The following is a 72,089-nucleotide window of genomic DNA, read 5'->3' on the forward strand; positions in this document are numbered from 1 at the left end:
CTGAAGACAAAATCAAAACATACTGAAAGTCTAGGATCCTTCAGATGTGGGGAGTACTAAGCCTACATTTTTAATTTTAAGGATAATCATAAATTCTATTTTTGATGTCATAGATTATGTCTAGTTTGTTTTGATATTTTTTATACTTAAATTACTTTCATAATGCTGTATGATCTTGGAGAAGTAAGTCTCTCTAAACTTTAGTTTCTGCCTATTGACTATTCTGAAATAAACAAATATATGTAAATACTTTGACTTAAAAAAAATCTCTGTATGTTGTTATAACTATACTGCTGATTTGTGCGATCTACTCATTTATGATTAACTAATCTTCAAGTGCATCAGTCTTATTTCAGAAAGAAGTTTGCAGGCCCAACTAAGGTCAGGAAGCACATATCATATTGGTTTATATTAATTTATCCCACTCCAAATAGTCCCCAAACACTTCATATTTTTTTTCTTATGTGTTCAAATCTTTTTTTTTCTTTTACGTATACACGTGTTTATTTGGTTTCCACTTTTTGCCTTCACAAAATTAAAAAGGCTTAAAATTTAATAACAGTAACAATGTTTAAGATAAGGACTAGAAACAAAAACCTTGTAAAGAATAAATTAAGATAGATACATTCAGAAAAGAAATCGATGATTGCTGCAATGAAATATTGAGTGATAATATTAATGCAAAAAAAGTAACGTTCACATTGTCAAGTAAGAGTATGTCTATTATAGAATGCTTTGACTCTGAGATTCAGTATGGAGTCATCAGTTAACATTTTTTTTCTCTTGAGCTCAAAAAGTCTCAAAAAATAGACAACTAATATTTATAAATAAAAATAAAAGATAATTTTGGGTGGCGCCTGTGGCTCAGTGAGTAGGGTGCCAGCCCCATATACCGAGGGTGGTGAGTTCAAACCCAGCCCCTGCCAAACTGCAACAAAAAAACGGTTGTGGCGGGTGCCTGTAGTCCCAGCCACTCAGGAGGCTGAGGCAAGAAAATTGTCTAAGCCTAAGAGCTGGAGGTTGCTGTGAGCTGCGACGCTACAGTACTCTACTGAGGGCAACAAAGTGAGACTTTGTCTCTTAAGAAAAAAAAAAGATAAATTCAAAAAACAAATCATACCACTCTCCCTCAAATTCTTGATTTTAGCCAATTGAATAGTGGTGATACAATGTTGAACAAATGCAGATTCTCTCTTTCTCTATCACCATAGAGCTTACTTACTGTCTTGTAAAGGGCAGGAAATAAGCATTGATTTAAAATACCTATAGATTTAAAATTGTAGCTACCCTAGGTCTTTGAAGGAGGCATGCATACTGTTAAGGAATCGTGTGACAGGTAGATTTCATCTGAGAACTTTATCCAAGAAAATGTTTTTGTGGCAAACAAAAATGAACAGGAATATTAAGAAGAAATAGTCAGAAATGAGGCAAATCAAGAGGTAAAATATTCCAAGGAGAGGAAATAGAATCTGCAATGCTCTGGGGTTCAGAAGAAATCAAACTGAATAGGGGCCTCTGATGGCCTCATAGCAGGGATGAATGAAGCCCAGGCATGGCTTCACATAATGGTAGAGATACGGACAAGAGATAGACTGGGTTCATCTTTTTTCCACATCAAAAATGTATTACTTTCATTTTTAAAATGAAAAAAAAAAGATTGTTTTCTAGGAATAATAAGATGCCACTGAAGACACTTTAGCAAAAGGGTGTCATATTAAGATCTGTGAATTATACATCCCAGTGACTGTAGATAGTAGCACCATTTTTATGTTTGAAAATTGCAAAGAGAATAGATTAGAAGTGTTCTCATGATAAAATAGTGATAGGTATATAAGGGAATGCATATGTTAAATAGTTTGACTTAGCCATTCTACAATTTGTGTGCATGTTTATATGTGTACAGATGGTACCAAAAGAAAAAAAAAAACAGTATACATATTTTAAGAAAGAAAAAAAAAGTATCAAAATTCTAATACTCAATGTATATCAATAACAAAAGATGAATACAGGTCATGGTTGGACACCTCTTATAATTGCAGAATTACAATTTTAATACAATTTTTTTTTCCTTTCGTAAAATGTGTGTGTTTCTATGGCCCCATCTGTGTGTGTGACCTTCTCCATCCATCTGTCTGTCTATCTATCTATCCATCTATCTATCTATAAACAGCATGTTTTACACCATACACATGTGCAATTGTTATGTATCAATTAAAAACTACATTTGAAAAAAAGATCACTCTGACTGCAATGCAAGAAATAATTTCAAGGAGGAAAAATTATGAGAAACATTATAGGAGATTATTACACTGAATCAAGCAAGAAGTGGGTAGAACAACCTCTGCTTTTCTTAACTCACTCTTCTGATTTTAGAAAGTGACCCAGGCAATTCACCCTTGATGATATTCTCCTTGTTGTTAGAAGGTGATGGGGACAGTTTACCATAAGGACAATTGCTTCTTGCCGTATGGCGTACTCTCTTAATATTCCAATTCATAACAGATAGTGCAGTCATGTGACAAATATCTTGTCAGTGACAAAAAACAAGTTATAATCATGAGTTCTCCTATCTCATCTCTTCTGGATATTTGAATATGCCTCGATTTGTTTCACAACAAGCTCTCCTACAGATCTCCTGTGTACTGTCACGTCCATCACAGCTGTATTTAACAAGAATATTTGGAAGGAATATCTACAGATTACTTGTGCAAAAGAGACAAAAATTAAAATAGTAGGCAGGCCCTGATAAACACAAGGACAGTACCATATTTAAGGCTGATTGTAAAACCTATCTAGGGAACTGTAATCCACAGAAATTACTCTGAGGGCAGGAACATGCGAATGGTCATTTCACGGTGCTGTGCTAGTGGTGAAATCGTTTGTTAATTATGTGTGTGGACTGAGACATATTTAACTTTTTTGATGATGTACAAAATTCTGATTTATGAAAATTAAAATTCCAAAAAAATCAAGTGTCCATCTAAATGAAACTTTAAGCAGTGATTAATCATACTAGTATTTCTTAATTTTTCTGTTCTTTTATCTAACATCATAATTAATGATTATTCTTTCATTTTTGCTTTGTTTTAACTTTCTTTGTGCAGTTCTATTTAGAAAAGCGTTCTTGTCTCTAAAAATACTAAATAATGTTATTTTCCCTATGGGAATAAAGTCTCTAGATCCTCACCCCACGCCTTGCCCAGGGTGTTCACCTATTTATTCATTTCTTCATTTATTTTGCTTTCGTCTTGACCTTTTAAGTTTTGACGTTTAATGTCAGTGGTTTTCAGCCCTTGTTTGGAGACATGATATAATTAAATCTCTGATGTATTAGTTTCTACATACTAAGAATTATTTTGTCAAACACGAAACAATTAGAAGGGAATTTGCTGAAACATCCTGAAACCAAATTTATCTTTGAGATTCAGCGATACCTTTTTTTTTTTTTTTTTTAGTAATTTAGGTGCTAATGGTAAAATAAACGGTATGTACTCATTTGGTAGAATTAATGGCAATCATTTAATGGGTGTGTATGGTACTTTTGGCTGCTATTGCAAAGTAAAATAAAAAAAAAGTGGCTTAAAAACAACATAAATTTATTTCTCATAGTTCTGAATGCTGGATGCCTAGGTTTGGGGTACCATGATGTTGGGCTCTGGTGAGGACCCTCTTCCACGTTTTAAACTACTGCATCCTCATATAGCAGAAAAAGAAGACCAGGGAGCTCTTGGAGTCTCTTTTTGTTTTAAGGGCATTAATTCCATTAGTGAGTTTAACACTTTTATCACCTAAATTACTTCCCAAGGCCCCACCTCCCTCCTTAGGAGTCAGAATTTTATCAATGAGTTTTGAGGATGATACAAACATTCTGTCCACAAAAAATAAGGTTTTCTTTTTCTCAAAACATTTTTTAAAAAGAGAAATTTTAAAAGGAACCTCCCTCAGTTTTTGCCCGAGACACAGTGGAGTGTTAAACACAACGCGTTTCCGGATAGTTTTCTTTTCTGGAGAGATCAAATATATTTTGGAAACTTTTCTCCATTCACAACTGGTCATTATTCTCAAAAATCTACTGCTGTTAAATTCGAATATGTTTTATGGGAAAAGGGCATAAATGTCTTCAAACTGTGCACTAGAATTTGATGTCCGATATGTTAGGGCGATTCTTAAAAAGGGAAAATTCCTCCAAACTGGTCTTGTCAGGTTAGTTATTTTTCTGCATAGTCCATTATACAACAGCCATAATAGAGCCTCTAAATGTCATCTAAAATTACTTCTCTTTCATTTATGGAGTGACTGCCTGCAAGAGAGGGACTCGATGGATTCTCTGTATGTTACTTACCTGTATAAGTTGGGTTGGTTTCCTTTGGCTGTGGCAGGAGTTCCAAGCTGACTCTCTGTTAGAGAAGCTTTCTGTAGGTTATTTCGAAAAGTTTTTCATCATCGTGAGACAATTTGGTCTTCATTTCTCCTGACCCATGCAAATTTATTTCCCCTAGCCCACCATTCGAGCTACCTCTCTCATTTCTTAGGTATCTGGCAAAATTTTTCCAACCTCTTTCTGCTAAAGCCCACTTGCCTATTGAACCTCTTTTCGGGATCTAAACTGACTCTGGCCAAATTTCTCTTGTGTATAGCATAGGGAAAATGCCCCTTTGATCTACCATCAGTGGGAGTGCAGTTATTTTCAATTATACCCTGATTTTCATTTAGCTGCCCAGCAGGCAGCTTCTGCTACAGCCTTTTGCCCTTTAAAATTCTCACTTGTGAGTCTGACCCTCATCCACTGTGTCAGCTGACTGCTGGGAGTGCAATGAAGCTCACTGAGTTATCTCTTTGAAGCTCCTCTTGCCAAAATTAAGGCCAGAAGACAGTCATGCCACCCCATCCAGATGGGACTCACAGCAGGGCTCTTGTCAAAGTTTCACTTTCATTCCTAACTTGCCTGTTGGTTTTTCCAACTTCTCTGGCAAGCTGGAGATGGCTGGTCAGATAACAGCAACAGAACAGGTAAATTCCTGCCCCTCTCCTTGGCACGGTTATATGGTCTCTCTCCTCATGTTAAAATATGGGTTCTTTCCAGGATAGAGACAAGCAAATATTAAGGCAGAGTCTTATTTTTTTTATTTGATGTGTTTGTGGGCTCTGTGTGTTCAAAGTAAAAAATATGTTTTAATTTAACCTTCACGTGATGAAGTACCAAACAGATGCATGTGGACGTCTAATACTGAGCTGTTGTATCATTTCCAGCAGTTTCTTTTGCTTACAAACCTACAAGCTCCTGGGTGTCTTCTTTGTCAATTGCATACAAGGGAATCTGAGTAAGCCTTGTTGGAAATATAGCAGAACACAAAAATAGAGATGAATAAGTGGGGTACAAACGGAAGAATTGGTCTCAAACTCCAAGTTCTTGTCTTAGTGTAATATATTATATCAGAAATTCACTTAAATTCTATGGAGAAACTCACAGATTTCTCAGGGATTATCCCTAAAATGGGATAACAGTACATATTCTTGTTGTTTTTGTGTGAAGAATTAACATGATAATATAAGCAAAGATATTCCGTATAATGCGACAATGCAGGCTTTATGGACATGAAAAGTTTTGGCATGTTCTTATAGACATGGAAGACCTACTGGAGATGTTTACTAAAGGAAGATAACAAATATGAAACTGACAACAATACTCAAGTCACGTGTGACATCTGGAATTACAAGAGGTGCTCAAACATGACTTGTATTCATCTTTTGTTATCAGTATGTATTGTTTCAATTTTAATACAGTTTTCCCTTTCTTAAAATGTGCATACGTTTTTGGTACCCTCTATACACGATGGACTAGATTTTGCAAAATCAATTGGGAAGCCATTGCAATATTTTAATCGTATAATAATAGGTCAAATATACACAGAGGTAGGGGTTAGAGAGAAAGAAAATATTTCACTCATTTATTTTAGAAATTGAAAATACAATAGAAGAGAGGATTTACACTATTTCTCGGATAAGTTGGTGCTGTGTGAATTCTCACCATGTGTTTATGATATGAGCCAGAGTGAAGGGAGGGAACAGGTACCATTGCTTTCCCACAGATATTCCTTCAGCACTCACAATTCCCAGATGTGTGTACACTGTAGTATGGATTCATGAGTCTCTACCCCTGATTTCTTTTGGGCCACAAGAAGGTGCTTGATCAATGCTTAGGTCAAGTTAAAGCATCTAGGAGTTAGTTCAGCCACAGTAGCCCTCATCCAATGTCAGGGAGAAATCAATGGAGAGAAAGCCAGCCCTCTACACACGGAGCAGGTGATGGGAAGGGGTCTCAGGCTGTCTTCCAGGATCTGCAGTGGGACCATGCCAGGTTTCTGTGGCAGTGACATGCTCGTTCAAGCTCCCAGTGTTAACCTCATTCCTTCCTTTTCTCATTTCCTCATACCCTTACGGTGCTCAATAAACTGCCCTTTTGCACCCAAAGCTTTGTCTTAGTGTCCAAGTCTGAGGAATCTGACCTGTGATGAGGATGGGTGAGGAACACCGTCACATGGCCCTGACGTTACGGTGTCTGTTTAACCTACTCTGGGAGAGGAGTAATTCATAGTCTCTTCTATTATATTTCGATGCATACTCACCTTAAAAGATGTTCATTTCTTTGGGGCTAAATCCATGTGTTACTGATCTATGGCCTCTTTAACGAGTGGCATATTGTGCTGCCCAGAAAGATGCACACTGATATTTGTGGACAGAACAAACCAATAAAGAACTAAAAAGTTTTAATACTAACACTTTCTGTAATAAATTGGTAAACTCTGCATTCAGCCCCTTCTCATGGGATTGTCCTACCTGGTGCATGTGCTTTATTCAGGAGACGGACTTCTGCGTTTCCTTTGGATCCAGGCAATCATGCTGCGGGGCACACGCACACGCTCAACAGAACAAAACTTGCGGGTGCGGGAGTTGGGTTGATAGCAGATTCGTCATCGCTCCTTCCCTGTGGCCTTTAGTGTGTATTGACAAAATTGTAAGTTAAATGCCAGACTTTGAAATGAAAAGCAAAACTGTGTCCTATTCCTGACTAAACGGTTGCTGTGTTCGGCATTTCAGAGTGAGAGTTCAATCCAGAGTGACTGGTTTACTGTTCCACACAGGCAGTTTCAGGAATACATCCTAACTCCAACAGGAAAACAACACTTTCACTGTGACTTGAATGAAGCTGGAATTCTATGCTCAGTTGAGGACACCCATGTGAACATAAAACAGATTTAGAGCCCGAAATTGGCAGAAAGTGTCCCCTGAACGGTTACCGAGCGCTGCCTGCCATACGCAGCCATCCCTCAGTTCACGTGTCCCTCTTGCTTGATGGAGAGCTGGCTGATGAGGTGGCAACAGTCCCGTTAGCTGATGGGAAGGAAGGAAACCATACACACAGGTGCACCCCACTGAGGCGTCCCTTAGAAGATTGCTTTAACGCGAAACAGCACAATTATACGTGTATATTTAGCAAAACAGAAATTAAAATAGGTGGGGAAATAACACTGACTGTGACCCTATGAACTATAAAATATAGCATAGGTGTGAAATAATCACTTCTAATTGCCTCACTACGAAGAAGGGGTAATATACATTTATAGACTGCTGTATAGTTATATGATCCTTTTTTAAAAAGCTGACAAATGAATACATGACCACAGCACAGTGGGCAGGAAAAATAGTGTTTTTCTATCATACCACATTGAGTGACCCTCATAGAACATGCTGGACCAGTCCGCATGATGGGAGAACCAGTACCATTTGCAAGATCTGCAGGTCTCTGCAGCTTCCTAGGTTGAGAAGCAGCAAGGGTTAGACCCAGGCCAAGGCAGGAAAGCCCAGGCGTCATGTCTGAGTTGCTATTTCTGGTCTCATGGAAGTGCAGCGCTCTACAGAAGTCAGAGCGGTGGCCATGCTCTGGAATCCCCAGGCTACAGCTGTTAAGGAAGTGCTCAGGCCTCCCTGAGCTGGCTCTGAGCATGTGGGATTTTCCCAGATTCTGTTCATGAGTGCAACTAGCTAAAAGTAAATTTTCTCCTGTACACTGAATCCAAACAAAGCAAGTAGAGTGGAAAAGGAGAGAAATCACCCAGTTGTCTCTGAAAACGTCGTGGAGTATATTATCCAAGCTTAAACACGTAATTGACTTCTCTTGCCTACACTTTCTTAAAAGCCCTAACCTATCATAGTTAGGGCAAGAGGCTTTTATCCTGACAGGGGAACATGGGAGAGAAGTGTTACTCACAGAAGAGAGGGAAAAAGATAAAATGCTTGTTTTATGGAAGTAAAAAACTCTCCTCTGAGAAGCAGAGTCTTTACTTTAGAAAACTACTGAGCTATTCTTTCAGCTCCCTCATTTATAAAACCTAAAACTGAAATTTCTAAGTGTCCCAGAATTATACGCATCCAATGTTATCCAGCTGGCAAATGTTAAAGTTGGGATAAGTCCCTCTTATAAGTGTGTCCCATCCCCAAAAGATATGTCACACAGTGTGACCCCCAGCCCCATTTCTCTTACCCTCTCTCTGTTCTCCCCTTCCCCACCCCCACCGTGTACTAGGTCATTAATTGTCCTCATATCGGAATTGAGTACGTAGAATTCTTGTTTCTCCATTCTTGTGATGCTTTACTAAGAATAATGTGTTCCACTTCCATCCAGGTTAATACAAAAGATGTCATGTCTCCATCTTCTTTAATGGCTAAGTAATACTTTTGCTTTTATTACTTGACAGCATAATGTCTGACATATATTAAGAAATCTGTAAGTCCCTATCAAATAAATGTCTCCCTCCCCTTCCGCCCAGGACCCTTCCTCCCTGCCAAACACAATTTGTGTTCAATTTATACAAGTGTTTTCTAGATCAAAGGTATAAGCCTTCCTAAATCCAAGGAGTGTGCTTATGTTCAGAATTACGGTATTTTTGAAGTTTAGAAAGCCTTAAAAAAAAAAAAAGAAAGAAAGAGGAAACGGAACAATGTTAGGATGGCAGGTGAGATTTGGAATATTTTGGAAGTGTTTGCATTTTCAAGTTCTTTATTTTCTTCATCCATGTAGCAGAGAATACATTTATATTTTCCAAATGAATTGCTGCAATTACTGAATTCAGATCGAATAACACTATGTCTTCTCAGAAGCAACTCATCCTTGGAGAATGCCTGAGGTAATCTGTAGGTAATTACTTCTAGATGGGTTGGTTTAATCTATCATGTGCTTGCCTTGGACCCCAGATCACAACTTTGAGATGCTAGTTGCTCAAGAACGTTTTTCATTGCTTTTGTGGTATATTTTACATAAAATAGCATAATTTTCATTTTTCTTTCCTTTTTTTGTTTTACTATATAGGAAAAAGAAAACGTGGTCAAGAGAAATTGTGTCTAAGAAAAATTTTCCTTGCACAATACATCAATTTGACTAAGTTTATCTTGGGAGCCAAAATTGTACCATAGAAAACATCTTGACTAGTTTGATATTTTGATCTTCTAGTTATAATGTTGAATAAGTCACTTACATTCTAAGTTTTATAATTTTATAAAATATGGCTATGTAAGTTCTATGACTTAATCTAGCTCTAAATTTTTATGAGTCTCTGAAATGGATAAAGCATTGTGGGATAGGAAATAATAACCGCTGGAGTAATATCCAGTCCCCCACACTTAGTATTGCAAGAACTACCCAAAAATATTTTACTAGGGTCTAAATGTCATATTTTTCAAAGTGCATGTGACACTTGTATAATATGTAGAAAGATTAGAATTTATAGTAGCTTTGAAGAAAGTAGAGGTTAAATGACATTACCATTATGCTAACTGATTTTTATTAAATTAAAAATTCGTAACAGGTGTTTTTCTCCTGTCTTGTTTGTGGCTTGGAATTAGTTAAAGGCTTTTAGGATTCTTTATATCTACTAAACTTAAGAAAAAACTGAAAATAGAGTCAATTTGACATGATATATCAAAAAAACAGGAAAAAACCTGGTTTAACTGAATTAACTTAAATGCCTTTTTATCTCTTTTTCAGTGAAATACCGTTGCTGCTGTCAGGAATGTTATTCGAGCATTTATATAGAAATACTATAAAACCTTGCTGCACAATTAGGAAACCATATATTGTCAGCATGCCCACGAAGGACTCTCAAAATGGCAGGCCTCATTCAACTTTCCTTGTCCCAAGAAAACTTCCAGTTCTCTATAGACCAGCTTTATGTCTGGCATAGACTCCCGGAAAAAACAAACAAACAAAAAAAGTCTGTTCTTGAAGGCTGATGCTTCACATGCTCATTAGTGTAGCATGAAAGAAGATGATAATACAGCAGCATCTCACAGTGGGAAGTGCACAGAGCCGGATGGAGACAGCGTGTGGCGTTATTGGTTCATTTGCAATGTTCGCTGCCAGGGCGCGGCCGCGGGGGTGGGGGGTGAGCTGTGAAATGATTGCATTCACCCTGAAATGTCAGCAAAGCCAGGAAGTGATGACTAGCCAGCAACTTCTCCTGAGCACGATGAAAGTCCTTACTAAAGCAGCAGCAATAACTAACTTAATCTTGATATTTCATTAGGAGATGGACAGCCATGCCTTTCAGTAATATGACTTCAGGAAGCAGAGGCCGGGCTTCCTATGTAAATGCTTGTTTTGATGTGCCACCGTATGTGGCACCTTTACTTTCCAGCTGGCTGGCCTTCCTGCCTGTCTCCTTTCCTTTATATCTAACCCAAAGTTCACTCGGAAACTCTTCCTAATTAACTTTATCCATTTTCCTGTTTCACAGATTCGTGGACTATTAGACTATCAGCACTGGAACAGACATTATAAATAATTCAACTCGGCCTCACTTGCCCCCTCATCTCACTTAATTGCTCTGTGCATATGTGCACTGCGCCCACAAAGGTGTGCACATACAGTGTATATGTGCATTGTGGTGAGCACACATAATGTATATGTGCACTATCCCCACACAGGTGCGCACAATAGAGTATATGTGCACTATGCCCACAAAGGTGTGCACACATACTGTATACGTGCATTGTGGTGAGCACACATAATGTATATGTGCACTATCCCTACACAGGTGCGCGCACATAGTGTATATGTGCACTGTCCCCACACAGGTTCACACACATAGTGTATATGTGCATTGTGGTGAGCACACATAATGTATATGTGCACTATCCCCACACAGGTGCACACACATAGTGTATATGTGCACCGCACACACACAGGTGCACACACATAGTGTACATGTGCAATGTGCCCACACAGGTGTGCACACATAGTGTATATGTGCATTGTGCACATACATGTGCTATGATTCTTGTGTGTTCATACACTTTTTTCATCACAGAATTATATTGCAATAGTTATTTAATTTTCTTTGCACCCTAGCATATTTGAGAAAGTGTTATTGACAAACGGAGTCAAATAACTGATGATTGATTTTGCAATTTTGGGGGGGGAATATGTAGTTGATATTACAAACACCTCATCGTAGACTGACTGAGGTGTATGTTGTAAAATACTGGTAATGTAATCTAGAAAAATCAGTCTTTTAATGGAAAGTAGCATGGTTGCTTTCAAAGAACGAGACTTACAGGATAGAGCCTTAAGCAGAAAAATAAATCTACTTATATTGCTTTCAATAGTCTAACAGCTTCAAGTATAGCCTCTAATTAGATATTGGCTAATTCATAATTAATGCTCGAAGAACAAAGCTGACCTTTATAAGCCTAAATGCTCACCTCTGAGCTGTGTTCATTGTGCAGGATTGGGAGACTGGGTGATGTGGTATTACCAACAGCACCAACAGCAACGGTTATTGCCAGGAAAGGTAGTAAAGGTGTAACATGTGCTATCCACATGCTTCATGGAAGTTACTATTTATTGGAGATGAGAAAGCTGAGTCATAAGGTAGGAAGGTTGCCTAAGGGATGAGAATTAACGACAGAACTGGAATTTAATGTTGTATCTCAATGGTGCCAAATGTGAGTGTTCTTAGACACACCACCACTCTCCTCGCCCTCTTCATTTTCCTAAAGAATGATCAGCTCTAATTGGCTTAATTAGAAAGAGATTTGTTGAAGGATCTCATTCATGGAATTTTTGGAAGGACTGAAGAAAAAGACTCCAAAAGCATTTCCAGGAATGACTACCAGATTCATAGCCCCACAGTATCCTGACAAAGTTGGTTTCATGACTAGGAAACACTCAAATCAAGGAAGCTTCATGAGAGTGACCTGCTTCAGAGCTGTCCCACCTTAGCCACAGTCAGGAAGCTGCAGAATATACACGTTGCTGCCTTGGTTTATAATTCCAGAATCTCGCTGCCTCTACCGTATTTTACACTACCAAAATAAATGCCTCACAACGGATCTGTTTCTTTAGATAACTCAACTTCAAAATTAAACTTCATGTAAGTGTGAGCAACCTTGGTGCAATGGTGGCTGGGCAATCCAGTTGTAAGGTTTATGGCTGTTAATTTCAGAATGAGTAAACCAGCAAAATTTAGAAAAAGTTTTATAATAATAGGTACAGCCTCCGTTAAGACCTGTCCACTGTAATGTCTAAGTACTTACTCAGTGACTAATACCGGTAAACTGCCCAATATAAAGATTCATACATGGAAATTCATGAACAAAATGTATTACCTGTCTTTGCTATTTTTGGCAAGGCCTCTGTTGGAATCTGGGGTTAGAAAAACACAATAAGATGTGTTCTTAATCCCATTCATTGATATAAATGAAGCTCAAATCCCAGTTATAATTATTATCTCTTTTTGAGGAACATCATTTCAAATATGGTGAGGACAATTTTAGCCTATCACTGTTTAATATACAATATCCATCTTAATATATGTGTATATAAAACTTTCATAATTGTTTGTCAATAAAACCTATTAGGAATATTAAGAAAATTAACACTAGGTTGTTACTTTTACACATATAATTGGACAACATATAATGCAAACAATGCTCATTGTCAAGCAAAATTGTCTCCATTTATTTTCAGGCATGAAGCATAGTTAATTATTGAATATCCACATAATATTTTCCAGATGCTGTAAGGAAGTCACATTACCCATTGGCTTTTATTGACTAATCAACCATAATTATTACAACAACAATAATAACTAGAAATGCGTTTGGTATTTTCACGTGGCTCATCAAAATTAATTCTCAAAATAACTTACAGAGTAGATAATTTAAATATTATTACTATCTCTCATTATTGCAAAGAAATGAAGGCAATGAAATGTAAGAGGGCAGAAAAATCAACTCAGCAGATCTGGTTTCTCAAAGTCTACCCATTCTGATTAGAATCACCTGTCTTCAGGATTGGCCCTGGGCAGGATCCTGAGACATAACCTCTGAGCCCTTGGAATATTTTGTCTTAGTTGAGTGTTTTTGTATTCTTGAGGCCTTGGGACACTCTGTTGTATCAGTAATCATGAGAATATGAGGTATGATGGAAGTCTGTTTCTATTTTTGCTGGGACGGGGGCTGAAGGGTGGGACTGGAGAGCTGGAACATAAGTAATCAGGTGATGAGGGTTCTCTGTACTTGTGTCAGTGACCTTAGGTAAAAATACCTGCACAGCAAGACTTGGGTGAACTTTGCCCATGAGGATCACTCCACCTGTATTCCCACACACCATTGCTGGGAGAATTTAAGCACATTCTTATGCAAATCCATTGCACTGGAACACCTGGGGTCTTGCTCTCAATTCTTCCTGGGCTTTGCCACTTGCAGATTTCCTTTGCTGATTTTTATCCGAATTTCTTTAATGCAATGAACTGAAGTCATGAATATAAGAGCTTCTGAGTCCTGTGAGTGCAGCCAGTGAATCACTGACTTTGAGTTAGATCACAGGGACCCTTGACACAGGAAGATGTGCTGCGTATCACACAGATTACCAGGATAACCTCCTAGAGTTTAAATAAAATAATCATATATTTACCTTTAGAGCACATGACTTTAGTATATATGACAATAGCATAATTTTGTCATGGGCATATTGCTTTCCTTTTGGTAAATTACATGTTATGAGCAGGGAGCTCTGCCTTCCAATGCTCATTGATACTATCTTAAAGAGTTGGAGTATTCATTGCTCATGAAAAGTAAACCACGGCTGTGCTCTATCATGAGATGTTATGGAAAAAATGAGTTTTATAATATGATTCTAACTTCTTTTACACAGGTGAGGACAAGCTGTATTCTCAGAATGTTTCTGTTGTTTTTTGGAACCGTCCACTGGAGAAAATATTGATCTTTCTTTTCTGTCGTCTCAGTAGGTGATCCTTCCTTTAGAAAATGCCACAGGTTTAGCATCCTACAAGTGAAAGAATTTTATTAGGATCATCATTTCACTCTTATTTTCCTAGTAGAATTATTTTTTATATAGCATTTGAGATATTAATTGGTATTGTTATAGCATTCCTCGATTTTATTCTTTCTGATACTGAGAAGCCCCTGAGATGATCAAATATCCCCATAGATGCGAGGAACTAGAAGTTATTAGTTTGGATGTCAAGTGTAATCTAGATAGCTTTTATGTGTATTCATTTGTTCACTCACAGTGTGACATTGATTATTTTATATTTGAATGAAATAATGACGTATTTGCTTCACTGGTGAAAGTGAATATATACAGACAATTAAGTTTGTGTACTCATCCTAGAAAAAGTGCTACCTCCCTTATTCCTGAATATCACTATGGTCACCCTCAGTGACTCCTCCTGGGAAGCTATGCACCTATGCCAGCACCCAGACCATTCTTTAAAGCAATTTTGGAGCTCTTTCCCTGGAATAGCCATCAGAGCTTGCATCATATGAGGTTGAACAATTAAGTCTCCCAACTCATTCTAGGAACAACTGCTTTGAAGGGTGAACTGTGCAGTGTTGTCAGCTCATCGCTTCTCAAGGAGGGCACTTCAAAGGTAACCATAGTGATATTCAGCAGTGAGGTGTGCAGAACTTTCTAGATGTGTTTGTGAACTTAATTGTCTGATTTGTACATAGAAAGCAATTTTATTCTATTTCTATAGGTAAATATAGAATTTTATATAATAAAACTGAACAAATATTCACATTGTTGAAATTTTTGAGTTTTACTTTAGTTTTGACTTTAACTAGGGCTATTTTAAGAAAGTGGAATACTTGAAGAAATTTCAAATATTGGCTCTCCACAAAGGGAAAAGAGAGAAAAATTCAATAGTAGTTTGGTGGTATATAAACCCTGCAGGCCTAACTGATGGTTACATTCCATCTGGTCCATGCTTATTTCTAGGGTAGGAACACAAGCTACAAACTGAAATGAACCTGATGATTTTCTATAGCTGGCCAACAAGCTGTTGCATCTGAGCCAGTTATAATGTTCATAAGTTATTTAGATAGGTTTTCATACAAATTATTTTCCAGTTTCATGAGATTGGCAGATTTCCTTTGACACGAAGACTGTCTACATTCTTTATATGTTGACTTTTATCTTCATGCCTTTTAAAAAATCCTGCAAAAAATAATCTATCACAACATGCTATTTTGTTCTGATTTTGACCGTAGGCCATATGTATTATTCAAGAAGCAGACCAACTGGAACACAGAAGTATGGCACAGAAGTATTTTTATTATGGTCATATAGGATTATCTGAATTTCATTAGCTGCTGTGGGTTTGTGTCTGAAAGAAATGTCCTTCATTACCATTTCAAACTTGCACAATTTCCTTCTCTGAGACCAGGTCAAACTGAGATCTCTGACTCCATAACATAGTTAGGAAGTGGTATGTTTTATATGTAATCCAAAATGTTGATGATCTTTCAGTTCACTTGCTTTTAAAGTTTATATTATCTTCTTTTTAGGCAATATAATTTTATGCCAAATGTCCCTTTTCTAGAGGAAGACTATATAGACGTGAACTCCAGCTTTGAAACATTTTATTTGGAAAATCTTCCCAAGTTACCTCATCTATCAAAACTTCCATTCCTTTTTTTTTTTTTTGTAAAATAGAAATGACAGTGTCTATCTCTAATTTAGAGCATTTGGGAATTCAGACAGACAATCCAAGTGAAACCCCTGGAATATAATTAAGCCTTCATACATATAAGTTTTAAAGAGTAATTTATAAAATTGGTCTGTCTTTAAGCTTATCTCATAGGATAACATTGTTGACACTGACCGTCACAATACTCAAATAGTAATGGCAAGTTGTTTCATTGTGAGAGTGAAAACCCGTTTAAGAACTCTGGTTTAAGATTTGGAAAGACCACTGTTACGCAGTACCCTGCCGTCTCATGGACTCAGAAATACAGGAGAGCAGCAACATATACGTTCCATCATTTTGCCATAAAGGGGATCCTATTTGCTTTTCAGCCTTGACTTTGTTCATTTAAATATGACACTACTGTTCAAATTTTAGAATGATAAAGCTAGAAACTACTCAAGCCCCCAAGGTGAAAGTCATCCTAACCACCTTATCTTCATTCCATAGCTTAACAACTGCAATTTCCATCGTACTTCTCTAGACTACTGAAGCTGTCTGTCTGCCACCGGTGCGTTCTCTCCAGAGTACTAACGAAGGTGAGCACTCGATAGCAGAATGAAAATGTACAGGGTGCTGTGCCAAGGACCATAACCTATGGAGTTATTACCAGTTCTTAATTTAACTATTTTGCCTCAGTTTCTCTGTCTCTATAAACTGAATTCTATGGTATTTACCTCATAGAGTTGCATTGAAACTTCAAATGCAGTAACCACAGTAAATGTTTACACTGTAATTTTCAATAAATATTAGATTTCTACCCCTGATACCCAGATCATATCAGTTAATTAGTTTCTCCTTATTAAAACCTTATAGTTCACCTTATATCCAAACTCATTGTCATTTGTTTAAACCACTGTATTGATGGGTTTTGTTCTTAATCATACCCTTCCTCTTTTCTGCCCAGTGCCGTAGTCAGACTGAAGTGTGTACGGTTCTGAGAAAAGGGCAATCTACACTTTTTCTGAAACTGGTACATCTAATTCTATTTGCACCTCCACTAATTTTCATTTCAATCCCTACTTATCTATGAGACAGATAAAAAGTAACAATTTTTCACACACTAAACCTGGTAGATGAGTTGCTCTTTATAAACATCGTCATTTACCCTCTCTTTTGTTCCTATTCACAATGCACACAAATCATGTGTCATTAATTCTCCTGAATATTTCTAATGTTTGTGCTCATGCATTTATTTAAACATTTATCTCTTATCTATTCATCTAACTCTACTTGTCTATTTATCTATAAATCATTTATAACTCATTTCCCTTTCTCTTTAAGATGATAAGTTTTGAGGATAGACGTCTCAATTTTGCCTCCTCTTTTTCTGCTTTTATTACAAATGACTTCCATTAACTAGGACCATTGCCCTTCCTTTTCTGTTTTTCTGTCACACAGTGGTTGCTTAAGACCAGTTGTTCAAAAAATATCAGTGATGTAAGAACCCAGGTGAGCATTTGGACATTTCCTCCTGTGGTTTTGCTGTGAGTTTAGTGTCAAGTTCCACGGATGGGTCAGCCAGTGCAGCGGCCAGGCTGACTGGCCCCATTTCCAGAGATCCGGCCAGGAAGGAAGCAATTTACCTCAATAGTTTCAGACAGTTTATTACTTTGAGCATAACAGAACTTCATGTTCCCATCGGTTTGTTGTGTCCCTGAATCCCAGGAGACTGGGCCCAGACAGGCCAGGTGGACACTGCACACAGCGAATCTGCCACATGTCACAGACTCTGAGGGTTGCAGCTCCTGCTCTGACAGAAGGGCTTCCGGCAAAATCTCCTCTCCTTTCTTCTAGAATGAGAAATACTGCTTACCCTGGAAAGTCTCTGGAAAGAGAAAAAGATGCCTCAAGATTTTTTTACCCTGCAATGTATCCAGGGAGAAACTGTTCTAAATATCTCCAGGAGTCACTATCTCTTTGTTTCCAAGGCAAACATCTTTGAAAAAAACCTCCCATTGCCCTCTGCTTGGAAGATGAGCATAAACGTCAGATCCGTGGAGAGTTATCTCTCAACACAGCATGAAGTGTGCACACTCTCCACTCGAGAACCAGGTGACTATCCCAGCCTGGTTATTCTATGCGTGTTAAAATACGAGTCCAGAGACAAAATGAATTAGAGAAAAGCTATGGTTAAAAATAGGTCTCATGCTTGAATCCAGGGTACAATACACAAAAGATCATCAGATATTTTTCTCTTTTTTCTTCTAAGTAATTGTTTCTGTTTCTGATATATATATTACATATATTTGGAGGCACCTATACATACGCTATGTAATTAGAAGATTGTTACATTTATGTGTACGTATACTCTGGTACTACATATATATATACACAAATACACTATATATATATATATAGTGTGTGTGTATTTGTATTACAGTAATAATGTTGGTTTTAAAATTATTTTTCTGGAAGTGGGTTTTTTATTCACTATGGAATCAAAAGACTTAATTTCCCCCAATTTTTTTTTTTGTATAATCTGTTCATCTTTTGCTGTTACAAAGTGACAATGTTATTTGTGAATACCACTTTCATATTTTCTCCAAGAGAATAAACTACACTTTTTTTATTTTATTTTATTATTTTTTGAGACAGTCTCAAGTTATTGCCCTGGGTAAAGTGTCGTGGTGTCATAACTCATGGCAACCTCCAACTCCTGGGCTCAAGCAATCTTCCTGCCTCAGTTTTTCTATTTTTACAAGAGATGAGATCTTGCTTTTGCTCAGGTTGGTCTCAAACCCGTGAGCTCAAGCAATCGGCCTTGGCCTTGGCCTCCCAGAGTGCTAGGATTACAGGAGTGAGCCACTGCACCCAGGCTAAATGACACATTTTAGAATCAAAATTCAAAACTGTTGAATGAGCACTTACAATTTTTTATCAATATATTTTTAGAAGCCTAGATCCTTCTGCAGAGTATTATCATCCTTATTTTTAAAGCAATTATTTAATTTTAAAACATTATTTTTAGTAAAAATATTTAAAAAATAAATTTAGTCTTTAGTGATACCTGTATTTGTTGTGCGTATACACGTATACCGTGATATGTCTGTGCTTGCAGCAGTGCCACACTCTTGGTGGAGTTACTCTGTAGGAGAGGCCGACAAAGAGGGTTAATAGAAAGAGCTAGTGAAATCAGTGCCCGTATGCTTTTGTTACGATATTGTTTTGATCGAATATGATTTCTTGCACATCACATGTGTTAATTTCCAACATTTTAAATAAATACTACTTTATAACTGTTAAGAGACAAATAAAAATAAGATATTCATAAACAAGGTGCCAGCCTATGACAGGACATGGTGGTCTTCCATGGAATTTATGATGCTGCCTTAATTCATGAGTGATGGTAATGCAGTAAGCAATTATACCCCAGATTTCAGAGAAATCAAGCCTGCACTGGAGTGATGCTGCTGTCAGAAAATGGATAGGAAGTATATAAATTGTATAGCTCCTGCAGCTGGTTTTGCCTCAGTCTTTCACTAATTTCGTTATTTTTTTGTTACAGGCCCTAGGATCAAAGTTGTACATAAATTATCTAACTTAGTTCTCTAATAAGCCTCATGATAGCACCGTTAAATTCCACTAGATTGTAAGCTTTGTTATGGCAAAAAAAATGTCCATTTTGTTCACCAATTTAAATTAAGTTACATGGTACTTGACACAAATCAGATGCCAATGCTTTTTTAATAAATGCATAAACAAATACCCATTTTTTATGTAAGGATTCTGAGCTCTCCTTGACCAAATAACTTGCTTGTAGCTTCACAGTGAGAGGATGATGTAATTTGTTCTCTAGCCATAGTTTGTTTGGCATCTCCAACCTTCATCCTTCTGTCTACAATTCTAAGAAATCATCCCAGCAAACTCTGAGAACAGAGGTACTGTTTTCCCATTCCCTTCTCCATCAGGAACAGTAAACATGAGGCTGCCCTTTCTCTGGTTTCTGGGAACTTGGAAATTGCCTTCATCTTGTTGAACTCAGAGGGATGGATTAAATGCAACATATCCATTTGGTGAAAGGTGCTATGTTTGGGGGATAAATTTGTGCCTGTATTAAAAATTCATTACATTAGAAAATAAAAAGATAGATTATCTGTGATCATGTAAAAATGGTCCAAATATCTTGGTTCCCAACAGTCCTATGGAAGTAAAGAAAGAAAGAAAGAAGGAAGGAAGGAAGGAAGGAAGGAGGAGGAAGGGAGGGAGGGAGGGAGGGAGGGAGGGAGGGAGGAAGGAAGGAAGGAAGGAAGGAAGGAAGGAAGGAAGGAAGGAAGGAAGGAAGGAAGGAAAGAAAGAAAGAAAGAAAGAAAGAAAGAAAGAAAGAAAGAAAGAAAGAAAGAAAGAAAGAAAGAAAGAAAGAAAGAAAGAAAGAAAGAAAGAAAGAAAGAAAGAAAGAAAGAAAGAAAGAAAGAAAGAGGTGTTTTATCATAGTGATCCTATCCAGAAGTTACCTGCAGCGTGACTGTACATTTTCATTTTACAACTGAACCTTTCCTTCTTTACCTTCTGAGTACATTGCCTGTCTGGCTGAATTTATGACCACTGAACTACATTTTGCTTTATTCTTCTAAAAGTGGTTTAAAACTGTTCGGGAACTCTCCAAACAATAAAAGTCTAACAAGAGTAATGCTTTCTAAACAATAACTCATTTTTTAAATGGTCAATAAATACAAACAAGGCAACTCCCCAAAGTTCTCTTTGCAACTTACTAGTGAGAAGAAGGATTAGGAAGCCAAACCCATGTGGACCTGCTGCATGGTGCAGCTATGCGGACCCCTTTCAGGCCAGCACTGCACCCCAAGCCAGCTCTGCATCATTTAGACAAAATGTTTGAAAACAACACCTGAAAGCAATGGCTCATGTCTTTCCAACCAGTTGATCAAGTTTTACCAGGTTGGATTGGAATAATGGGGAATTCTCCTAATTTTCAAGCTGATTTGACTTCAGCTGAATTCCAATGACCAAAACCTGCATAACTGGTGGCACACCATATAATTAATTATCTGAGTGAGAACGATTGGAGAGTCAAAGATAGTGAGTGCCATTAATAATTGCAATGAGGCAACTGGTTCAAAGAAGGGCTCTCTCAAGCAGATTGGGACCTATAGTCATCCTAAAAGTGACAAACTTCAAAAATTCTCAGATTTCTTTGGCTCCCATATGAGGAACTTGAAATAGATTTTTTTTCTTTTTTGAAACAGATATTCTTAATACTAATTATTAACATTCATGATCACACATAATAATAATATTTTCAGGGTCTACACCTCACAATGATCATACCTACATACTTTTAAAACCTCCTTAATAATTCCTAATGGATATCACAAATGTTTTCTCTGTCTTTTTTATTTTTAAAAAGTGCATATTTATTTGTTCTTTAATTTGTTTATATTTTTCTGAGACAGACTCTGATTCTGTTGCACCAGGCTAGAGTGCTCTGACATCAGCTTACTTCATAACACCCACAAACTCCTTGGCTGAAACAATCCTACTCCCTCCCAAATACCTGAGACTTATAGGCACCTGCCACAATATCTGGCTAATTTTTTTCTATTTTTAGTGGAGAGGGGCGTGTCACTGTTGCTCAGGCTGGTCTCGAACTCCTGAGCTCAAGGGATCCTTGGCCTCCCAGAGTGCTGGGATTATAGGTGGGTGGCCTCTTTAGTTTTAATGTTTTTAGTTCTTCAATTTATATGATTATGATAGCGATAAGCATATTTTACAAGCATATGAATATATTGGAGACAATTACTTCAGGAATTCAATGTTATTTTGCAGGAAAATAAAAATATAATAAATTCAGTTTGTAAGTATTAAGCTGCATTTCCATACCTAACTTTGATTTTGTTACTTGTCTTCTGTCATCTGATGACCTTAAACAGGGAAGCAGGGATGTCTATTTAAGTGCACACACACACACGTACACGTACAAAAACCTCGTTTTATTTGGTACCATTATGTTATATATGCTACCTTTTTTGGCAATTTGTGCTTACATTAAGCTTTACCTTACTTGTGAATGAAAACTGTATGTTCACACTCTATGCTGTAGAAAAATGATAGGTAACCTCAAGCCCCGAAGTAGTAACTTCCCCCCTAAAAAGAGGTTGATCTCGGTAACTATATCCAAAATTTACCAGAAACCCGAATGTGCTATTTATGGCTCCCTAAGGGTTTGAACACAGATGACAAAGATGAATCAGGATTAACAGGATGATGTTAAACAAACCCCAGCTTCCCACTGGACAGTGTTGGAGTTACTCTTTGCAGAGATTGCAATACTTTTTTATTGGTCTCTTTTCTCCTTTCCTGTCCTTCACATCTACCCTGACTTCTTGATCCGGGCTCTGTTTTTACCACTGTTCCTAGTCAAGCCCAGCTCATTCTTCTTCTTATTATTATTTTTTATTCTTGTGGTTCAGACTTGGGAGACCATTCAGTTTTTCAATCTTTTCTCTGTCTGTTCTGAAACTGTCACATGTCAGAGTGTTTAACTTGTGTAGTGCATCAGGAAGAGGTTCATTTCTATCTTTGATGAAGATTACATAAAGTTAAAGATTTATTTGCTGACAGAATAGTGTGGATGAGATTTTATTCACAGTGAAGTTTATGTAAGTACCTACTATAAATAAATGAATGGGATAAAATATCATAATTTGGGGGGGTGCATGTATCTAGACTTTTCCTTGATGAAGGATCTTAACTACCTTGGGGCACAGTATCCTATTTAATAACCAATCTCACTTAATCTTTAAACTGGAGTATATTTGCTTTTTAGGTCATTTAATATCAGGCAATGTAGTAAATATTTGCTTTACCTCTTAATATTCACAACAACACTATAGTATAGAGTGACTACTGAGATTGTCTTCATCTTACAAATAAAGGAGTTTCTCTAGGGAAACGTGTACATAAGTGGTGGGACCAGACCCATGCAGTCCTGGTTTTCAACGTTCCAAATTCCCTACATATAGGACTAATTTCATATTCACCCATAGTTCTCAACTACCATAAATACAATATTCAGCTTCTACTGCTACTCATTTATTGAACCCCTTTTATGCATACAGGCAACCGTAATTTACAGCTGATTTCAGATTTCTCTTTATATTTCTGAGATTCAAAATGCCATCCCATTTTATATTGAATGAGTTGGGTTCAATGAAGTCACTGAATGCAAATTATTACAGCGTTAACAAATGAGTCATTTTGCTAAATCACAGCTGTTTCTTCAATGTTTCTGTAAATGCCATTTCCTAAATTGGCAACAACTTAGAGCAAAGCAGTTTTATTTTTGTCTTGATATCAAGGTGCAATGTGGGCTACAATGACACTTGGGCACACTAGCAATTACTTAATATTCTTTAAATTCCATTTAGTTGGATATGTCAAATTTCATTCCAACAATAGTTAAGGTCTGAAGAAAGAAAAAATAATAAACTAAGACTTTAAGAGTTAGAATAATTACAATCTTGTATACAAAATGTTTAAAGTTCACATGACAGTCATGATGAAAGTCTACACAGGGAAACCAATAAAACACTCCAAAGGATTTCAGCTCCCTTGCTGGATGTAACTTAGTTTACAGAACTGCAGTTTTGTATAATATAATTAACAAAGGAGACCTGTGGGGGGAGGAGTGATAATTTCTGACTCTTTCTCTCTGCAGAGATCATGAATGCATTAATACTAATGTCAACTTGACACTCAGTGAAAGCTTATTCTCTATTTGCTTCTTCATCCATCGGTAATATGAAGGAGAGAAAAAGAGAAAAGTACTAGGATTATTCTCTGAGTTATAATGTATTCAATTTCAAGAAAGAGAAACACGAGCTATGTAAAATCGAAGGGGATAGATTTGTTTTAAGTGGGTAGACAGATTTCGTGGATATTAAGGAAATGCGTTCTGGTATTACAGAGGGAGTGAATGTTGACTTACCTGGGTACAGCTGGGTAGCACTTTCTCAGCCTGTGCACTAATACTTGGTTGGGCATTAACATAAATCGTTTATACCCAATGTGTCTTCTCTTTCTATCTGACCACTTCTTTATGTGCGTCCTCATTTAAAATCCAGAGAAAGAACACATTTATCTCTGACCAGATGAAATATTGAAGGTTGAGTCATCTTTAGCTAGAAATACAGGATCACATAACACATAGAATTAGTTCTCTAGGGATAGTAAGGAGGGTAGAACATAGTAATTTAAAATGGGGATAATTGACATACCAATTCCTTCTCAAACTTGTTTTTGTAGCATGTGTATCAGGACAGCTAATCTATTCTTGGTTATATTTCTTATCACAAGTCATACAATTCACTTCCTTGCATTGGAATGAAAGAAAAGTGCAAAGACTTCTCAGTCTCTCTGTTTCAAATTACCTAGAGTTCAGTCTTTAAAATGTACCAACGGTTTTCTTAATCCTCCAACAATCACTGCAGCTGTTTTCTATTTTAGAAATTCATGAACACTTGAAGTGTTCATGCTAGAATTGCCAAGGGTTCTGTAAATGCTTTCTACCAATCATCACACGGGTGCCTTCACGGGATGTGGTTTAATGGTTTTCAGGCTTCTCTGGGTTAAGAGGGCCTGTTAAATTGTTCTACGTTTATTTAGAAGTCCTAAATTCTGTTTTTCATCTCTTCCACTATCACGAAACACTTGGGCATCTCAATCTTGTCTCTCTGAGTCTTTTGGTATTGAATTATTTCTGCCTAGTTCTATGTGACTTGTACTGGTTTCAAATGCATATCACATAAGCAGTGATATCCAAGGTAACAATATATAAGCTTTGAAATACTCCTTTATTCTTGGGGATAATGTTATGAAGAAAGAATCACAAAAACTAATAACTTAGGATAAGAAATACAGTTTCTATGAAATATCACACTCTATAAAAAGAAAATTATTCAGGAAAAATTAGAATACTGGTGTTCCTCCGACAATCTGTGATGCAGTAAGAGAGATAATCCAAGAAACCTGAGATGAAAATTAGATATTTAAAGAAAAAAAAAAAAAGAAACACAGCATTACCCACAGGGGCCCCAAAGTCTAGAGAGCTTCATCCACTTTATCTAACAGAATCAGGCAGCGTCCTCCTGGAGCCAGAGTCATGGTGCTTTAGCTCTGCATGCTTATGACTTGTCAGTATGAGAATCAATTCTGGAAATGGATATATTACATATTTAATATGAACATATCCAGGTCACAACCTCAGAGGTTCTGATTCAACTTCTATTTTTAAGCAATATACCCAGTGCTGTAAAAATTATTTAATCCCCTGAAATTGTGTTTGGGTTTTAGATTACTTGGTAACTAATACTGATTTCCAAAATTTACTTTTTGTCTGACCATGGGGAAAACAAAATACTTAATTATTTGATGCCTCAGTTTCCTCCTTTACAAAATTGATGTACTAATACTAACATTCAATACACAAGGCTACTGTAAATATTAAGATAATGTTTGTAAAATAGTTCCTCTCAGGACCTTGTATATATGCTTCCTGAAACAGTACTCAATCAATGTTAATATTAACCTCATCACTGTCAACAATAACTTTTGTTCATTAGCTTTCTTACTTTGGACAATTACAGGAATTTTCTGAGACTTGCAGTTATACACATGGATACTTCAGGGAAGAGTCATGTCTTGATGTGCTTCCATTGTTAGTAACAATGATTTTATAAGCTTAAAACCAATATTCAATTATTGGTTGTAAGTAGGTTAGGGATTGAAATAAGAACGTATTGCATGTGGATATCCAGTTCTCCCAGCACCATTTATTGAACAGGGATTCTTTCCCCCAGTGTATGTTCTTGTTTAGTTTATCAAAGAGTAGGTGGCCGTAAGATGTTAGTTTCATCTCTTGGTTTTCTATTAGGTTCCAGATGTCTATGTCTCTATTTTTATACCAATACCATGATGTTTTGATCACTATGGCCTTGTAGTACAGCCTAATGTCTGGTAGGCTGATGCCCTGGCTTTGTTTTTATTACTAAGTATCCCTTAGCTATATATATGTGTGTATATATATATTTTTTTTTTCCTGGTTATGTACAAAACAAAGCACTATTTTTTCCAAGTCTTGAATGTATTTTGGTAGGGATGACATTGAATCTGTAGATGCTTTGGGAAGTATAGACAGTGTTGGAGAGAGAGGGAGAGGGAGAGGGAGAGGGAGAGGGAGAGGGAGAGGGAGAGAGAGAGAGAGAGAGAGAGAGAGAGAAAGAAAGAAAGAAAGAAAAGAAAGAAAAAAATATTGCAGATGATGGGCAAAAGGGAAAAGAGACAGCAGAGAAGTGCATCAGAGAAACCAAAAGCTTGGTGCAAAATGTGCTGCTGAAGGCCTCACTCCTTTAAGACTCCAAAGGCTATCTCACTGAAACTTCACCCCTCCCCAAGCGCAACTCCACTGGGAGGTCACAGTGCAGGTAGGACTCTCCTGGGAGGAGCTGCCCTCTCAGGGAGAGTGAGTGCTTTTGGAGAGTTAAGGAATGCAGAATGTTTGAACCTCATTAAAGAGAGCAAGAGTTGCTCTAAACTAGAAAAGGAGAAAAGTATCTCCTTTCTTCTGGGGCTTTGGTACCGTGGGAAGCGTCAGTCTGAGCACAAAGCTTCTTCTTTTTTTTTTGGCCAGGGCTGGTTTGAACCCGCCACCTCTGGCATATGGGAGCAGCGCCCTACTCCTTGAGCCACAGGTGCCACCCAGCACAAAGCTTCTTGAGTGCTAATTGCCACTTCTGTGATTTGTGTGTGGGGCCTCACTGGGGTCTTCTTTGATATCCTGCTCCTGGACTGTGTTCCCTGTCCTGCTCTGCTTGTGTCATTAATAATTTAGAATGAGATAAGTAAAAAGTGAATCAATTTGATTAAAGTAGCTAGTTTAAGGCATAGTTTACTTGGGGAATGCAAACCCAGCAAGGATTGTGATGTAAAGATTTTGGCCTTCCTCTTCTAGATGTATGAAATAAATACACAGAGAACTCAGAGTCTTGGTCTTTGCTGAAGCCTCACAATAAGGAGCAAAGATCCCTCGGCCCGTTCTGTTCTTAAAACTTCAAATCTGTGTCTATCTTTTCACTTTCCTTCAATCTCCCTTTTGCACCAAGCCCTAGAAAAGAACCACTGTGAAGTTTGGGGCTGGTTCTCCAGTAAGACTCAGTTTCTCTACCTCTAAATGATGATCTAAGGATCTACCTCATCTAGCTATGGGACAGACACATAAGTAGTCAATGCTGTAAAACATCTAGAATGTTTTTTGTACAAAGTTTGTGTTCAAAACAATTGTAATTATTACTTTTAATTCCAGTGAATTAATAATATTATTAATTCTATTAAAGGTCAAGAGGACGATAATTTATCAAGCCCTTTATTGAGGTATTTAGAAGTGACATGGCCCCCACATAGATGCCATCAGTTCCGTCCCAGCTCCCATTACCACTGCTATTTGAAAGCACGTGTACCTGCAAGTTTCAACACTGAAACCTAATCACCAGGGAGATGATATTAGAAGGTGGGCTTTCTGTGGGGTGATCAGGGATGGAGGGCTCCAGTCACATGTGGGACTCATGGTCTTATAAAATAATGTGGGGAAGCTGCTCACCTGCTGTTCTCTTACCTGCTGTGCGGACACGGCACTCAGGGGGCCATCTCTGAAGCAGAGGGCAAGCCCTGATGAGGCACTGGATCTAATGGTACCTTGATTTCAGATTTCCTGACCACCAGAACTATAATAAAATTAATTTCTATTGTTTATAAGTTGACTAGTCTCAGTTATTTTGTTATACCAGCATTAACAAACTACAATCATCATCAAGCAGAGGGCAAAGTGCCTCTCACTTTTCTATATTCATTAAACAAAAGTGAACAAACCATAGTGTCTCCTAAGTAAGCTTTTCAGCCTTACAAAACAAACAAACAAACAAACAAAAATATTAAGTAAAATTAGTATTTCATATAAACATATACTTTTACTATTTTGGTATTAATAATTCCCATGCATACACTTGTATAAGTATACAGTATACCTTATGCATTATTTGCATTATTTGGGACACACATGTAGTGAAAAAGTGTTTCTTGTATATCTGAAATTCAAATAATTCAAATAATATTGACTATCCTTTTTTTGTTTTTTTGGCAGTCCTGATTTTAAGGGCAGCATTTGATATTCATCTGAAAATGATTTTCTACTTGGATAAAAATGTTCATGAAGGTTGAACATACAGGCTAGATGATTTCCCTTCCCATGAAGATAGATGGTTGAGCCTGACAGTGGGCAGCCTGAGAAAGTATTTTCTGATTGTCAATCACAAAGATTCTGAAACTTGGGGAGTAAATTGTTATCTATTTGACTAACCCATAATTTTCCTCAGTTAGCTAGGTAATGTCAGTCATTTTAACTCCATATCTCTGCATCGTCTTTTTTCTCCTGGAGCTCTTCAGCACTCCCCTCCTCCTCACAAAGTGGAAGTTGTCCATAATACTCTCCTTAATGCTATTTTGCAGAGTGTCCCTGGGGAGCCATCTGTCTGAAAGTGCTCTTCTGACAGCAACAGAGGGTCAGGGGTGACCATTGACCTGAGACAGGATTGCCATTGTTCTTGACGTGAAACTTTCTCTTATTTCTCAAGTTTTATGTCGAAGCCAATTTGAAAATAGCAAGCTATGCTATGTCAGTAACTCATAAAAAAATCTTGTCTCTGATCAAAAGAAAAGATGTCACATGTTTTTAGACATTGAAAGATCAGTCCATCTCAGATCTATACCAAACGTGGGTTAAACAGTGAACAAACAACCACAGTATCGTGCACTACGTACACTTAATACTATTCTTGTTTTTATTTTAGATGTTATATTTTATAGTTTCAAATTTAAGTGCATTGTTAAAATGACACTCTGGAGTCTACATAGCTAAATAACATCAGATATGCTGAGAGAAAATCTTCCCATGGTGATGCGGAGCGCAAAGTTGAAAAACTCTAGGTATCCCTAGCTCTTCATTGGAGTATCCGCCATTACTGCTCAGAAACAGTATTGTGTTGATCTGCATTTCTCTCCCCAGTCTTCCCTGCACCTATGTTCACCTCTTTCACATAATATAAATATGGCTGATTGTCCAAGTTACAAGGCAAAATGCATCTCTAAATAATAAAGGTGGAAGTAATATGATTTATTGATTGCTTTTATGAAAGCCATTGTACAAACTTCTTTGTAAATGCCACCTTTTTAATAATCACAATAGTCTTTTGCATTAGATAAATTATCCCAATTTAAGTAGTTTATGGTGATCTAGATGCTACATATTTTGAATTCAGATTCAAATTGTAATCATTCAGAGCCTCGGTTCTTTATGTTACCAAGTCTTGTGTTTTGGATTAACTTTCTGCTCAGGATATGGCATTGTGACTAACATAAAATACGTGCTCAATAAAAGATTATTTTAAAAATATTAATTCATGCCAAAGTTACATATTCAGGACCCTGATTTTATTGCTGCTTCTGTTTAAACTCTTTGATATTGGTCACTACTTCATTTTCTCAGAAATTAAGCAAGGCATTCCATTGTGATTGTAAAACTTTTTATAATTTGAATAGAAGAAAAATAACATTCATTATGTGCCAAGTATATATATAGTTGTTGAAATAATAGAAATATTTACATAGACAGGGAACTGAATATTTTGTCAACTGGGCTTCAGGGATTAAACTTTCAAAACTTGAAAAAACTTATTATGCTTAGAAAGAAATAGTATTTTTGGACAGCTATTCATAACATGCCTTTAAGGCAGAATCATTATTCTACTTTCACTACACCATAACTGTATGTGGGTGGAGATTATATACATTTACACACGCGCGCGCGCGTACACACACACACACACGTAGATGTATACCGGAAGGGAGAGAAAAAGAGAGAAAGAGAGGGGAGAGAGAGAATGAATAGAGGGAGAGAGATGATTACTTAATGCCATGTCTTTGAGGAATTTAAAGCTAAGAAAACAATAGCAAAGCAAATGTGGAATGAGCTTTAAAACAGGGGTGTGGTATGAGTCTAAAATGCATTTGGCATGTGACAAACGGTTGATAATGGAGACAGAAGGTATACTGTGTAACTGTATAGATAGGTGTCTGTTTTTAAATGGAAAAACACATCCAATGTCAGTTTTCAGTTTCCTGCTGGAGATAAACGAGTCCTCAAGTAGACCGTACGCTAACCCTGACTGAATTATGTATTCATTCTTACATCTTCTTATATTTTGTGTTTATTACATGACTTCAATGCCAGGAGAAGAGGTAGAATGAATAATTATGGTAATTTTTATAAATAATAATTTCTAAGACATTATGTTCAACTTACAGTGGTTTGAGAAAACATGTGCATCTAAGTACTCCAGAAACATTATTAATGGTACTTAAGGAAAGCTTGGGGGTATCAGTACTCTTACACTAAGCTGTCCAATATGTAATTTATTTCTAAGTTTTTCCTCCTTGTATTAGCTTTCTGGAGTTCAAATTCTTGTCAGTCACCAATAAGGACTATTTTTTCCCTGTAGAAAAGACCAAAGTGCCTAAAATAAAACATTACACAAAGAACAAAAATATATCTTTCAATGATTCAATATGCTTATTCTGAAGGTTTAATCACAACAGTTTTTCTTAAATTATTTTTAACCTTTGTCTTAGAGAAGGAGATTTTTACTCAAAATAATGTTTATACTTTTTTCTAGCACTTTTTTGTTTTAAAAATAATGATTTCTCTAATTGTTAAGCTGTATGTTCTATTTCCTGATTAAAGGCACTGTCATAGTTCTTCAAATTCTTGCTTCTGAACAATTTCTATTTAAACATCAACTTGCATTCACACATATGATATTACTTGACTCTTATGTCCAGTTTTATTAAAAATTACTATAATATTGCTTCTGAGGAACTTAGATATAATTTTCAATAGCTGTACCACAATGGAACACCTCCAAGAGGGAATGTCTGCATCCTTCATTCCAATGATTCACTACCAGCCAGCAGTATTCAATTTCAAAAAAACTCTGACCCTGAGTTCACTCAGTTTGGAGTTATCATCATCTTACAGAAAAAAAAAAAATCCATCTATTTTTAAATGGAAGTACATTTTCTCATTTAGACATCCTCCCAAAAGGCATAAAAAGTAATTTTCTACTCTCGAAACTTCTGTGCTTAACATTTTATTTTGTCTGATCTTATGAAACATGATACAAGTAGATTTCACTAGGGTTATGTGGAATAGAAAGTGTTGAGAACAATTAGACCGCTCTTTCATTTAATAAGCCCCAAACTGAAACTAACATTATATTCAAAATGATTCTGAAAAAATGAGGCTTCGCCATAGTGAGTAAAATTTTATCACTGCATTTCAATAAGCATTTATTGTAGTAAAATATGCATTTTTTTTAGTTTGCAAGGAACTTTGAAGCACATTTGATTTACATAGAAACTTAAATACAAATAGATTAATATCTTTGCTTTAGTGATGAGAAAACTGAAGTTGAAAGATATGAGGAGACTGTTTCTAGGCCAGATAACTAGCTATAACCAAAGGAAAGTCACTATGTACCTGACCATGGTGCTTTTCTCAGTATTTTATTTTGCCCCCCCCCATAAAAGCCTGTGGGTAAATACACAACCGAGATGCCCTTGAAGAGTTTACTGTCTATCTACAACAAAATGTTAATAGTCCAAGAGTTAGAATCTAAGAAAAAAATGGGTTAATTATTTATTTCGCTTATTTCTTGGTTATCATCTGTACTCAAAGAATAGAATACATACTCCAGGACAGTGGGGATCTTTACCTGCTCTTTTACAGGATTGTAGCCTAAAAGGTTAGAACAATGCCTGATAATCATTCAACAAATAGTTTTAAATGAAGCTTTGAAAGATAAGATTCAAAGTATTATTGGCAAGATGAGGAAGGATTGGAGTGGGGAAATATTTCCTTCTAGTACTTAGGGTCAACTTGATAATTCGCACTCTGCCTATGTCTATGGACCTATCTCCTACCAGTTGCCTCCCCACTATGCTTTGTAAATGTGACCAAGCAATCTCTATCCCTATTACACATCTTAGCCCCTGCCATTACCTGTAAATTAAGTTTCCTTTGTATTTGTTTATTCTGGAAGTTGATAGTCTCCCACTTTGATGGAATAAACTCAATGGTAGCAGGGATCTTGCTTTTCTCTTCTAATGCTTTATTCTCAGTACTTTGAAAACTCAGTAATGTAAAAGTTTGGTCTTTGGTGACTGATGAAATTAATATCAATATGGAAAAAATGGAGATTAATTTTGTAGTCTAATAGACAACAATATAAAGTTCTTCTAAAGTAGGATATTGATGACTGATTAGATAAGTGATATTATCCTTAGGAATTTAAGCTGAGAACTAATAAGAAAATATAATTGTTATAAACCTGGCTTGAAAAGGGAACAGGTTAGCTTTAGACATCAGCTTGAGGAATAATAAATGAACTTCAGCTACTGAGATATAAAGACAGAATCCATCTCTAGAGCTTCCAAGGCCCTGGATGGCTTTCCAGGTTAGTTTCCAGGCTATCCAACAACACAGTGATTCCTGTTCATCCCCAGAACTCTGGCTGTGACTTCCCTGATGGGATGTGTATTTTGACATCACACTCCCATTATTTAGTGTAGTCTGAAAAGTCTGTTGCTTACAACCATAATAGCTGAACATTAAGCATCAGTCAGACCTTCTCAGGTTTCTCCCCAGACATCTTTCATTTTCTTATTAGCAGACTAGTCTTCTGTCTTATTTGTCTTAAATAATTCAAAACTGAAGCCCATTCTTCACAACACTTCATCTACATAGACCATGTTCAGTCTGGGAAGATGATTAGAAACATCACTCTTCTATCTTCCACCAGCCTCGCTGGTCTCAGGAGCTTCTAAAAATAGGAAGATCTCAGGGAGCACAGTTATCCATCAATGTATAATTTGAAGGACACTGAAAGAATTGCCTAATCGAGCGTACTTCCATGATATACCCCCTGGCGATTCCTCATATGTCTATTATTTGAACCAATTTTAGAAATGTCTCTAGATACAGGCTCTCTTAAATACAGCCACTGAACCATATATGTCAACATATGGAATTTTCAGTATCAGGAGTGATAATAATAAACAAGTAGAGTATTACTGCAAGAAGAGAAGTTGGCCTAAAATAAGTTTTATAATTTTACAAAATGTAAGTATTGGCACTTTATCTTTTCCTTTGTTTTATCCTCCACCCTGCAACTCGCTGCCACTCTTTTACATTCTAGTTGAACATTATTTCACTTCTTACTTTTTTGTCCCATTTACAGAAATGTTTCATTGTGGCTTTGAATGACAAATCCAGAAATAGATATTACACACATATATGGGGTGGACATAAAGTTTGTGTGCAATTTAAATTAGTTTACTATTTAAATTGTACACAAATTTTATGTCCATCCCATCCCACATATCTTCCAAAGGACAATGCTCTCCAAGTGGCCTTTCAATAACTTACCAAAATGCTTGCTTTGTCACGACCTGATTTCTTCTTTCTAGTAAAGGAAATGGGGTGGGATGGGAGTTGACAGAAAAAAAACCCAGGGGCCATCCAGACTGATAGTCTCATTTTTCAGAAGAGGAAACTGCAGTCTTCAGAGATGACATGACTTCATAAGAATAACCTGTGGAGCTCTGAACTACATTAAATCAACCATTTGTGGGTGTAAGAATTTTAGGCAAGTCTTACAACCCTTTTGAAAAAGGCACTGCGATGTCATATTCTCTGTGGGACCCAAGTAAATATTTTCTGATTTTTACTAAATGTATGGCCAAGAGGTACATATTCCATTCTAAATATCATTTCACTTAACATCATTCATGTTGATCTTTGTCTCATGGTTCCAATTATGCCGTGACCTAATACGTGTGTTCTTTGAAAAATGTGTTAGCCTCAGATGTCCTAGTTTCCAGGATTTTCCAAGTAAATTTACGAGGAAATCAAGATTGTCATTATGTGCTTGGCTAATATGGGATTAGAGAGCAGTTATGTGATTACAGTTTTTTAAACATCTGTATTATGTATGTCCTTTGGAGCCAATCCATTTTATCAGTTAATTATGTAATTAGGGCATTTTTTATAGCATATTATGCACTTCTTAGAATGGGATGCTTCTTCAAAGCCATTCTGGTCTATCATGTAATTAAGTAATTAATCTTGATGCTCAATAAAGAAAATATCGTTTGAATAATTAGTGAAACAGACAGACCGTAAGCAATGTGCAGTGTTTCTTTGCACATACTGGTTATTCAGAACACAATATATTGTATGATAATACATGTTCTTGATTACCATAATATGAAAATGATGGAATGGAATTTCTTACTATAATGAAAATATCAAGAACAATTTATTCCCATATAAATATCATTTTAGCATAGTAAATTCTAGTGTGCTCTGAGAAATTCCAAAACTCATTTGATTAAGGGAAAAAGGCAAGGTGTTTTTAAGACACTATAAAAATAGGTTTATAATTTAAAAAGAAACTACAAACATGGCAAACTTTTCTAGGAAACAGATTACGATCCTAAAGTTACCATGTTTTTTTCTAGACTTCAAATGTTATTTGTTAATAATAAATTGATTATAGGTGTAACAAATGAATTATAATTTAAGACTGTTTTCAATAGGTGTATCCTTTTAAAATAAGCAAATTTAAAGAGAATTGAAGAAAATAAAGAATTTAAAATAGTTTTTTAAAGAATATTACCACAATTTTGTTTGGCTATCAATCAGAATTAATTTTATAAATAATTAAAACAATGACTGGAGAGTATTTGCAGCTCTAAGTATTTAGTTAAGCACATCCCTATATCATTTCACGTCCCTTAAGTGGAAACCAATGATTCTATTTTTTTTGTCCTAACAATTAGGATAGACAATGCTCCTAGTCACCCAGGGGCAGGGGGTCTGAGACCTAAGGAGATCAACACCTGAGCATTGACAGCTACAAACACATCCTTGGCACACTAAAGATGTGGCATGTGGTTTGACGGATCTTCAATACAATGTGATGAATTTAGAAACGGTCATGGGTTAGAGGAGGGGCTGATTCAGTTGCTACAGGGGCTTAGTGAATGCTTCATAGAAGTGAAGAATGACTTAGAGGGACCCTGGCCTGGATGGGGAGAGGGACTAGTAAAATACATAAAATAACAGGGATAGCACCTGCCATGACTCAGAACTACGGTTAAAACATCTTATGCTCAGACAGCTGTAAGTATTTTCGTAGTGCAATTATGTTGAAAGAAAAGTTGGAATCAGAGTTACCTGTGGCAGGAAATGAGTTCAGAACATATGCAGAATCAAAAGTTTTGAAGATCTTTATAGGTTTTCCTAAGCTATATGAACATTCTTCTCTAGTTAATGGTGTGCTATTCAATGACTAATGCAGGATATTTGAATGACCAGAAATACAATTTGAGAGTTCAGTGCAGTAGATGAAAGGAGACATGATTGTGAAAGAAAGGGATCTGAAGTACAGGACTCAATTGCTGAAACAATTTTTTTTTTTTTTTAAAGAAACATTTTAGACAAGTTAAATTTACCAGAAACTATTTGAGCCAAGAAACAATTCATAAATCGGGCAGCACCTTGAACCAGGAAGAGTTCAGAGAGCTCCACTCAACAATTTTGGCAGGGAGTACTCAGAGACAGGAAAATAAATACACAGGCAGAAACACTGACTGATTGCAGCTCAGCACTTGCCTTATTTGGGCATGTCCAGGCAGTTGGTAGCCCGTGATTAGTAGTCATCTCATCTGCTGTAACTGTACAGTGGGTTACTTGTTACAAGGTTATACTCTCAGCTTGCAATTTGTTCACGTATTAAGTTAGGCAATTTGGTGCAAACAAAGACAGATTTAGACCAAGTTTAATTACTTGAATTTAACAATTTAAAAGAGAGTATAAAGGGGTGGCACCTGTGGCGCAAAGGAGTAGGGCACTGGCTCCATATGCCGGAGGTGGCAGGTTCAAACCTAGCCCTGGCCAAAAACTGCAAAAAAAAAAAAAAAAAGAGAGAGAGAGTATAAGGTCTACACTGAAGAAGTAGAAGTAAAAATGAGAGCAGAAGAATGCTGGAGTTCTGGTTCATTTCCTATTCACTGTTGCTATGACTTGGACAGAGGAGAAGATACAGGAGAGGTGAAATGCTGGCCAGCCTCCAAGACGCCCCTGCGATTCCCTGCCTCCTGGTCTCACATCCTCTGCACTTTTCTTCACCTTAGACCTTGTGACAAATAGAATGTGGCAGGATTGACAGTGTTTCACTTTTGAGATTAGTTATGAAGGATACTGCTTTCTTTTTAGGGACACGACCTCTTTCTTTTGGATTATTTCCTCTGGGGAAACGAGAAGCTATATGTCATGCGGAGCCAGGTGAAACTTAAGGCTTCAGGTCAGCAATGTCCTGGGTGAGCCATCTCGGACATGATTGTCCAGCCTCATTCACATGTTCATATAACTGGGGTCTCTGCCACCAGCTGGACTGCCACTTCATGAAGGCCCCTGCCGTCGCACCACACAGCTCTAAAATACTATATATTTTAAGCTGCCAAGCTTGGGGCAGTTTTTTAAAGTAATGGCATAACTAACATAAAGGATAATCAAAAATGGTGCACAATTTTATGGTTTTGCACAAGTAAGAAGATGATTGAGTGAGGAGGGAGAACATTTAAGAAAGGGGAGAGAACACTGCCAGCCAGAAGATGTCAGGAGCTAATTTGTCAGTGGATGTAGAACTTACAGGAATGATATCTATGAAAGATAATGATTTTGCTCAGTGATGAGCAAGGAAATGTGTTTGGAAAACAACTGAACTTATCCTGATATATGTAGTTTCATAGTGGAACAGCAATCCAATTGTTATTTAGACAATTTTGAAGGAGAAATATCTGTAATATCTCAAAACTTTCTGCTGGATAATGTCCCAGCTCATAAGCCTTAATTTTCCTATCATTATTTCTGATTAACAATTTATACTTACATTTTGCCAAAACTTTCTTGCTATTACCACAATCTGTGTGATAGATTCCTTATCTTATTATATGTTTTCTTATGAGGATTACCACTTAAAAACAAGTTTACTAATTAAAATTATTTCTGCTCTACATCCCCAAATCAAATTTCACTTATTTCATTAAATAAAACCTTTCTAAATCTCTCCATGAGAATTTGTAGTCTTTCCTTTGAACTCTCAGGCACAATGTATTCTCCAGTTATAGAATGTATTACAATTGGATGTCCATGACACATACATTCATTTATACACATCTCCAATTAAATATAGGCTTTGGGGGGCATGAAATGTTCTTTTATCTTGGTACACTACAGAACCCAAAATCTTAGTCTTGCAAACTATAGATTTTAAGTCTTCTAAATGAATAAATACACAACACACCTGGGCTACTCAAATAGATGTCAACTGGCCCCAATGCTCTGCATCTTTTCTCTCTCTCTCTCTCTCTCTCTCTCTCTCTCTCTCTCTCTCTCTCTCTCTCTCTCTCTCTCTTTCTTTCTTGACAGAGCCTCAAGCTGTGGCATCACAGCTCACAGCAACCTCCAACTCCTGGGCTTAAGTGATTCTCTTGCTTCAGCCTCCCAAGTAGCTGGGACTACAAGTGCCCGCCACAATATCTGACCATTTTTTGGTTGTTGTTGTCACTGTTGTTTGGCAGGTCCCGGCTGGCGCCTTAGCCGCCTGAGCTACAGGCACTGAGCCTGCTCTGTGTTTTTTCAATAATAGAATTTCCCACTAAAGAGGATGCACCACATACTTAATGCATTGTCTTGATTCTAAGATTGCATTGAATCGGATTTAACTGTCTTTAAATGTAGATGATTCTTACTGATGACATCAAAGTAAATCAGCAGCTGCTAAAGGAAAACAATTTGAAGTATTTATTATTGCTAACACGTGCCCCCCAAATTCAAGGTAGCTGTTTATAATTTTCACACCAGTTGAATTACTTACCTTGGAAAATACCCTAAAATAAGGGTAATCATGAAAATTTTGAGTTTTAAATGTCCTCAAAAATGTCACCCTGTGTTTCAATTCTTGGGGGAAAAAGTTACTTATAGGGACGATTTGTTGCTACATTTCGTGCAGTATAACTAAAGAAATTACCAAATACACATATCCCACCACATATTATGACAATTTTTATATAGTATTCAGGCAGCCATGGTGAGTTTATGAAACTTGAATGGCTATTGTTACCCATCAACCATCCGTCAGTGACTTCTGACACATTTTCAGGAACATGTATTTTCATTCACAGCATAATAACTTTTGAAATATAGATAGAACCTCAATAGTCTTCATTATGCTGTAAAAGTGCACCAGCAATCCTAAAGGAGCTTATGGCATGAGTACACAAGTAGAGCTGATATATTGCACAAACTCAGAGTGCCTTTTGCATAACACGAGCTTTAATTAAGTGTTATGGAGGTGGACATATTGGAGCTCTAATTTCCTCTCCGAAGTTTTCTGTAAAAAATATTTTTATGGGTGGCACCTGTGACTCAAAGGGGTAGGGCACAAGCCCCATATGCTGGAGGTGGCAGGTTCAAACCCAGCCCGGCCAAAGACTGCAAAAAAAAAAAAAAAAAAAAAATATATATATATATATATATATATGCCCCTTTATTGTAATGTGCCATATTCTTTGCTTTTATAAGCAAAGCGTTTGTATAGACATTTTTATAGTATATATCTTAAAAATATTATTTAATATTAATTCAAATTGCTTGAAGATTTTCAGATAATTAAGGTATTATTTATTGACCCATCACTTTGTGAAAGTTTATTCTTCAACTCAAAACTGAGCACCATTGGATTAAGATCTGATAAATCTTTGGTAAGAATATTGCATTTTTCTGTCTTGGAGATTCTCCTCCAGGCAGTAAATAATAATCAATTCCAGTATGTCATTTATTTATTATAGGGAATATATAAAACCTTTTTCATTAAACTGTTTTCAATCCTCATGGTTCCAGTTGCAATACAAAATTATATTTTAGCTGATTATAAGTTGATATGTATTCCCTTATAATGTATCAATCTTCATAAATGACTAACGCACAAAACAAATTTGAATTTGCAAGGTTAGTATTATGCTTTTGTTTTCTTAAAAAAAAAAATTGAACATGTAATCATTTTCCTGTTTCTCTTGATAAATGACCTAAGTCAAAATAAATGTTTTAATGATTTCTGATACTATATAATATATGCTGGAGTCATTATTCACAGTTGAATATATTTTTCCTTCTTATAAACTTCTGGTTTTCTCGGAGTAACTAAGAGCATTAAGAAGTTTTATTTGCTGAATTGAATAAAAATACATACTAACATGTTTTAATTATAAATCAGTATCTCAAGGAATCAACAGTTTATATAAGGTCAAACAAGAAATGAAGGATTTAATACAGGTTAATAAACTGATGTCATTTCATAAATACCCGTCCATCCTATATTTTCTTATGGGAGTTTCATGAAGAAAACGAGAGAGAAAGGGCCACTGGTGGAAGAATTTTTTTTCCTTATACTGGCCTTGCTCTGGACTGAATTGTATCAAAATCCCAATGTGGATGACCTGACACCTATTGTGACTGTGTTTGGAGACAGAGTCTCTAAGGAAGACATTAGCAGTACATGATGTCCTAAAGGTAGGGTCCTTATCCAGAGAACTAGCGTCTTTATTTTATTTTTTATTAATATTAAATCATAGCTGTGTACATTAATGTGATCATGGGGCACCATACATTGGTTTTATAAACAGTTTGACACATTTTCATCACACTGGTTAACATAACCTTCCTGACATTTTCTTAGTTATTGTGTTAAGACAATTATATTCTACATTTACTAAGTTTCACATGTACCCTTGTAAGATGCACCGCAGGTGTGGTCCCACCTATCACCCTCCTTCTGCCCATCCTCCCCCCTCCCTCCCCTCCCTCTCTCTTTCCCCATATTCTTAGGTTATAACTGGGTTATAGCTTTCATATGAAAGCCAAAAATTAGTTTCATAGTAGGGCTGAATACATTGGATACTTTTTCTTCCATTCTTGATATACTTTATTGACAAGAATATGTTCCAGCTCCATCCATGTAAACATGAATGAGGTAAAGTCTCCATCTTTCTTTAAGGCTGCATAATATTCCATGGTGTACATATACCACAGTTTATTAATCCATTAGTGGATCAATGAGCACTTGGGCTTTTTCCATGACTTAGCAATTGTGAATTGGGCTGCAATAAACATTCTGGTGCAAATATATTTGTTATAATGTGATTTTTGGTCTTCTGAGTATATACCTAGTAGAGAAATTATAGGATTGAATGGCAGGTCTATTTTTAGATCTCTAAGTGTTCTCCAAACATCTTTCCAAAAGGAATGTATTAATTTGCATTCCCACCAGCAGTGCAGAAGTGTCTTTAAAGGGAGACACCAGACAGCTCTGTTCCTCTGGTCTCTCTCTGCCCAGTTCTCTCTTTGCCCTGGGAGGACACAGCACGGAGGTGCTCTCTGCCGGCCAGGAAGGAAGCCTTCCCCAGGGCCGGGCTGTCCCAGCATCCTGATGTTGGACTTTCAGCATTCAGTTTCTCTGGAACTGGAAAAAAATGTTCTATTGCTTATTCACCAGGTTGATGGTCTTTCAGTATGGCAGCCTAAGCTGCCTAATAGAGGCCTTGAACAGTTAAGTTTTTGCAAACTTATTAATACAATGAACAAGATTTTCCTTCTTGAGAGAGTTCCTGAGCCAGTGTTGTAACTTGAGCGTGCAGGGTAGCCCAAAATGATCCCTCATTTTCCGTTTTCCAATAATGCACTGTTTTCCCCATATTGAGTTTTCTCAGTCTTAGTGCCCGTCCAGGGGTGTCTGAGCACCTTTCATTAGATTGGTATGTTGAACCTCATACTGGGATGGCAGACTTGTAATTCAGATCAGATTAGTGCCATAACGAGATCTGAATCTGATTGCCATAATCTTATCTCCTTACTTTATTCCCAACTCTGGTACCTTATACTCCTAATACAGACACTTAATCTATGGATTCAAACATGGAAAATGAAACAGCTCCTCAACTAACCATAACAAATTTTGAAATTATATTATTATCTTTTGGTCATACAATAAGTGAACTAAAAATAACAAAATTATCATTTAATGTAAGCATACATAATATCGCTAATCTCTTTGTCCCATTCTGGTGATAAAGTCACAATTTCCTAAAGGCAAATGAAACTCATAACACTTTTGGATAACTTCCCAGCTTCATTTCTGATGATTTCCCCCCTTGTGTAACATGTCTCAGTCGTGTTAGGAAGTTCTGAGCGTGGATGTCGGTAACAGTGAGCATAGTTATTTGTAGCTTCTTTCCTTGAGTCTGACTTCCTTTGCCCAATAGAAAGCAAAACACACACACACACAATCAAAAACATCCGTGAGTACCGAGAGCTCAAACTGTAATTTACTTTATGTATAATTATATTCTTGCTTTCAGCATCCCACAAGCATCATGCAAGCAAAACTGAGCTATTGGAATATGAGTGTCACATGGAGAGAGGTCCCAGTTTTTCTAGCTTTCTTAAAAGCAGGCATCTTAAGGGAATTAGTCCAAGCCAGTCCACAAGTTCCTTAAGATGCATGAGTGTACCTAGCCAAGATAAGTGGAGCTAAGTTGAAACCAGAAGAAACATTCATCTGAGCCCCAAAGAAATTGCTCATGTAAGATTATGAGCTAAAGTTTTGTTGTTTTAAGCTATTAAAATTTGGGGGTGGTGCTTTGCACCCATAGCACATTGATTATGGGGCTGGTGGGTTCGAACCCAGCCTGGGCCAGCTAAAACAGCAATGACAACTGCAATACAAAATAGCCAGGCATTGTGGTGGGCACATGTAATCCTAGCTACTTGGGAGGCTGAGGCAAGAGAATCACTTAAGCCCAAGAATTTGAGATTGCTGTGAGCTGTGAGGCCACAACACTCTACCAAGCGTGACATAGTGAGACTCTGTCTCAAAAAAAAGAAAATAATAATAATTAATTAATTAATTAAAAAATTGGGGCTGGCTTGTTACCAGGCAGAAGCTAACTCCTGCAGAACTGTGTTTTCTCTATTGCTTTCCTCACAGTCTTCTTTTTCCTTCCTATTGACCTTCGGAGTTCAACACTGATAACCAAGTCCACTATTTCCCTTGTGACATTTTCATATTATTTCCTGTAATAATTTCTGTGCAAGCTGGGCATGGTGGCTCACACCTGTAAACCTAACACTCTGGGAAGCTGAGGCAGGAGGACCTCTGAGTGAGAGAAAGACCCCATCTCTACTAAACATAGAAAAATTAGCCAGGCATCTGTAGTCACAGCTACTTGGGAGGCTCAGGTAGGAGGATAACTCGAACCCAGGAGTTTGAGCTTTCTGTGAACTAGGGTGACACCATTGCACTCTAGCCTGGGCAAGAGAGTGAGACTCTGACTCAGGGGAAAAGAAAAATTTCTCTGCATAGGAATGAAATTTTCCAAACTGACTAGGCTTATGTCACATTGCTGAATCCATGGTACTAGTCTGCCATGGTGACAGGGTGTCTATCATGAGTAATAGACCAACCAAAACTATCTTAAGTAGAGGAAGAGCCCCCCCACCACAGGAAAATAAGAGACAATGTTTCTAGAGAATGAATTTTTGAAAGTGTTTGGGATGATATAAAGCAGGAGAGTCTACAGTCTATATCTCTGCCTTGTCTGTGCACATATATGTTAACCCGAGCATGTTTCTGTATACTTCAATCCAGGAATATTTCTATACATCACAATTTATCTGCTTCTTCTCTGTCTTTACACAAAACTCTGGGCACATAGGGACAGTGTTTTATTTAGTTTGATATCCTAAAAAATTAACATAATTCTGGCCTCTTTTTTTAATCAGATGTTACTGAATTAATAAATTAATGTCATAAACTTTTCTCATTTTGTATTTTATCTTCACAACCTTGCAAATTATTTATAATTATTATAGATGTGAAAAAGATATTTATCAAAGATGAATAAATATTTAAAATCACAATCATCTGAAGAATCATTTTGAAACCACAAATACTACCTATAAAAAATGGATGTAGAAAAGAACACTCCACATAGGAGCTGCCTGGCAAGGAGCATTGTCAGAGACTCTAAAGGTGAATGGTACATAGTTTCTGGAGCCCTCTCTGTTCCCATCTCAAAAAGATATCATAGTCAACTCTATTTTAAACAAGAGTTTTGACATCCTAGAAAATAATATTAATCTCGTTAGAGTGTTTGTAAGGTGAATGTAAGAGAGAATATGAAGTTCCCAGCCTGGGGCCAAAAAGTGATAATAATAAAAATACTCTCCTCATTTTATTTCTTTAAAAGTATGTGGATTTCCTTGTAAATCACACTTAGCAATGGAATATGGAAATACTTCATGGTATGAATTATTTCTTCTGAAAATGGGCTAAATTGAGCAAAATCCTGCAATTTCACTTATTTTCTCCTTCAACTATTAAGCATAATTACTAAATGATTCTTGAACTGCTCTGGGCTTAATGGGCAGCCACATGACTAATTCATATGTACTTGAGAAAATGGAATATGCTTTGTGGGTTTGTGCAGCACTTTCAAACGTAAAAGGTCTGTGTCCAGTAGTTCCGTGACACTGTTGGAGATAATGTTTTTTTTTTTTTTTTAACCTAAAATCTCGATGCTTTTAATCTTAGCATTATGAGACATTAAATATACCTTAAAGGTTGACCAGTCAGAAATCTTACCTAATGCATCCTTAACTTAAATTCTCTCAATCACATGTGTTATGTTAGGTTTTTTTTTTTTTATGTCTTATGCAATTTTCAAACATACAGAAAATATTACAGTATGACTTCATATACTACTACCTACTTTTTCAAATAACCTTTGGCTATAGGTGCTTCCTGAGATACCCATTCACCAATCCATTCACTGATCCATGTTTATTTTTGGTGGATTGTAAAGTAAGTTGCAAATAGTAGTACAGGAAACCCTTTAGCATGCATATCAGTAATCAGAGAATGTGACTTCTTTAAAATTCTTCATATTTGCCTAATGCAGTGGCTCATAACTGTGGTCCTAGCTCTCTGGGAGGCTGAGGCAGGAGGATCACTTGAGCCCAGGAATTTGAGGTTACCATGAGTGAGGCTGAAGCTGTGGCACTCTAGCTTGGGCAATAGAATGAGACTGTCTGCATAAAAAAGTCCTCAGGCCAGGTGCAGGGGCTCACCACTGTAATCTAGCAGTCTGGGAGGCCGAGGCGGGTAGATTGCCTGAACTCACGAGTTTGAAACCAGCTGAACCACAGTGGGAGACCCTGTCTCTAAAGAAACAGCCACTTGTTGTAGTAGGCACCTGTAGTCCCAGCTACTTGGGAGGCTGAGACAAGAGAACGCTAACCCAAGAGTTTGAGGTTGCTGTGAGCTGTGATGCCATGGGACCCTACTCAGGGTAACAAAGTGAGACTCTGTCTCAAAAAAAAAAAAGTCTTATATTGTCTGGTTATCACACATAATTAAGCATTATTTTTGTTTCTCGAATGAATTGAGCTTTTTAAAGATATGGACGTATACATACAGGATTCTCTGTGATTTGAGAACTTACATTCGTCCCCTTCCTCTGTGTAGCTGTACATCTGCTACTTGCCTTTCAAATGTCTGCTCAAATATTATATTTTAAGACTTCTTCCTGGTGTTGTAGGTCTACACTGGGCACAGTGTATTTTCTTTCTTACGATACCTTCATTTTTCCAACAACGTATTTGCTATTTGTTAGTCACTTTTTTCCTGTAGGATTCTCCAGTAGACTTAACAGTTTTTGATTAGGAGAACAAGGAAGGAGGCTTCAAGGAGGATGGAGGGCAACCTGGCTTGCTGAACAGGGAAGTCTGGAGGCCCCAGGAACATTCTCCACTCAGCAGTTCTCACCAAAGAGGGGAGATAATGTGGCATGAGGTAACTTTGGGTAACTAATGAGCAATAGAAAGAGACAATAATCAATAATCAAGAGCAATAAAAAAGGACAATAGTGCCTTGAGGCAGAGAGGCCCAGTGAAAGGGTCACAACAAGTTTCAAAGGGAAAGAGAGAGGATGTTTATTCCTCTGTGGGGACTCTGGGTCCCCTTTCTCTCACCTGTTCTCATTCATTAGAGGGACCCACTTCCAACTCCCTTTAGAAGTGCTCTAAGCTTTCCCTTTGTTCTTAAATAGAATGTCTCTTTGTTACCCTGTAACTTGTGCAGGTGATCTTGGCCTTCCATTCATGCTGCCTTTGCAGCTTCGGTTTGATTTTCAGTTTCCCCCCAGTTTTACTTTCTATCCCCACCATGCCTTGGTTGAACTTTCTAGCTCAGCCGAGCAAATCAGCAGGGCTCAGGGAGCCGGGAGCCAGGCTTCCCACACTTCCCTCCTATACATGTGGTATCTGCTGCAATGTACAGCGCAGTGGCTCCCAGCCTTTGTATCTCACAGCACACTTAAACTTAGAGTTAAAATTCTGCAGCATACTTAAATTATGCTGATCAGAAAGAAGAGTTAAAATTCTGCAGCACACTTAAATTATATTGATCAGAAAGAAAAACAGTATACTTACTGTGTTTAGACCTTCTTTCGAAAATAATTTAATCAATGATCTTAAGAAGTTTAGGAACACAAGTGTCCCGTGACATACAGGTTGGAAATTGTTGGTATAGTACATTGTTCCTGAAATCTGTTTTCCAAATAACTAGATGGAAAATTATAGAAACTATGAGAAATGAGCAAAGCATACATTCAAGGGTTGTAGGAAGATGGAAATCAGTGCTATTATTGAGTAGAAAACTTAGTTCCCATCATTTTTTAGATGTGTGTGTGTCTGTGTGTGTGTGTGTGTGTGTGCGCGCGCGCATGTGCGCACACAAGCCCAAGGTGTTTTTTTTTTGTTTGTTTGTTTTTTTAACCATTAGTTGTTAGGGCCACACTCTCATCACCTCATATGTCATCTCTTGGCTTCCCCCATAGCCCCTTGAAATATAGCTCTAGTTCTCTACAAAGGACTCTAAATCTGTATTCAGTGAAAAGGGGAAATAATACTTTGGAAGTTTGGCAGAAATGTCTTGTTGAGGGCCTGTATTGTTCCTCTTTCCACCTTCTTCCTCTTCAGGACCTAAGGTGAAGTTTAGGTTGTGGGACATCTCTGTTGCGTAGAAATTTGTTGTAAGGGAAGACTCTATTTCTGAGAGAAAAAAATCTTACTTCATAAATATTATAATTCAAATTTCTCAGAGGATATAATCTTAACTATATTTGACGTGGATTAACCAAAACTAAATTTTTTCATCTGTTTCTATCAGAGTGTGTTTCGTCTGTTCACTGTCCAAAATGCTTATGATATTTTAGTTAGCATACAAAGATGTAATTTCTAGGAAGTCCCTGGGCTTATCTTTTTATGAAATATAGCCTTTTTTAAAAAGTTACTTAAGATCTATTTTTTTTTATTACAGGTAATATTTTCTGGTAAATGTGGCCCCGTTTTCCCAAGTAGGTATTAGCAATTTATTAGCCCATTTTTTAAAATTATAACAATTTTTGGAGAAATATTTAAGAGTTAACTAATAAGATACTCTATTATGTATTGGGGATAGTACCAAGTAAAGTATTGGGACTCTCAGGTTTTTAAATAAAGTGTGAATGATTCAACAACTGACGTTACTGAAAATTACCATTATTATTTTCATACCATTCACTATTGCAGTGATATACAGCTTGTCAAAAGTTCTCCATTTAGGTTAAAATTAGTTGCATTTCAATTGAAGAACTTTAAAGGAATTAGGATAAATGTACCCTATTATATAAAAGTACAAATTGCCCTTTTTTGGTAATAAGATATTTTTATTCTTTATCTTGCCATAATAATCGTGTTTAAATAATGAATATTTTAGAGATAATATACAATTGTGATCCAGCTCTACCGACAAAGCAGAAGTTTGGTACTGAAAAATGAAGAAGTGTGTTTTTTAACTTTTAAAACGTTTCCTGAAGCACACACACATACATGTATTTATTTATTTTGAAAACAGGAACTTAACGAAGTTCCCCCAGTTGGCCCAGTAAGATTACCAGTTTTTCTAGAAATGAAACAGTTATAGTCAAATGCTAATAGATGTCCTGTTCTATATAGATGACTTTGGAGGCTTCTTGAATAAACCATTTCATATAATGGTGGTCTAAGAAATGGATACTCTCCTTTTGATTCTGAATTATAGTCCTTTGTTTCCAGTTATAGCAGACCAAATCTCCAACTAAGAAAAATTGAAAAAATCTAAAATATATATAAAGAGATTATAATTTTGAAGATATTTGGAGAGCAAACCAGAAAATAATAATAGTGTAATGGAAATAAGCCTTAGGAAAGGGAGCAATGTAGCTTAAAATCATCTTAGTCTCTGATTCTGGATGTGAGTTATTTCTGATTCCAGATACCTATTAAGTATCAAATGCAAATCTTTGTAGAAAATTGATTTTGTATTTACAGGACTGGTAAACAAGAAAACAAACAACAAAAACTCAGTCACAGGAGAAGTCCAAGAAATATGAATGACTAATAAAGGCAAAACCAGCAGAAAGAGATCCACAGAGGTCTTGCCAGTAACTAACCAGTTGTGTTAGTCTCCTTCAAAGAACCACTCTTTTTGGTTTTGTTTTGCTTATAGTTTCTTAATTTTTTAAGATTTTAAAGAAACTTTATTTTAGAACAGTTTTTTATGAAATAATAAACACATAGATCATGTATACATTAATGCGTTTACGGGGTACAATGTGCTGATTTCATATAGAATTAGGAATGCTTACATCACACTGCTTAATATATACCTCATCTTGTTTACTTAATTATTGTGTTAAGACATTTATACTCTATACTAATAAATCCGACATGTACCCTTGCATTATGCACCATAGGTGTAATCCCAACATTTATCCTCCCTCAATCTGACCTCCCCCCTCCCCTCCCATTCCCCCTTCTCACTCTCTCATCCTGGGCCATAGTTGTGATCTATTCTTCATATGAAAGTGTGAGTGATTGTAAATTGGCTTCATAAGAACTACTTTGAATCTGTAATAAAAATATTTTCATTAAGAAATGTCGACACTGGTGAATTCTACCAAAAGTTACGGAAGACGCACAAAGTCTTCCAAAATAAAGAAAAAAATGAATATATGCTTAAACTTGCTCTGTGAGCCAAGTATAACCTTGACACCAAAAGCCTAAAAAGAATTTTAGGAGAATACTTAACAAACATAGGTACAAAAGCCCTTTAAAAACATAGGTACAAAAGCCCTTTAAAAAGTCAACAAAATCAATGTGAAATGTGTAAAATCAACGTATGTGTATGCTACAGACAAGCAGTATCTTTTCAAGAATTTAAGGTAAATTCTATGTTAAACATCAATCACTGCAATCCATGTTGACATAATAAAGGATAAAAATTGATTATTTCAATTGATTTAGAAAAAAATAAAGTTCAACACTGATTCATAACAAAATACTCTTTTCAAATTTCTTTCTATGAAAGTTCTAAAGGAACATTATTCTATTGACTATTATGAAAGGGATATCAAACATTATACCAAACTCATATTTATGCTTAATAGTGAAAAATTTTTTTGATAAGAGAACAAAAAGAATATTTTCTATAGCCTAACAAAGCATATTATTTTAAAATGATTATATTTATAAGACATCTCATATGTCCAAATTTATGATATTTCTATGTTGTTTTTTTAGCATGAAGTGTGAACAATTGGAGGTAAAAAAGATTGGGTATACAATTAACTTTGTGAAAAAATTATCAGTACTCGTATTTAGGAAAATTGATAAGAAACAGCTTCAAGTTATTCCAGACATTAGTAAGTCATTGATTAATTTATCATGCTGTCAAGTCTTTGAATTTTATGGATTACAATAATGTATTAAATGCTCTGTGAAATTTTCTAATAAAACAGGTGTAATTACGAAGAGAGAACCATTATTCTTCTAGTTTTGCATAAAATTATATGATTTATATGAAATAAAAGACATTTCATTGAATAAAAATTCTATGTTCTTGGCCAAGCTCTGTGTGTGGTTAACGCCTGTAATCTTAGCACTCTGAGAGGCTGAGGCAGGTGGATCCCTTGTGCTCAGGAATGGGAGACCAGTCTGAAAAGGAGAAAGATGCCATTTATACTAAAATTATGTGGGTGTTGTGGCAGGTGCCTTTAGTACCAGCTACTTGGGAGTCTGAGGCAGGAAAATTGCTTGAACACAAGAGTTTGAGGCTGCTGTGAGCTAAGGTGATGCTATGATGTTGTAGTAGGGGCAACGGAGTAAAAGAAAATTCCAACTTTTTGCCACTTAGCAGATAGAAAATTTTTATCCATGATATTATCAGCAGTTTATTTATACCCCAACATCTTACCTGGATTATAACAGTTATGTTTATTCAATCAATAAATATTAGTAGATTATATTGTACAGATTATGGGAGACTCCAGTAATAGTAAGAAAAGGTGTAAAAATACAAAAATAAGAATATTTGAAATAGAAAATTGGAAATGCTATAAAAGAGATACAGAGAAAGGGGGACATATGTCCAGAAGAATGGGAGATTCCCTCTGATTCAGTTGAGTCAAGGGCTGGTCAAGTATGACACTTTTAGTGCTTTTTTTTTTAATTACTAAATCACAGCTGTGTACATTAATGCAATCATGGGGCACCATACACTGGTTTTATATACCATTTGAAATATTTTCATCACACTAGTTAACATGCCTTCCTGGCATTTTCTTAGTTATTGTGTTAAGACATTTATATTCTAAATTTAGTAAGTTTCACATGTACCCTTATAAGGTGCACCCTATGTGTGATCCCACCAATCACCCTCCCCCCGCCCAGCCTTCCCCCACCCCTCCCGTAGCCCCTCCCCTTCCCGACATTCTTAGGTTATAATTGAGTTATAGCTTTCATATAAAAGCCATAAATTAGTTTCATAGTATGGCTGAGTACATTGGATTCTTTTTCTTCCATTCTTGATATACTTTACTAAGAAGAATATGTTCCAGCTCTATCCATGTAAACATGAACGAGGTAAAGTCTCCATCTTTCTTTAAGGTTGCATAATATTCCATGGTGTACATATACCACAACATATTAATCCATTCATGGATCGATGGGCACTTGGGCTTTTTCCATGACTTAGCAATTATGAATTGGGCTGCAATAAAAATTCTGGTACAAATATCTTTGTTAAAGTGTGATTTTTGGTCTTTTGGGTATATACCTTGTAGAAGAATTGTAGGATTGAATGGCAGGTCTATTTTTAGATCTCTACATATTCTCCAAACATCTTTCCAAAAGGAACATATTAATTTGCATTCCCATCAGCAGTGTAGAAGTGTTCTCTTTTCTCCACATCCACACCAACATCTCTGGTCTTGGGATTTTTTGATATGGGCTAATCTTACTGGAGTTGGATGATATCTCAAAGTAGCTTTGATTTGCATTTCTCTGATGATTAAGGATGATGAACATTTTTTCATATGTCTGTAGGCTGTGCACCTGTCTTCTTCAGAGAAGTTTCTCTTCAAGTCCCTTGCCCAGCTTAGGATGAGATCACTTGTTCTTTTGCTAATACTTTTGAGTTCTCTGTGGATTCTGGTTATTAAACCTTTGTTGGAGGTATAACCTGCAAATATCTTCTTTCATTCTGCTGTCTGCTTGCTTGGATTACTGTGTTCTTGGCTGTGCAGAAATTTTTCAGTTTGATCAGGTCCCAGTAGTGTATTTTTGAAGCTGCTTCAATTGCCCGAGGGAGTCCTCCTCATAAAATATTCGCCCAGACCGATTTCTTCAAGTGTTTTCCCTGCACTTTCTTCTAGTATTTCTGTAGTTGCATGTCTTAAGTTTAAATCTTAAATCCAGTGAGGGTCTATCTTAGTTAAGGGTGAAAGGTGTGGGTCCAGTTTCAGTCTTGTACAGGTAGCCAGCCAGTTCACTCAGCACCATTTGTTAATTAGGGAATTTTTTTCCTACTGAATGTTTTTAATTGGCTTGTCAAAGATAAAATAATGGTAAGTAGCTGGGTTCATATCTAGTTTCTCTATTCTGTTCCATACATCTACCTCTCTGTTTTTGTGCCAGTACCATGCTGTTTTGATCACTATCAATTTATAGTATAGTCTGAGGTCTGGTAGCGTGATTCCTCCTGATTTGTTTTTATTTCTGAGTAATGTCTTGGCTATTCGAGGTTTTTGATGTTTCCATATAAAAGGAAGTATTTTTTTTTGAGATCTTTAAAGTATGACAGTGATTGCATTAAATAGGGATTGCATTAAAATTGTATATTGCTTTGGATAGTATGGAAGTTTTAACAATGTTGATTCTTCCCAGCCATGAGCATGGTATGTTTTTCCATTTGTTAACATTTTCAGCTATTCCTTTTCTTAGAGTTTCATAGTTCTCTTATAGAGATATTTCACATCCTTTGTTAGATAAATTCCCAAATATTTCATCTTCTTTGTCACTACTATGAATGGAATAGAATCCTTGACTTGTTTTTTCAGCTTGACTATTGTTGGTATATATAAAGGCTATTGATTTATGAATGTTGATTTTGTATCCTGAGATGCTACTATATTCCTTGATTACTTCTAAGAGTTTTGTAGTAGAATCCCTTGTGTTTTCCAGATATACAATCATATCATCTGTGAAGAGTGAAAATTTGATCTCTTCTGACCCTATATGGATACCCTTGATCACCTTTTCTTCCCCAATTGTGATGGATAAAACTTCCAATACAATGTTAAAGAGCAATGGAGACAATGGGCAACCTTGCTTGGCTGAGTGGAAATGATTTCAATTTAACTCCACTCAATACGACATTGGCTGTGGATTTGCTGTGGATGGCCTCTATCAGTTTAAGAAATGTCCCTTCTATACCAATTTTCTTAAGTGTTGTGATTATGAAGGGATACTGGATATTATCAAAAGCTTTTTCTGCATCAATTGAGAGAATCAGATGGTCTTTGTTTTTTAATTTGTTTATGTGCTAAATTATATTTATAGATTTACGTATATTGAACCTGCCTTAAGACCCTGGAATAAAGCCGATTTTGTCATGATGTATAATTTGTTTGATGTGTTGCTGAATTCTGTTTGTTAGGATCTTGTTGAATATTTTTGCTTCTATATCCATTAGTGATATTGGTCTATACTTTTTTTGTTGTTGGATCTTTTCTGGTTTGGGGATCAGGGTGATGTTTGCTTCATAGAACGTGTTGGATAGTATTCCTTCTTTTCTATACTTTGGAACAGGTTGAGTAATATAGGTACTAGTTCCTCTTTAAAGGTTTGGTAGAATTCTGACGTGAAGCCATCTGGTCCTGGGCTTTTCTTTTTAGGAAGATTTTGTATGGTTGATGCTATTTCAGAACGTGATAAAGGCCTGTTCAACATTTCCACTTGATTCTGTAGATGTCTGTTAAATCCAAATGTTGGATGGTTAGGTTTAAATCCAAAATTTCTTTGCTCAGCTTCTTATTGGAGGATCTATCCAACTCTGCTAAAGGAGTGTCAAAATCTCCAACTATTACAGAGCTGGAGGAAATCAAGTTGCTCATGTCTGTTAGTTTCTCTTATAAATTGAGGTGCATTTTTGTTGGGTACATAAATATTAATAATTGAAATCTCATCATATTGAGTATTACCCTTAACAAATATGAAGTGACCATTCTTATCCTTCCTTACTTTTGTTGGTTTAAAGCCTATGGTATCTGCAAATAGAATTGCACACCTGTTTCTTTCTGATTTCCATTTGCCTGAAATATAGGTGACCATCCCTTTACCCTGAGTCTATATTTATCTTTTAAGATAAGATGAGATTATTGTATGCGGCAAATATCTGGCCTCAGTTTTTGTATCTAGTGAGCCAATCTGTGACTCTTTAGAGGACAGTTTAAGCCATTCACATTAATGGAGAGTATAGATAAGCTTGGTAAAATTTTGGGCATCGAGTTTTTCAAAAGTCCAGTGGACATTTTTAATCTTATTGCCACTGTGGAAGTTGGAGTTTGATCAAAAGTTTCTGAGTGAGTTTACTTTTGTGATAGAGGATTGGGCTGGTCATTATGGAGGATAGGTCTGAGAATATCCTGAAGAGCTGGTTTGGTTATGGCAAATTTCTTCAACATGTGAATGTCATTAAAGTATTTAAATTCTCCATCATAAATGAAACTCAGTTTAGCTGGATACAGGATCCTGGATTGAAAGTTATTTTGTTTTAGGAGATTAAAAGTCAATGACCACCCTCTTATGACTTGAAAGGTTTCAGCAGAGAGATCTGCAGTCATTCTAATATTCTTCCCTTTGTAGGTTATGGTTTTCTTACGTCTGGCTGCTTTCAGAATTTTCTTCTTCACATTAACTTTGGTGAAGTTACTTATGATGTGCTTGGGGGATTTCTTATACGGGTTGAGTTGTGCTGGGGTTCTGAAACTGTCTACTATCTGAATTTCAGAATCTCTTGGCAAGTCTGGAAAATTCTCTTCCATAATTTCATGGAGAAGAGCCTCTGTGCCTTGTGAAGACACATCATCACTTTCAGGAAACCTGTGAGGTGAATATTAGATTTCTTCGATTTATCCCAGAGTTCTCTGAGAGAATGATCCATTTTTGCTCTCCATTTCTCTTCTACTTTGAGAATAAGGGAGCGTTCAAAGGCTTTGTCTTCAATGTCAGAAATCCTTTCTTCTGCTTGCTTCACTCTGTTACTGAGGGATTCTACTGTATTTTTCAGATCTTTGAGGGCTGCAAATTCTTGTCTCAATGTGTCAAAATCTTTGGTGATTTTGTCTTTAAATTCGTTGAATTCTTGAGACAACTTTTGAATTGCTCGTGGAATTTCTAATTCCAACTTTTCCTCCATTCTATTAATCTTGTTTTCAATCCAAATTCTGATATCAATTTCTGACATCTCAGCCATCTGTTTATGAATGGGATTTTCAGTTGCGTCTGCCGTATCTCTTTGTGGGGGTTGATCTACTCTGATTATTCATGTTACCAGAGTTTTTCTGCTAATTCCACCCCATGATTGTTTTAAACTGTTTGACTAGATGAGAGGATAAAAAGAAGTTGGGTTGAGAGCTCCAGAAGTAGTGATTAACCAGCCCTTTGCCCAAAGGCTGGGACTGGTGTCTGTACCTTTTCCCCTGTAGCTTTGCCAAGGATCCGTGCAGTGCTACAGCTTGAGAAACTGGGGACCTGCTTGGTGTGGTGGGCCTAAGTGGCTCTTTCTTGTTTTCAGCTGGTCTCTGTCCTACCCTAGTGAATCAGTTACTCTGGGTTGAAGTCTCAGCTGTGGAGAAATACCAGCAATTAAGTCACCCCCCTCCCCCACAGGCAACAATTGGAAAAGGAAAATCAAACCTTGCCACAACCACATACCCAGGGTACCACTTGGATTGTCCTTGGGCAATTGGTCCAGTTCAAGAGTTCCAAATCTATCGTCTCAGTCACCATCTGTCTCAGGTGGGAGATTTTAAAAGGTCTCTGGCAAGTAGATTGTAGGGGTCTGCTGACAACTCAAATATGACTCACTCTGGTGCTCCATGAGGTCAGGAGGACCCACCCAGCAAATATATTAGTCTGGGAAGGTTGATGCCTCCTTCCCCACATTGCACCTCTGTCACAACCAGTCACTGATATCCCCGCAGGGCTGTGACCCTGTTGCCTCTAAAGAGCAGATACTCCAGGGGTTTGCCCCTGCCTGAATCACATGGGTATCTATGTCTCCTCAGCCAGGCTTCTGCTCTCTGCCACTGTCCAGCAGGGGGAGGTGAGGCTTGACAACCTCAGGTGCTTAATGGAGGCTGGAGCTGTCACTCAGTTCCAGCCCCACCCCTGACTGATGTTACTGAGAAAACAGAAAAACTTCACAGAATTTGTTTCTGTCCTGTCTATATTCACTTGCAGAGAGAGGCTATTAGAGTTCACAGAACCTGTGCCTCAGGCCCAGTCTGTGCCGCTGCCTGATCTCACTGCCATTTGTATTCCAGCGGTACATGGTTAGCTATCAGTTTCAGCCTCTGCCTGACCTCCTTTCTCTGGCTAATGATCCCCTGAGGTCTGGGTGGTTCTTAGGCTCAGTAAAGCGTTCCTTTGGGCCAGCCATGCCCTGGGAATCTGCCAGCTCTGCACATGCATTTTCTAGTCCCCACGCCCCACCCAGGCCGATACCGCCTCAGACAAACCCTTTACTCATGGAGCCTCTATTTCTGTCCCAGATCTGTTCTGCCAGTGGCTGCCACCAGTGAAGATGATCGGCCTCCTCTGGTTGCCCAGAGAGACAGGCATTGTGACTCCAGAATATCCAGGGGTTAGCCCTATTGTTGCCAAAAACAGCTGCTGCTCGGTGCCTCAGGGCACCACCGCTCCTGTGTGGTTCTCTGTCAGACGACCATCCTCTCCTTACTCCCGTGCTGCAGAATCAGCACTGACCAGCATCAATCCATGCCCCATCCTTACCTCTCAAGAAAATATCCAAGAATCTGGACTCCTGGGGGACAAGGTCCCAGACCTCAGAGTGAAAGTGGAGGGGAGTACTGGGAGCTCAGAAATGCAGGTAGAGAATATATACAGTTTTATATAGTTTTATGCCTGGCAGGAGAGCACCATGGCACCCTAGTAGGGGAAGTAGCTCCAGTTTTTAGAGGGTCTTCCCCATGAGATATAATGTGAGGACTTTTGAACTCTGCTCATTTGTTTATGGAGTACTGCTAGCCATTCTCATGGGGGAGGGGACTCTCATCAGCTTGACAATGGATTTTGTACCTTTTGTTTGTATTCTTGGGTTTGCAACTTGCCTCAGCAGGGTTGATGTGCATTCTTCAACCTTCTCTCTTGGCACAGCTCTAATCCGCCATGTTACTTGATAAATTTCTGTCCTTTAGCTCTCCTTCTGGATGGGAGCCTCTGTGGAAAGTTGGCTTCAGTCAACCATCTTGCCTGTGCCCTTCTGACACTTTTAGTTCTTATTTATACATTTATACATCCTTTACAAACCTTGTCCTACCAAGTGGAAGTTGGAGTAATAATGTGGTCTCAATTAGCTATTCACTGTATGTTTTCTCCTTGATATGTATATGCTATGACAATTTATTTCCTCTCAGATAAATATAAGTATGCTCTATTAGACACAAGACATGCATTTCAGAAAGCATGTACATAATATATAATTTCATTACCTCATACCTTATAAGCTTTGAAAAAATTCAGTGTTAATAATTAACCTAGGACCCTTTGACACCCTGTCGGGGGCCATTTTCAGTAGTTTAGAGGAAAGTACTATTTGTGTTAGCAGAGCTCCCTCCAATCCTCTCCCTTCATACAAGAAAACTACTAAACCTTAACATCTTTTACATATTTAGGAATCTTCAAAATATTTCATTTTTAGTTTTCAAAATACTTTTCCTGTTCAAAAAAAAAGAAGAAAGAAAATAAAAAAGTAGAAAAAAGCAAAAAAAAAAATTGCAGTCAATTAACTTGCTATTTACATTCTGAATACTCTTCTAGAGTCAGAATACATATGTTACATCATCCATTCATAAAACACAGGTTTTTTATTTCTATTTGTTACAATGTGACAGATACAGATAACACAATGGTGGTAGAAAAAAGACACCATCCTTGTATTTTAACTTTCCCCTGTTTTCAAATTCTTTTCACAGTTGAACATTGATAGCATGGCAGTGACCCTGCACCACATTTTCTCTCCATATTGCTCAATTTCTTTGACCCTCTCACTTCAGCCTTTCTCATTGTCTGTAATTAAGATGTTTGGCATGCCCTAGACATGCAAAACCTTCTCACTCTCTCATTTCTTAAGGTACTCTAACTATAGTGTCCCAGATATTGATATAGATAGGGAAATAGGAAATTGTAGCTAAATGTACCATTATTTATGAATATTTTGTAATTAATGGTATATTTAACTGCAATTTTCACTTTTCCCTATTTATGGCAACTTTGTGGCTCACTGATGACCAAGCCTGGGATGTCCTACCTATAACAATCTGCTCCTGCTTCCCTCTGTCATTAACATTTTTTAAAAGTTGTGTTAAGACTCCTTTTCTACGTTTTCATTTTTTTGTCCCTCAGCTCACTCTAATCAAATATTATTAAATCAATCACTTTGGTTAAATCTCTTGCTCACATCTGCCAATCCCATCTTGGCAAACCAAGCAGTTAATTGTAATTTTTGATATTATTTTAACCTATCTGCAGCATTTCCATTGTCTATCGGTCATTTTACTAGAGACACTTTCATTGATTTCCCTTGAGGACCCTCCAATCTTCAAGTGTTTTTTGTATGTTAACCACCTTCAGGGTCTTTTGCTGATGGAAACTCACTCCTCTTCTCAACATTTCAATGCTGGAGTCTCAATATTTCAATGCTGGAGTCTTACTTGTATTCCACTGCCAAAAAAATGTGGTGACCTCCTTCAGTTCCATGAACTTAGTCCTGTCCTTACACTGATAACACCTGTGACCTTCACACAGAGAAACAGACTGCAATGCAGGATGCCTGCTGGATACATCCTCACATCTTGGCATCTAAAGTTCAGCAAGTTCAAAAAAAAAAAACTCTTCATTCTATTTCACGCACACATGCACCACTAATCCTTTTTAAAGCTTCTATATCTGAGTAAGAGATTCCATATCACCAGTTCTCAAGCTAAGCCCGTCAAATCACCCTGATTCTTCTTGGCTCATAAAGGTTAGTTTAGTGTTGCTCTGAAATAACTATCTCCCTCTCTTTTGCCTCATTTTATTCATTTATTTTGATTTGTCATTCTATACTCACCATTACCTGAAATGACACTGGATGTTCAACAGTTTGCTAATTAATTTCATGTCTCTACTACTAGAATACCAGCACCAGGAGAACACACCACACATGCTCTTATGTGTGTTTTTTCTGAAAGTTCTCAAAATGTGGCTGTTCTGGAACATTACAGGTGCTGGATAAAGTTTTCATTGAATGATTAAATTCGTGGATATGCAATGAAGACCTGAAATGAAGCATAGAACATTGTACTGTCCACTGTGCTGGCAATGTGCTCTTCACTCACCCCACTGTCCATGAACATTCGAGGGCAGCACGCTGCTTCACTTTTGTCTGCACTAAACAGGCTCTTCTGAAGCTCTTCCTGCTTTCCCCAGGAAGTTGTATGTGTTCACCCTGCTAGGTCCCTATGGCCTATTGTGAAAATCTCCCCTGTAGCAGTGACAGTATATGCTATAATTTCATCTTTTCATACTCCTTTCACCCCAGCCTCTATGTTTGTTCAGGGACGTACACTTGACCCCCTGCACCTGTGTATTCTGCACCCGTTAATACAACAAAACACAGTTCAAACATTTTTTTCAAAGATGGATGATTGTATCTGTACTGGGCACACACAGAATATGTTTTCTTGTCATTACTTCTTAAGCAATACAATACAATTATTTGTGTAATACTTAGGTATAGCTAGAGATTATTTTTTATTTATTTATTTATTTTTATTAAACCATAGCTGTGTACATTAGTATGATCGTGGGGCACCATATACTTGGTTCATAGAGCGTTTGACACATTTTCATCACATTAGTTAACATAGCTTTTGTAGCATTTTCTTAGTTATTTTGCTAAGACCTTTACATTCCACATTTACTAGGATTCGCATATACCCTTGTAAGATACACCGCAGGTGTAATCCCATTAATCCCTCTCCTTCCCCCTCCCTCCCCTCCCTTTCCCCTCCCCTCCCTTTCCCCTATCTCCCTATTCTTGTAACTGGGTTATAGCTTTCATGTGTTTAAAGTATATAGGGGGGAGAGAGAGAGAGAGAGAGAGAGAGTGTGTGTGAGAGAGAGAGACAGGGCAATCCTGCATCATTTTATATGGGAATTCAACATTCATGTACTTTGGTATCTGAGGTGAGTCTGAGAACCAGTCCCCCATGGACAGCAAGGAATGACAATATGTTTGGTTCCATCCTCACTGCAAACACAAAAGGCACTGATAGAAATATGTGTTGAACAGACGAGATTTAATAAAATGCTTTAGGTTGCTTCAGATTTATAAGAGAGGCAAATCTGAACTCGTTCCATGAGTTTATTTCTCAAAGACTTGAAATAATTACCTCTCAATAGGCATTGACAGACATTTATTATTCTGCTCTGCAACAAGGGCTGAACATTCCCATAAAGCTTGCCCTTTACTCTGCTGAGAGGGAGATATCTTCACAGTTTCTAAAGGCTAATTTCTGTCTAGAGATGATTTCTAAATAAGATAAAGACTTTAGCATACTTCAGGGCAAAGTGATATGCTAATGACTCTACTAAGTTTGAAACTAAGCATAGAGTTTTTTGTTGGGTTGGTCTATTCTTCCAACCTGAAGAAGGAAGTTACTCATGCACTACTCATTCATAATTTCCTCCAGCTTCATAGGTATTCAGTGACATGATAACAACAATAGCAAAGGTTATGGAATTATGCAATATTTCCATGAGTATATTCCCTTGCTATAAAATGCAGAATATAGAAGTTTAGACTGCATGATGTGAAAGGTTTACTTCTAGAGTAACAAGAGATAAATATGAAGTAAGGATTTAGGGAGAGAGGGATAATTGTTACTTCCTTCTTTATATTTCCCCTGAAAGATATTTACTTTACTTACTGAATTTTTACATTTTCCTGTATAGCCCTTCCCTTTGAGAAAAGGGAGTTATGCACTTAGTTTATGCAATTAGTAACGTTCGGTATAAAAGAGGTTCCACTATAGTTAAAACAATTGACTCAATATTTTGTATGTTTCCTACCATATTAATCAGTAGATAGACAATGAGTTTTTTACCCCCACTTAATGAACAGAGTTATTTCTGAGCCCAGAGTCTGCCTCCCAGGAAATATTACTTTTTCCCTAGAATTTCATTTCCAGACCTTACAAGGTTAAAGTTCCTTGAAAGTTTCTGAATTAAACTTCCCTTCCCTATTTTATTTTGTATGAAAAGTGATTGGATAGCCAGGAAAGTAATAGAAAGTTCAAGTTTCAACTCTGTTTATGATCTGTTCTGATTTCCCCACTCTAGCTCTCCTACTAATAAAGCTATTGCAATATTTTAGTCTCTAGCTGACTTCTTATCTCTCTTCTTATCCAACATTGCCCAGTATATGTCAAAATCGTGGTCTGAAGTCATTATTTAGTTACAGAGGTTCAAAATAAAATAATTTTCAGTTCCCAGAGACATAGGAATGTCAGACATTACCACACAATAATCAGGAATTAAGATAGGAGGCCACATGCCGGAAGCCAGGGGCGTGCCGACAGAAGTGAGACCGTCTAGGCCAGCTAGCGTGGAAAACACAGGATCAGAAACAAAATGCTAGAACAATTCCTCAACTTCTTTTAGCCTCCCTTCATTTAAACATAAGCTTCTCTGACATTTGCAGCATAGATTTGTTTTGTTTCTGTTCTGTTTTGGCATACACTCGTGTTTTTCTTTGGCATCTTAAAGTGCTCCTTGGAAAGTGACAAACATATGAAAAAAATTCTCCCACCTTTCTTTGGTTAAACTGACTTTGTTCAATGTATATAGATTAATTAGCTCAGTGAATTTGGAACAGGTTCAATAATAAAGCAAAGAGAAATTTGAATAATATAGCAGTAATGTCTAAAAAAATACTAGAAATACAATGTGGGCCATATTTGCTTAAAAAATAACATGATAGGGTGGTGCCTGTGGCTCAAGGAGTAGGGCACTGGCTGCATATACGGGAGGTGGTGGGTTCAAACCTGGCCCCAGCCAAAAACTGCAGCAACAACAACAACAAAAAGATATAGTATGAAAAATATACTATCTGTAGACTCCATATAGAGACTAGAAGAGATTAGATTACAGAATTTTTGGACGTCAGTTTCCATCTGTAGAATAGTTCTAACAGTACACAAAACACTGGATTATTGTGAGAATTAAAAACCTATGTGAAAGCTTTTTCATTGCTTTATTTATTCAGGAAGATTTATTTGAGCCTAAATCTTATTTGAATGATGCTGATCATTCCCATAAACCTTGGGATCAACATTGGGAAAATGATAGCAGAATAAATTATGTTTTCATGTATGAATTTGGCTGAACCTAACCATTTTTTCTAAAAAATAAAGTATTCTTCCATAGAGAACAATTTTTGATGTTAAACTATATACTGGGCACTTGTGGTTCTCTTGGTTTCCACAAAGCACAAAGCATAAATTTTAAAGGAATAAACAATTCACTGGGTTTTTCATAAAGCTTTGTCCTCTAAAGTCCTTTGATGAATATTGTATTTATGGGTTTTGATGCCAGCCAGTTTAAAATATAAGACTTCACTAACCGCCTCTTTCAACTGTTGCATTAGAGGCTATCAGAGAACAGCCTGCACAAAATAGCACGATTTGCATTCAATGCAGAATCTCTACAGTTAAACTTTCAAGTCTTAATGAAGGGTCATAAAATCTTACAGTACTGACCAAATAGATTTCCTAGAACATTAAATCCCCCATGAATCCTCCCGTACTACTTTAAACACAAGTTAAAATTGCAAATCATAAATACTGAATGCTTCCTTCCTTAATGTAAGTTCACTAGTGTAACCTTGTCTGGCAGAGATGTTCCACTTAAAGGTCTGTAACATTTTCATTATCAGCCCTATCTCTGAGGGGTTGGCAGTGCAGCTGTTTCTGTTTGTAATGGGCTGAAATGCTTATACTGATTTTTTTCTTTAAGTCAGCTGCTAGTGTAGCTCTTTTCAGGTCCTCAGTTAAACAAATGGAATTTCTTTAGTCTTCAATTATCTTTTCCATTATTATCCAGTTAAAAACACAATTCTGTAATAGAACATGTATTTTCTGAGTTTGTTATCTCTAGAGCATTAGCCTTCTCCTACATCAGGTTGCTTCAGTATGTGTGTGTGTGTTTTTTTGTATTTATATATTGCATATGTATAAAAGATAATATTTTCTCAAAGCTTAATTCTAATTGTGATGAAAGAGATATGAAAGAAAAATAAATCCCATTAAGATACATGAAAATACCTCCACAATTCAAGTTCCCGACTTGAATGGAGAGTAGACTTACAGCGGTGTGAAATAGGCTCCAAGCATACAAAATATTGAAATATTCTCAAGGCTGTAGCATTTTCATAAAAGCAATGGCTTCACTATTGATCAGACTATATTAATTTTTTTTAATGAAGGAACGTATTAGTGGGTAATTTGTTTTACTCCTGTGCTATCTTCAGGTGTTTGCTAAGTGCATTCAGTCTTAGCAAGGTCCCAGGGTCCCAGGCCAGGGGTTCTAATCTATGAAACCTAAACCATCATCGTTACGAAGATATTTTGAAGCACCGATCCACCTATTGACAAATATAACAGGGGAGAGATGTCGAATGGCTGATGAAAGTGGCTTTGGGGATAGATAAATAGTTCCTGATTTTATCTGAAATATTGCATGTTTTTGTAAAGCTATCATTTATCAAGGACAATATCCATCACACCATGTTCCTTGGCCCCTTACATTCCTGGAGTAATTTAACAGAAGATGTGAACAATTTGATTCTCAGAAACGTGGAAGGTTTTATCGACCACTTAACATTCACCAAGCCATGAAAGTCAGGCAATGACCTGGCCTAACCAATACAGAAAGTGAGCCTCAAGGATATTATGATGCACTTTCTATTTATTTCTCAATTTTACTAACTGCTATTACCATCTAACCTACAGGTTAGGAGAAGGTTTTTGATGTTATCTCATCCTTTGATATTTATATCTATTTTTATATCTATATTTATATCTATATCTATGAGATATTTACAGTATCTCATCCTTCGATATTCCAAGATTTATAATTAACAAAATAAGCCATAGTCAGAAGAATTATGGTGTCATGCTGTATACCATACACTTCAAGTGGTGTGGATTTTATAAATTATATGAAAATACTACAAAATAGTGTATCATTGATTAACTAACACTGGGAAAACATTCTGCTTGATGTAAGAAGACGTGATTATTTGGGGGTGGAAATATAGTGTATAACATCATATTAAATTTTATAGAAAATGAATTCATGACTATTTTAAACAGTTCCATTTCACAAACATAATGCCAGATTTCTGTCGGGGTTGAACTATGTGACATCTGAAGTTTTCTGTCCCAGTGAATTTACTTCAATTATGTTTGAATAGCCGATGTGCATATTATTACCCTTAGTCGTCTGTGATGGCAGGCCTCCTTAATGTATGCATGTATTTCAACTTGCAACAAAAATAAATAGCTCTTGAGCTTCCCTTTAGAAGACATTCCACATTCTTATGACACTTGAAATCTTTCCCTTCATTTATCAAGTAACCACTTAATTATTCTTTTTATTTCTTTCTTTCACTGAAATACTTGAAACTCCAATAGATTCTGTCTTATCGATTCAGAGGGAATAGAAACTGTGGTACAGAGTCAGAAAAGAAGCGATTGGGTTTGCCAAGGTCTCTTTTCACACCTTTTTTACACACTAGGCAAACACGTAAGGTCCTAACTGTGGCCTTGTTATCCTATCTCCTGCCCCTACTTCTGTCGCTGGGATGGCAACTCTTTAACCCGCCGTGTACTTATCCAGCTGAGTAACTTATTACACTCGTTTTCTCTGTTGACAGCGTATTTTCAAAGTATTAATTGGAAAATAAAGTTAATCTAACAATTTAAGTCAACTATATGCACTTTGCTTATATGCACCATTTGGTAGAATTTCCTCTTTCCCTGCTAGTTCTTCACCCAAGCTCAAAATTGACTATTATCTTTATATTTATGGGAAGCAAAATTTAGGAATTCATGATTACTACTTTCAAGAAGACGTGCATTTTTGAAGATGCACTTCTGTCTGCCAAACTTATGTTTGATGGATGTACTTTGACGCCTGTCAGTTTTCAGAACACATGTCATGGGCAACCCCTAAGCTTCCGAGGTGTTCGTTATCATTAATTTCTATGGATGTGCAGCTGAATCACGGGGAGGGCTTGTAAAAACGCAGATTTCTGATCCACCCACAAAGTTTATGATTTGAAATAGTCTGGGGTGGCTTTGAGTGTTTGCTTTCTAACCAGTTCCTAAGTGATGTTCCAGTGATGTTGCCACTGGAACTCTCTTCATATGTGGGTAGTTATGAAAGTTTGGAGATGCACAAAACATCAAGAAAAGTCAGATCTGTGAACAAATCAAGCCCTCCCTGCAGCACTGACAGGCCGAGAAAGCTGAAACTTGCATGGTGAATCAGAAAGGGCGCTACCAGAATGTTTATTGCAGCCCAATTCATAATTGCTGAGTCATGGAAAAAGCCCAAGAGCCCACTGATGCTCGAATGGATTAATAAATTGTGGTATATGTACACCATGGAATATTATGCAGCCTTAAAGAAAGATGGAGACTTTACCTCTTTCATATTTACATGGATGGAGCTGGAACATATTTTTTCTTAGTAAAGTATCTCAAGAATGGAAGAAAAAGTACCCAATGTACTCAGCCCTACATATGAAATTAATTTATGACTTTCACATGAAAGCTATAACCCAGTTATAACCTAAGCATAGGGGGAAGGGGGAGAGGGAGGAGAGGGGGGGAAGGATGGGCGGAGGGAGGGTGATAGGTTGGATTACACCTGCAGTGCATCTTACAAGGGTACATGTGAAACTTAGTAAATGTAGAATATAGATGTGTTAACACAATAACTAAGAAGATGCCAGGAAGGCTATGTTAACCAGTGTGATAAAAATGTGTCAAACAGTCTATAAAGCCAGTGTATGGTGCCCCATGATTGCATTAATGTACAGTTATGATTTAATATAAAAAGAAAGAAAGGGCACTGTCAACTGTGTTTCCTGGAAGTGAAATAATGAACAATAACACAGTCTGTCTCAAAAACTTTTTGTAGTCATCCACGAATATATTCAAAGATGCTGTTATTAAAGGGCACATTTTCCCCTAATTGTACTAGGTAAAGCTACAGATCATCTTAAATTCGGTTCAATTGAGAACAAAAAGGAGGAAAGAAAATATCATTCAAATTATTATGGTGATGGAAAGGGCTGAAAATAAATATCATCCCACGTAATGCTGAAATATAACCCACCATGCTGGGATAGTTATTGCATAATCATTCATTTTTATGGGAAATACTGCTGACCTGGATAATATTCTTTTGCTAGAGTCTACTGCTGAGGTTTTCTTTTCTACATACATAGACACTGAAGCTTATGACTGCTCATAATTTTATCCTTTATACTTATTTAAAAAAATAGCAACTTGACTGAAATAGCAAACACAAACATGTAAATACAGTTTTGTCATTTTCTGGAACTTAGAGTAGGCGAATGCTTATATAAAATAATAATTGTTTATGTATTACATTAGTGATTCACTATGCCTTTTGTTCATATCAGAATTCTTCATGTATCGATATCAAGACTACTTCCCATGTACCTGCTTTTTACTTGTGATGAAATAAAATATTAGGTATTTCAGAGAAAAATAAGGGTCAGGTTTATGGATGATTAATTTGTCTTTTTGGATCAGTTAAAAATGATTAGTGGAATATTTTATGAAATATGTTTTTTGTTATTAAGTAAATTAGTGTTTCTGGGGAGAAACACGTCATCATATATTCTGATTTGTTTACAATTTTTTGGACCATTTGTTAGTTAAGTGCTCTTCAATGAACAAACAAAATAGGAAGAAATGGTAGTATGAGAAATTTCAAGAAGTTCTTTGTACAATTGGTGGTGGATAATTTGATTTACTTATGCTTTATATATCTGATACAATATTTTGGTATGTATTTAATATGTAATAAAATTTAATAATGACATTCATTAAAGCAAAATGAATTTGTTCTATGTTTTGAACTCACTGAGTGACTTGGGGTGTTCTATGTTTTGAACTCACTAAGTGACTTGGTAGACCCCTCCTTTTTTTGTTTCTAAAACACATGTTTGGACTATTTGACCTTTTCAACCTTCTGAATAAGGCACTTTGATTTTCTGACATTCTTGATTCTGAACTTAGGCAACTGTAAGTAAGAGAAGCTGAGGAATTGGATAAAAGCATTATAAAAATATTCGACTTTTGGGCGGCGCCTGTGGCTCAAGGAGTAGGGCGCCGGTCGTGGGTTCAAACCTAGCCCTGGCCAAAAAAAAAAAAAAATTCTACTTTTTTGTACATTTTGTAGTATTTTTAAGATAAGTCTTTTTTTAGATTCCCGTTTTTATAATATTTTCAGGCAACATATTTTTCCTATCACATTTGTTTTCATGCTTATTTACTGAGCTTTCCTAAAACGTGACACCTGTTTGAAAAGCAGAAAGAAAAACTGACCCAATGAAAAAACATAACATTATGTCAAATTGTCTGGTTGACTGTTTCTTTCTTAAATTCCCCTATTAACTAGAAAACTGTAAAGGATAAATTATATGTCTGAAATAAAATAATTTTTTGAAAAGATATTCATGGAAATAAGTATAATTAAAAAATGTTGAAAATAACTAATATTTATTATATTATGGACATTTGTGAGTTCTTTTCAACAGAAAAGTTCATTAATATCAAATATAAAGTTTCTGCCCTACCATTATTTTATAGTGGTGTTTCAAGCCTGTAAAAACCACAATCGGAAAATTAATTTAATGGAGAAGATCTCTTTGTTTTAATCTTCTGCAAAACATAAACATATATACCATAATTGACATGAACTAAATTAATAAACTTTAACAATATTTGATAGAGACATAGTGAGAGTGAGAAAGAGAATCATCTGGTCATTTTTCATTAGTACCAACTAATTTGCACAGAGGGGTTTAAATGACTTAGCCTGAGCCCACAGGTAGAGAAGTTGAAATTTTACTCTACTAAGAGAGTTCCTTTCTCCTTAGTTTCCCCTGGAGTTTTCAAGGATGTGTTTAAGAATATTACCTTTTAATTAAATTGTAAAGTCCTGTAGACTTAGTGCTCAGTTTTGCTTATTGGTTTGTGTTTGGTTTATTCTAGAAAAGCGATGTAGGTGTCAATAAGACCTGATATATTCTGTTTCCGCCACCTCCCCTTGATGACACATGTCGTTATCCTAATTGTGCTGTCCTACCTTTACCAATAATACAAATAAATTAACAATGTTCAACATCTCAAACTTGATTTCACACTCCTTAGTGAGTTCTGTGAAATTTCCATGCTACATTATTTACAGCTACTCACAAAAAGTATGTGTGAAATAACTGAAGGCAGAGAAGCAAAACATGAAGATGTAATAATTCATCTGTAAAAAGCTCTGTATTATGGTATATGAGCACTGCCAGAACTCTCTTTCTTGACATTCAATTCCAATGCTATAGAATTCTGCATCTGTCTAATACACAGGAAAATGGGTATTATAGGGCTGCCAAAACAAGGTGATGCTGTAATTAGCAGGCCTTTATAAACTTCTCCGTATTTTTCCATAAGCTGACAATGACTTCTGCACAGTATAATCATGTCTTATCCGGTGAATTATGTTTTTCCCCCTCTTTAAGCTGTTTTTGGACAATCTTTTGTTAAGCGTCAGCTTAAAAAATGTTTAAATCTTATAATTTATCACTTTCCACATCACATCTTTACACTTAACTTACTGACAAATACTAGGTATGCAACTATAGACAGTTTTCAAAAAAATACATAATTCACATGGTTATTTATGAGTTTTTCTACCATTCAATTCATGCTCCCCTTAATGAAACAAACATATAGAAGAGAGAATTCTACTCTTTCATATTTCACTTTTCAGACAGCTATAAAAATGTTATTACACTTCAGGTACACTTATTGAATATTAATTTCAAAGAAGAAAAACTGAAAGCTTGATTCAAACTATTAATGCAAATTATCTCCACTCAATATCTATTAAAGGAATGTCAATTCATCAGGAACTAACCACATTTCATTTCCCATTTTTCATTCTTCTTATGGTCAACACCTACAGAGCAGTTGAGGTGTGTGATAATCAAAGAAGTGTTCATGGTTGAATAGATTTAATTCTTTAGCTTCATCAGTGTGCCGTATTAAAAAGTCCCATGACATATTGAGCTTGATTGGTTAAGATATTACATTAGATTTCTGATATTAGCAGATTTCAAATGCAATATAGATAGAGTGAAGAATTGCTTTTTTTCCATCTCTTATGCGACATGAAAATTGCATGGAAATAATTTTCAAAAACAAGAAAAAAATTAATAAAACTGTAATCCAATCTTCATCATGGTAATGGAAAAGTAAATAAACATGTTCAGGTATATTTGGGACTGCAAAAGTAATTCAGGAGAATAACAAAAAAGGAAGCAGATATTAGTTTTCTCAGCAACCTTGTGCTAAAAATCATTCAGCACAGTCTACATGTTAGAGAGGCTGTGAGAGTCTAATTTAAAACATATTTGGCAACGTATTTTCTGCCTCCATATTTCTTTGCAGAGTTACATAAACATATTTTATTCATTTTTGTTTTCTACTCCCCTCCCCCCAAAATATTTATGTTCTTACCACTTCCATTGATAATACTTATATAGAAACATTTTAAAGTATTGTTATTGTCTTGTTAAAATTAAGAGAACTAAAGACAGAGCAAGGATAGATAATACAGAATCCTTATTCTTCCATATCTAAACTTCTTTATATATGTACATATGTATAGTTTTTATTATTCTATTCTTCCTCCTGGATTGGGATTTCTTTGGAAAAAAAAGAAGAATGGATTTTCCTTTTTTGATTCTTACTATTCAATATAATACAATATATGGCACATGGTCATACCACAGAGGGTTTGTTCGCTTTATAAAACTATATTCAGAAAGAAGTACTTTATTCTCTCTCCATCCCCACCACCTCTCTCTATCCTGCTCCTCATTCATTCACTAAGGTGAAACCAAATGTGAAAAATTATCTATGTCATTCTGTATTCAGATAAGAATTAACAAGCTAGCATTTGATGTTCCTTAAGTAAAGAACAACATGACAATCTAAAGAATATTACTCAAATTATACATTGACACAAATATTGAGTTGAATATTATTTTCAATCAGAAGTCTTAGATATACTCCATGACAATATAATACCCCCCAAATAAGTAATTGGTAGTAATTATTGAATAGTAAAGAAAAAGAAGACCAATCAAAATATTTTTTCTAGTTATCTAAACTAAGTAGCTTACTGTAACTGCCGCATTATAATCTGTTATTTAAATAAGCACACATTCCCTGCCTGACAAGTATGTCACTCTTGATGTTTAAGAAACTTGGGGGGAAAGATTATAATAAAAAAAACTGAGCATAAATTTTTTGATTCCACAAAACATTTTAGGAATCCAATTTACAAAGCTATTTTGTTCTTGTATCTAGAGGTTTATCTAGTTGACTGACCTGCATGCTCCTTGGATAAACATAAAGGTATTAAGTAGCTTTTGAACTATTTTCCACCAAAGAGTATTAAACTACTATATTTAAATATGGTATTTAAGGGTGGCGCCTGTGGCTCAGTTGGAAAGGCGCTGGCCCCATATACTGAGGGTGGCGGGTTCAAACGCGGCCCCGGCTGAACTGCAACCAAAAAATAGCTGGGCGTTGTGGCGGGCGCCTGTAGTCCCAGCTACTTGGGAGGCTGAGGCAAGAGAATCACTTAAGCCCAGGAGTTGGAGGTTGCTGTGAGCTGTGTGATGCCACGGCACTCTACCGAGGGCCATAAAGTGAAACTCTGTCTCTACAAAAAAAAAAAAAAAATATATATATATATATATATATATATATATATATATATATATATGGTATTTAATACCTTAATCTTAAAAAGAGAATCAGTGAAAATTAAGTTTAATAATGTATAATCTGAGCAGCTAATTATACTGAGAATTTAAAAGTGCAGGCTTAAATGTGTGTGTGATATTGATCTGTCACCTCACGAATAGCTAATTACATCACTTGCAATTCCCTGGGAAATAAGGCAAGGGCACACGAGAATGGATATAGCATTCGTTCAAACCTCATTTTATTACAGTCCGGACATTTGAAAGTAGTTAAAATGATGTAGAAAGGCAACTAGAAGCCATTTGACTCTTCCTGTCTAATTAAACCTGCATGATATGGATTAGTGATCCATGAAACAGGGACAAGCTCAGTCCTTCCAGTGTTAGGAATCCAGGCCATTAAATTGGTCCCCAGCTTCTTGTTAATGATGCTGTTTTCCAAAAGATCACACCTTTCCACCATGTGACAGATTGTTTTCCCTCAGTTTGGCTATGTATTATGTTGTAGTAATATGTGTGTTATTGTTTAAATCAAGACATATCTCTTACAGCTAAATTTTTAAAGATAGATCCATCTTTCTCTTTTGGGTCCCCAAAATCCCAATGGGCATTGGTCATACTGCACTGTGCCTGAATGGCCTTAGGAAAGTCCGTATTTCCAAACTGAGCCTTTGAGAAAGTACCAAGTAGTGAATGGGTAAACTTTGGAATTTGGCTGGATGGAGTCTCAATCCTGACTATCAGTTTATTAAGTGTTTGCCTGTGGGCAATTCACTGACATCTTGCTTAGTCCTAATTTCCTAATTTATCAAATGTGGACAAAAACAGATACTTCCTGTGGTTATTGCATCTATTGTATAGCTTGGATAATATAGGTTAAATATTTGGCCCAGGACTGGTATGTATTATTTTGTATTAATTTGTAATGCATTTTATTGTTACTCACAGGAATAATAAACTATTTGAAGAGCCACAATATAATCTATGAGATCTGACAATGAAATTCATGAACTTGCCACAGTGTACTTACTTTGGTAGCACTGGACAAACAACTCTTTCACATTTTATGACCTTGGTATATTAGAGCCTCATAACTATGTCCATGGTGACATGTGACAGTGTCTAGCTGAGTGGTGTTCATTACTGTTGCTGCATGTTTTTAAATGCTGTCACAAGAATGTCACAGCTTAGAACAACAAACAAACATTAAATTTCTTGTTAAACTTGGAAGAGTGAAAGGGAAATCAGGGACATGCTAGTTCAATGTATGGGTATAATGCCATGTAGAAATTCACAGTGTGCAAATGGATTAAACAACAATAAAATGGATTAAACATCTTTCTAAGGGGGAGGGAGTTACTGATGCAGATAAATTAAGGCAGCTGATAACAAGCAGAACTGATGAAAACATTGCAAACATTTGTTGAATTGTGCATCAAAATCATTGTCTGACTGAAAAGCACAGCAGACCAGGAAAATATCCATAGAGAAACAGCGAGGAAAATCTTAACTGAAAATCTAGCCACGAGAAAGGTGTGAGCAAAAATGATCCCAAAGGCGCTCACCAAAGAACAAAAGCAAAGGAGAGTCAAAGTTTGCCAAAGACCTTTCCGAGAGGCAAGACGATATTCTGGGCTGTGTTATCACTGGTGATGAAACATGGGTGTACTAATGACTGAAACGAAGGATCAAAGTGAATGATGGAAGTCAGTCAATTCTCCATGTCCAAAAAAGTTCCACCAATCCAAGTCAAAAGTCGCAACAGATGTTGCTAACCTTTTTTGATATGAGTGATTGCTCATTATGAATTTGTACTGATTGAACAAACATTTAGCCATGTTTACTATTTGGAAGTGCTGAAATGGCTGTGTGAAATAGAGGAAAACAACCAAAAATTTTCACCAATAACCCAAGTCTCTTGCATTAGGACAATGCACCAGCTCACACAGCACCGTCTGTGACGGAGTTTTATGGCAGAAAACAAGTAACTGTTTTGAAACAC

This window comes from Nycticebus coucang, chromosome 5, assembly GCF_027406575.1.
Source record: "Nycticebus coucang isolate mNycCou1 chromosome 5, mNycCou1.pri, whole genome shotgun sequence".
NCBI classification, from domain to species: domain Eukaryota; kingdom Metazoa; phylum Chordata; class Mammalia; order Primates; family Lorisidae; genus Nycticebus; species Nycticebus coucang.